At 36.6% G+C, this 72,089-nt stretch overlaps 2 protein-coding genes and 1 non-coding gene across 3 annotated transcripts; 1 reads left to right on the plus strand and 2 right to left on the minus strand.

Moving 5' to 3' along the window:
• Positions 1-3,621: 3,621 nt before the first annotated feature.
• On the minus strand, positions 3,622-13,133 carry LOC149076902 (uncharacterized). Its single transcript, XM_089242302.1, has 2 exons — positions 10,620-13,133; positions 3,622-3,705 (listed from the first exon to the last, which is right to left on the minus strand). Exons 1-2 carry the CDS (start codon positions 13,131-13,133, stop codon positions 3,622-3,624), a joined length of 2,598 nt encoding a protein of 865 aa, XP_089098428.1.
• A 15,854-nt stretch (positions 13,134-28,987) lies between these two features.
• Positions 28,988-51,415, minus strand: LOC149076903 (serine/threonine-protein kinase Nek7-like). The gene is made up of 9 exons (XM_089244620.1): positions 51,330-51,415; positions 48,103-48,294; positions 46,032-46,094; positions 41,568-41,678; positions 40,679-40,787; positions 38,321-38,428; positions 36,640-36,734; positions 33,311-33,424; positions 28,988-33,102 (listed from the first exon to the last, which is right to left on the minus strand). Exons 1-9 carry the CDS (start codon positions 51,330-51,332, stop codon positions 32,983-32,985), a joined length of 915 nt encoding a protein of 304 aa, XP_089100746.1. The 5' UTR covers positions 51,333-51,415; the 3' UTR covers positions 28,988-32,982.
• A 12,265-nt stretch (positions 51,416-63,680) lies between these two features.
• LOC149076904 (5S ribosomal RNA) lies at positions 63,681-63,798 on the plus strand. Its single transcript, XR_016194280.1, has one exon. It is a non-coding gene; the product is annotated as a 5S ribosomal RNA (ribosomal RNA).
• The last annotated feature ends 8,291 nt before the right edge of the window (positions 63,799-72,089 follow it).

A 72,089-nucleotide genomic window follows, 5' to 3' on the forward strand; every position in this document is an offset into this window, starting at 1 on the left:
ACTCCAGATGATGAAATGTGACGAAAAGATATTTTTCTAAAGCATAAAAAAATGAAGGAAAATAAATTGGTATAATGGGTCTTGTATCTACCATGGACGGGGTGATTATAAAAAAACTATCCCGACATATGGGCCCCTAACTATCATACCATTCACAGAAACTGAATGAAATTTTGGCATAAGGTATTTTGAGGTATGCGCTCAAGAATGATATGGAAAACAACAGTGTCACTCTAACAGTTACGGTTACGGTGAGAAAATTTCGAAAATATCAAATGGCAACACCAAGTTTTTTGTATTGGAATGCGATCTCCATACTGAAAAATACTAAATAGCGTTGGAATGGCACCTGTAGCACGAAAATCCCCGGAGCTAGGCAAGGAAAAAGTAAAAAGGACTTTGCCGTGACTTTACCAGAGCATTAATGTTCGTTTCATTCGTCATACCGAGATCCCAGCCTGATTAGTCCTCCACAAGGTCATGTGGAAAATTTGTGAAACACAATAAAATGCTTTATTTTATGCTGCTTCTCTGTCCTTATTGGTTGTCCTCACTTTTAGCCTATCTACCGCCGGTGATTTTCATGCTACAGTTGCCGTTCGAACGCTATTTAGGGTTTTTCACAATGGAGATCACATTCCAATGCAAAAATCTTGGCATTGCCATTTGATATTTTTGAAATTTTCTCACTGTAACCGTAACTGTTAGAGTGACACTGTTGTTTTCCATATCATTCTTGAGCGCATACATCAAAATACCTTATGCCAAAATTTCATTCAGTTTCTGTGAATGGTATGATAGTTAGGGGCCCATATGTCGGGATAGTTTTTTTATAATCACCCTGTATATTCAAATATACACGTGACCATAGAGAGTAAACCGGATTTTTAGGCCTGGAATCTAAAAGTTGTCATTATTAAAATTCTTTTATACTTTTACATTTATACGAAAACTAGTATATTAAAAGAAAAGAGGACCTGCTTAAAGTCCCGATACAAAATACTCATTAAAATTATGATTCCTTTAGTTAGAAACCAATCTGTAATATATAGGGAGTTACCAATAAATTGTATCAAAATTTACATGTACATCTGCAACCTAGTGGTTCGCGAAATCACTCGCCATAACGCTAAGTTCCCAAATGTTGAATTTATTCAGCAACATGTATACATTTTATTAAAATGCAATGTTAGTTGTCATACCACTGTAAAAGTGTCTACAGTATTATACCAAATACGGTAAAATCTCAATTTTTTAAGGTCTGCCTTCCATCGATCACTGAACATTGTGATCTCGGCATCCCCATAAATATCTCCTTGAATTTTTCAGGACATTACGGTGAAGTCTCAGCTCGTGCCAAGAGACTATCATATTTGATTTTTCACACATATCGCAAATGCAGGAACTTGACATTTATTCAGGCATTCAACACACATTTGGAAGACCTATGCTTAAATATGCTTCACCAAGTATGGTCTCCTCACCGAGTGGGAAATATCAAAATATTTGAACAGCCACAAAAACGATTTACAACACATTTAACTCGTCTCCACGAAAAATCCTATAGAGAAGGACTGGAAAACAGGAATCAACACTCACTCGAATGGCGCAGACTCTTCCTTGGTCTAGTATTGCTCTACAAAATAACAGAGGGCAAACATCATATAGCTACTTCACCAAACATCAACTCTGGCCATATCGCTATATTGCAATTTACTGCCGTTAGTGAGATGGGTTGGAAGTGAAGGCGCTGTCTATCGGTGGTCGCCTCGAGTTCGGGAAAATATCTTATCTATATCCTCCCTTGGGTTCGAACCCGGGACCCTGACATCAACCTTCACGATGGTAGACGAGCATCTTACCACCATGCCACTCGGGAACACATCATATAGCTGTCGATCCTCTCACTCACATCAACTCAACAACAAGAGCCCACAAATTTATTATGGAAATCCCATTCTGCCGAAATAACACAAGATATCATAGCTTTTTTTCATTCGCACAGCCCGCATATGTAACTCATTACCCGGTGAGATTATAACGAAGCCCACAATCCATCAGTCCAAGGCTGCCTTAAAAACCCATGATCTGTCACCGCGTCTTCGATATGCTATGCTTTCTAATAAATTAATTAATTTTTTCTCGAAGAATTTTTTCACAGTTTTTATCATTTCTAAGCTGGTGATTGTTGTGGTTTTAGCTTATCAATTGTGTTCTTTTAAGCAATTTTATATAGGTCTACACTTCTTTCATTACAACAGATGCGGAAAACTGGCTGAATGAGGAGATATTGTTGTTTCAGGAGAGGAAAATTCATCTCTGCCCTCACGGGGACTTGACCCCCCGTTCTCTAGTTTGCGAGTGCTCTACCAGCTGAGCTATGAAGAGAGATAGAATTTCCTCTCCTTGGAGCGTATGTATATGCTAAATGGCTCCGTGCAATGGACAGAAATATCAAAAGAAAATCCTTTCAATATAGCTGTAGAACATTTTTATTTCTTTTATTTTACTTGCTTGTTTATTTTATCTTATTCGTTTGTCGGTTTGTGGTATTTGTCGGTATGTTTGTGGTATTTGTCGGTATGTTTGTGGTATGTTTGTCGGTATTTTTCATGTCTATTTATCCCCTTTGTGATGTAAGTGCCGGCCTACTATTCATAAATAATGTAAATAAATAAATATTATTGCGTAAAAAAACTCTATTCAGAGGCTTGGAAGTTCGGAATTTCACTGGACGTACGTTTCTTCATCTGTAATTTTCTAAATTTTAAAAAATATTACAGGAAAACTTAACGTACGTTAAATATAAGAAATTTAACAAGCTTCTAGAGTTTAAATTAATTTTTAATGTTCGCATTATAAACTTTCTCACTAATATTTGTGAAAACAGCAAAAGATTGCATCTGCTATTTTCAAAATAAAGTGTCCCAGAGTAAAAAAGAATTTTAATACATCATAAATATGCACACGAAGTTATCGCTAAAATAAGATATTCCATCCCTTTAAAAAATGTTCGAAGATTTATCAAATTTTGAAGATTTGAGTAACTATATAAGCAGTGAAATTTCCTCACGGATTTAGCAGCTGACTGAGAAAAGACAAGAGGGGGAAAAAAGAGGATTTATATTTCTTATTCTTATTTTCCTCGTCTCATATATATATATATATATATATATTTTCTTCCAGGAGTTCCAGAATCCCGTTTGAAGAATTTCCCTTGAGGGAAATCCTGGAGCTTAAGAATTCCCTCATTTGCATGATCTTAGGAAGCGAAGAGAAGCTTTACAAGGGCATTACATATAAATCGCTCTCGTCCCATTAATCATTGGGACTTTATCCTTAAACTGACATTCTTATTGAGCCCTTGATCCCATAGTGTTTAGGAGCGGACCCTCCCTCCCATCCTTACACCTGAAGAGAACCTGTATAAATGCCGTCATTTGAGGAAAATAACGTTGAACTAAACCAAACACATACATATATGTCTAAGATGATAACTACATTTTAGAAAGTTAGAAAAGTGAACGTATTTTTATGGAAATTGCATTCGCCCTCAATTTTTCTTGATTTCCGTGTTTTTCTACCTTTTTCTTTTCCTCCGCAAGTTGAGCTTCAAAGTCGTCAATTAAGGAGAAGCAATTTCTTATCTGCTCGTATCGGAGTTGTTTCATGAACCAAAGGAATAAAAATTCTACGCTTGCTTGTCTGGAATTAAAGTAAAACATAAGAAATGGTCGAAAAAAATAAAAAAAATTTAGTCATGATAGTTTTATACTCATGAAATGAGTTCACACATATGTCAGGAATACCCGAATTTTCCAATAATGAAACTACATCATTGATATTGAACACGTTTTTGGTAAATAAAAATCAAATCTTGATCAAAACCATGCTTTTCGAAAATTTTTAACAAAATCATGTTCTTTTTTTAATTTTTCTACTAAATTATGGTTTTTTTTTATAAATTTTTCAACAAAAGAAATTTAAAAATTTTCAAAAAAGTCATGTTTTTTGAAATTTTCAGCAAAACTATGCATTTCCAAATTTCTCAGAATATCACCTTTTCAAAATTATCAATAACATCATGTTTTCTCGCAAACGAATGTATTCAAAAAACTCATAAACATCATATTAAAATAAAGAAAGGTGCCAATGTTAGTAATTGCAAAATCTTTTTCTATTATGAAGATACTATAGATTCCTACATTTATTTCGGTATTTGTATATATATATACAAAAATAAATATTTTAAGGAAAGGGAAAACAAAATTGAATTTTATGAGAGTGAAATAAAACCTATGCAGTGGGTCGTCATCAGGGGGAACCCCAAGCATGATTCGAAAAGCTTTTTTGAAGTGCGCAAGCATGTGAGTGACCAAAATAATGACTGAGCTAGGGAAGGAAACAGTGTCCTAGGGGGTGTGTGAAAACATGTGGAGGGCCGGAAGAGTGACTAAGGTCCTTCTCAACCGGGTATACTCAAATCGTAGCTTCAACTTGAGAGCTGAATTGACGTGAACGAGAGAGTCGAGTTGCCCTTTTTCTCTCACATGGGCACTAACGAAAAACCTCACAGCCCGGGAAAAAATAAAAACGACGCAGTGTTTAGTTCACCTAGTTATCGCCCTGTACATTTTGAACCGGGATAGGAAAAAAATCGTAGTTTTAGTGATTCTTGCAGCGATGAAGTTGATGATATTTTATTATAATAATAAATAATATTATCAACCTACTCTATTATTTCTTCAAAAAAAATGATAAATAAAAGAAAATTATGGGTACATCCATTACATTGAAAATAACATTCATCGTACACTATTCGTTACGGCCAACGGGAATCTGATTCCTTGCATTATACGGAATTAGAAAAGAGACTTATACCCGGAATTAATAAATCAGCTGATTACCTGCCAACACTGATGAGTGACTACTAATAATCCTTAATTAGTTTCTGAATTAAGAAAAAAAGATTTTAGCTGAAAAAAATATCCTGTATAATAGAAAGAAAACGGCACGACAGATTTTTTTTTTTCCACATCTTGAAACCACTTTTGGGGAAAAGGAAAACTGAGTGTTATCCTCTTTACATACATCCCGTTCTACCAAACGAGACGAATGGTTACAGTATATTAATTACAACCGGTGTTTTGGATAAAATTATCAGTCGTTTACTGTTATCAGAATCCGATATCGAGTCCCGATGCGGTCAAATTGAATGGCGTACACTATATATCCATTAGACAAAATAACCGCACGTTCAGTGTGTGCCTCCCAGAAATTCGGAACTTCCTGGACCTCGAAAATACAGCTTTTTCGCACTATTAATATCATAACAGTGTAAACACTTTTACAGACATATCGGAATATTATGCAGCATACGTAGATGTCAAGGTAAGAGTCCGAAGACGTAAATCCTAGGTTTTTCGGGAAAATCTGGGATTTATCGAAGAATTTACTTAACTGGAAAAACCAGAAGCAGAAATATTTATACAAGTAACCGCAAACCATAATTGGAGTGAAAACCGATGTATGGCGCCTTCATTTGCCACCAAAGTCCACTGGTAGGTAATTGCCGTATGGCGATATATGACAGGAGTTGGTGTGCGGGGAAGGAGCGGACCAAGTTTGGGTCGCGACCCATAGGTTAAGAACCGCTGGTATACAGTGTGCATAGGAAAGTCCCCATAATAACTCGAGAACCATTAATCATATTGGCATACTTCCAATTGGAAAAAAAAATATCCAAATAAACGCAGATCACTCATATTGCAAGGGTTTTAGAGTAATTAAAAAAAATAACTTTTTATTTCATCAGCTCTTGTCCTAAAAACCCAATTAGAAAGTTCTTGCCCTGTCTCTCCTGTTCCCAACAAAAAAAAATCCATGTTTTTAATTGATATATTCACTGAAATATTTGATTTAGAAAATCGCTGAAAATAAGGTAAAAAGAATAGCATATGAAGCGTAGAATGATCTTGTCCTTCAGTTTATGCGGTTCTCTCCCTCATTTCCGATAATTTCCGAATTCCAGTATCTCAGCGAATATTGCACTTAAATGCACGGATTCATTTGATCTCATCATTTTTTTTTTATTCTCATGAGACGGCAAAACAACTTTTTATTCAGGTTTTTTAGGACGGGTGAACTAAAAAAAAAGTAATAATAACACAACTTCTTGCAATATTCATCAAGTATCTGAAATTTAAACGTTATATGCGGAATTGTTTTTTCTTCAATTTGAGATATGCTTCCAGGATAAACGGTTCACGAGTTATTCCACGATTAAGGGATATTCCAGTACACCCTGCAGTTACAATTAATGTTAATTGATAATAAATATTTAGCATTAAATAGTGATAACTAGGGCTAGGATTTTTATGCTCTAAAAAATTCTAAAATATGTTCTTAAAAAACTAAATATGCCCTATAAAACGAAAAATATGTTCTAAAAATTTGTTCATTCCTATCTCAAATAACATTAGTTTTACCCCAAAATAATATGATAATTAGAAGTTGATGCAGTCTAAATTATTTTGAACCATTACTTATTATATGAACAAAAATTCTTCATTTTAACCAACTAATCCCATCCAGCCAAAATTTCCCTTTTGAGTTTTTCTCTACAAGTTTGGCATTAATGTGCTGCCATCTATTGATGAAAATACCTAGCGAAGTCCGGTGTTTGCCTTTAGAAAAGCACGTGCATCTAATTAAAATAAATTTATAATTCTTTTTATATTTGGTAAAAACTCTCAAAATTTCCCACAAACGCTAAAAAATTCTACTTCCACCATTTACCAATTTTTACCACGAATTTTTGGAATCATCAACACCGATTCAAATGATTAATGTATACATTAATCACACACCAGTGTCATTGAAGGGCTAGTACTTTTATGCTCCAAAAATTCAATGTCACCGCTGATGGGTTGAAAAACCTGAATTTCAGGGTTTACTACCAATCAGCAACGACGTTCCATTTTTTGTGCATAAAAATCCTAGCCCTAGGAGCTCTCGTCAGAGGCGGAATTGGAATATTGGGGGGGGGGGGGGGGGGAGGAACTTACCTTTTATCGAAAATTAAAAAACATGCAAAATATGCCTTAAAGTTTTGAAAATATACATTATCACGTAAAAATAGCGAAACATGCAAAGTCATAGAAATCCGAGCGCTAGTGATAACATAACTTGGTGATGAGAGACTAATAACAGATTTGTAAAAATGCTATGCCGCAGCACATTGTTCTCGATATCTCTAATACTTTTTCTTTGAGAATTTTCAAACATTATAAATATAATGCATCACTTCCACCTTGCGCGCATGATAAAATAGCATGACATCAATGTAATTGAACGAAATCGATTCAAAATGAAGGAAACTGTTCAGTCTAACAAATGAGATAAAATATTTGAGATCTATTCAACACAAAAAATATTCGCTTTATAAGACATCTGTTACTTCTTTTTTCTTTTTTTTTGATTTAAAAAATTTTAAGTTTCTAATTTTAAATCGGATTCTGTCAATGCTTCCATTCTTTACCTTATTTCATGAATTGAACGGTTTTCTTCACTTTGAATCCACTCTTATTCTATCCACTCTAATACGTATTAGAGACATGAAGAACATCGTACTGACATGTAGTATAGCAAGCATATAAAATCGAAAATATATGTACTAAATTTGAAATAAATCCATGGCTGAATAATAATTTTAATGATAATTCTTTAGAGTTTTTCAGGCTTTTTGACAGTGCTAAAAGGTATGAGATTCCTCAAAAACATGCTTTTGTATAAGGGAACCTTCTCAATGTTCTTGAAGGATCTCAATCCATCCAAATACTCTCCTCACAACTATAGAAAAGATTAGAGAATGTAAGAAAAAAAAAACAAATTCAAATATTTTTTTTCCATGTCCATGATGTGCAATATCCAAATCTGTCTTCGAAAGTAAAAGAGGAAACGGAACAGCAAAAAGAGAGAAAGAAAGATCACAATCCTTATACAAACCGTTTCTGGTGCCCGAGACAGAAATCACAAAGCATTTGTTCTCAAAATGGCAACGGCGATGAAAGACGAACAAGTACAAGAAAAGAAACAAAACGGGAAATATACATAAGACAGAAATTCCCGGTGAGAAAATGGACAGGTAGAAGAAAAGAATGGAATAAGAAAAAGGAAAAACGCTTTGGCGGAGTGATACAAGGGCTTCGCACCGCTGTCACAAAATGACAGATAAATTGCGAAAGGATAGCGCCAAGAAAACACGGTTACAAAAATTGGAACTTTCTTCTTATTCCGTCTGCGGGAATTGGCGAAATAATAAAAAAAATAAATAAATATAATAAAATAATAAGACAGAGAAATCACTAGGAATACGGGGGAAAAAAAATGACACGACAGAAAAAAAAAGGGAACCAAATCGATTTTGGTACCAGAACTTTCCCGTATTATAGCCAAGATATCGGACATTGAAAGCACCAAGATTTTCCTCTTCTTCCTATTCTAACACTTCCGCTTTTTTTTTGAAGGTTATAAGGAGAAATCTTTGGCATTTTCCTACGGGGTCCTTACCTTTTTCCAATGGTTTTTTTTTTTTCATTCCTTGCTCCAATCCCTTTAGGTGTTTCTTTTCTGGCGTCTTCCCTTGACAAGACGTCAGTAACAGCCGTTTGCGGACGTCAGGCGATGTCCGATGCACGTCGTCCAGAGGAGAGCTTCGTTTCTGCTCTTGGAACCATCTTTATGCCGTCCCCGACCTCCTACAGCTACTATTGCTTTTTGCTGCTTTTCCTATACCAATATCTAAGCCAGGTGTTGCCACTAACGCCTTCCGGTTAAGGTCTTGGTTGGACGTTGGACAGCGGAGAGAGCAAACTTATATAATAACCTATAAGATACAACAAGAAAAAAATTGTCTTGACCGATATTGTTTCACTTAACGCTTCCGGTCAATTTTTACTGTCCCGCGGTGGGAAAATTCTTTCTTGCAAGAAACTATACTCACTATGGTCAATTTTTTTCTTCTTCCGTAAGATTCACATTGGACTTCGTCAAGAAAGAACGGTGATATTAAATTATTCTGAAAATTATTTCCGAATTTATTTTATGCAAAATTTGACAAAAATGTAGCCTTATATGAAATTGTTTTACTTTGATTGAAAAAAAATGCTCTTGTTTAAAAAATTGATGAATATCTATGATATTGACCCTTTACGGCACGAATGGTTTTGTGGACATTGAAATTTTTTCGACAAATTTATATCGCCTTTTTAGATCCAGTAAAACCCCGAATTCAAACATCTTTTTTTTCAACAAAAACATTTCAGTGCTGAAATTCTGAAACAAATCCATTGGAAATTTCCGAGAAAAAAAAATATAGTGATACCTGGGCTTACGAATTTTTTGGCTAACGAAGATTTTTTTCGTGATTTTTCTGTCTCGGCTAATAAAAATTTTCGTTGATAGGTGTCCACGTGCCATCTAGTGAGATGAATTTTGGAACCAATCTATACAACAGAATAACTGTCACTAGAGCCCGATTAACTCTTGCCGACCTCGGAATCTTTCTCCAGACGTACCTACGTTTCTCTTTCTGAAACACTGAGCTATTTCATGTAAAATGGAAGATTCAGCTAATAAAAAATTCATTGAAAAACAAAGTAGGCCTATGTTTTCAGAGCACGCGTTCTTTCATTGCAAGGTTCTTAGCATCAAGCTGAAGAGTCTGTACATTCTGGGACAATGTTTCTCAACAGCCGGTCCGCGGTCTAGTACTGTACCTTGACATCAGTCAAACCGGGTCATGAGTCATTCGCCATTTCATTTTAACCCATATATTTCCCAATTACTATTGGGTATGACGGGGCCTTCCACCCACAGAAAATAAATCAATTGGGCCTCGGGCTTCCGGCGGTTGAGAAATATCTTTGTAGGAGATTATCTCTTCCATCCGCATGTATCAGACACGGAAGTGAGGTGGCCGAATGCGGTGCATGTGTGTTATAGCATTTCATTTCATTTCATTCCGTGCACCGCCCAGGCTCTATCGACCATTGTCAATTTTAGCCATTGCCCGGATGAGGGGCTGGGCGATGTCGGGTGCTTTATTATGCATATAAAATATAAAATACATGAACATTGAATATAAAAACACATTATTAAAAAAAAAAAAAAAAAAATGTATATACAGATTTAAATATTTCTATTATACAATTTATTCCGATGAGCTGTTCTGATGTCCTTTCCAGCTTTATTGAGCCCGAGCCCCCTGTTCCTCTCTGTGGCCAAGCGCCAGGTCCTGGACCCATGTCTTCCCTCGTTGGCTTGTTGGCTAGTGTGAGCCCTTCGTGTCACATTGGTCCAACCAGGTGCCAGGTCCTTCAGCATGAGGGGAGGGGGTTGTTCGATTATTCAAAAGCTCCTCAGCTTTTGGTTGGGTGCTTCACAGTTTAAACACTGATCATTGGGACTTTGTTTCTTGATTACTCTTTCACTGGATCATCCTATTTGAAGTCAGAGTCAGAGTCTTCCCATATTTCGACCGCTTCTTCTCTCTCCGATTGCTCTCCCTCTGTGTCGTATTCTTCGTCTTCTAATTCTTCTATATCCTGGGAGAGTACCCTATCGACGCTGTCTTCGGCTTCTGCCCTTGCTCTCAGTCTTTCGCTCCTCCTCAGTTGTTGCGTTTCATGTGGGGTCTGGATGGTCTCATCCCTCTTGGTGTGGAGATGTTCCTGGTTGGCCTCTAGGAATTTAACCAGGTCCTTGATGGTTTCCATTGCTTTTCCATCTCTCTCCATCCTTTTGAACCATTCATGCTCCAACTGAGGGAGCGGCTTAACCAGGTGGAAATCTGAGGTCTTTTCGCACTCTGTTGCGTAATGCAATGGGCTTCCGACTCCTCCACACAGGCACTTGTCATTGTTTGAGATCCCGAAGCGGAGGAAGTGGGTGGGGAACGGCCCGTGGCCCGAGAAGAATATCGTCTTCTCTCTGCTCCAAGATCTCTCTCTCCACTGTATTTTGGGCAGGACCCTATGGATTAACTTCCCATGTGTGGCGGGGTGGTCCCAGAATTTCTGCCACTCTCCAAGGATGTGAATCTTTATTATCCTTTTTGCAGTCGCTGCTGGAATCTTCTTTTCCAGGAGGATCGTACGGCTCAAGGTTGCTGCCTTGGCCAATCGGTCCGCCTCCTCGTTCCCTTTTTCTCCGACATGGCCACGAACCCAGTTCAATTGGATGTTTGGATTTTTTAATAGAGCCCTGCGGACGGTCCTGGCGTCCTCGTGTCTCGTGAGGGGGTCTCTTATGGCTTCCAGGCTGGATCGGCTGTCTGTGTATACTTTGGACTGGGTCGTTGTGTTTTCCAAGCTGCTTACCGCTTCTCTTAGAGCGAAGAGCTCCGCCTGGAAAATCGTGCACCCTGTCAATATCCTCTGCTTCCACTTCTGGGTTACTACGTCATCCTCGTATCTCACGAAGGCAGCACCCGTTCCATCCTGGGTTTTAGAACCGTCTGTGAATATGGTGGTTCCTTCGTATGAGATAGGGCCCATTTCTTCCAGGGTGATGATCTGGCTCTCCTGGATGTCGGTGGCGGGGTGCATATCCCAGCCTATCCTTCTCTGCTCTAGCTCACTCCACTGGTATTGGGCCTCCCCCAGACTAATGTTCCTCTTGAGTCTTGTCACCATGGCTGCTTTGGCGACATACTCCGTCTGAAGACTCAGTGGGGGAACTCCTGCGATGGCCTGCATGGCTGCTTTTGACGTCTTGTGGTAGGCTCTTGTGAGAAGGTGCAGGAAACCTCCCTGCAGGCTGTCCAGCTGCCTCTTGAGCTTCTCTGATGGGTCCTGGTACCACGCAGCAGCTCCGTATGTTATTATCTTGATAGCCACCTGGTCGTACAATATCCTTCTGAGCTTCTGCGTTAGTCCCCATCTTGGGCCTGCCATGCTCGCCAATGTTTGAAGGTTAGCGCTCGCCTTGGCTCCCTGGGTTTTTACGTGTGATATCCAGTCCAGGTCTTTGTCCAGAGTGACCCCAAGATATTTCATCGTCTTCTTCCATGGGATCCTGGTTCCCTTCATCCTTATCTTGGGTCTCTTGATTCTTGAACTGTACCACAGGTAAGAACTTTTTTCGATTGCCGGCTCCAGATCGTTGTTGTGTAGCCAATTGGCCATCTGATCCAGAGTCCTGGTGGCCTTTCCTTCCATCTCTTTCCATTTCTCTGTGGCCATGACTATGAGTATGTCGTCCGCAAAGGCCTGGACTCGTACTCCCTCTTCCCAGGACTGTTTAAGTAGGCCGTCCACCGTGACGTTCCACATAAGGGGGCCCGAGCACGAGCCCTGCGGACTACCTCTCGTTTGGTCATGTTCCACGAGCTCACCTCCCAGCTCCATGCCCACTTTCCTGTCTTTCAGGAGATGCATCAAAGTCTGTGTTAGATCTTGTGGTGCGGGAATCTGGGCAAAGATCTTTCTCAAGTTGGTGTACCGAAGTGCATCGAATGCGCCCTTGATGTCGATGGACACCAGCGCCACGTGCTTTCCTTGTGTCCTGGCTTCCTTGATGTTGTCGACAACGTCACAGAGTGCTTCGTCCGCCGATCTTCCCATTCTAAAACCATATTGATTCTGGTGCAAGTATTGGTGTCTCTCCAAATGGTACATCACCCTCTGGACTAGGATCCTTTCCAGAATCTTTCCGGCGTGTGGGAGCAGGGTGATTGGACGATACGACTTTATGTCGTCCACTGGCTTTCCTTGCTTTAGGATCAGAATAACCTTTCCCCTCTTGAAGACCTTGGGAAATCTCCGCAGCTCCAGACACTTGTTGTAAAGAGCGGTCAGGAGCTCCGGGTGCTTGCCATTAATCGCCTTCAATATGGGCACGGTAAGCCCGTCCGGACCCGGAGCCTTCTTGTTACCTGTACTGCTCAGCGACCGCTGTACTTCCTTCTGGGTGATGTTCGGTTCCATCGGGCCAATGGGGGGCTTTTGGTGGTTCTGGCCCCTTTCTTCCTCCTCGTCTGCTTCTCTTCCCAGCTCCGCCTCGTCAGTCGGGTACAGGGTTCTGAGTTGCCTGGCTATGGCCTCTTCCATCGTCTGGTCTTCTTCTCTCATGATGATCTGGGCCGTGTTTTCTCTTCTCTTGGCCGTCACTCTGTAGACGTTGCCGAAAGCATCCGTGGCCTTGTGTGTTATAGCAGTAGTAGGTAGGACCACCAAAAAATGGCTCTTGGATCCATGATGCTCTTAAGTCAGCCACCTCGTTGGGCAATTTGCCTGTTGTGGCGTTGTATTTGTATTTGTATATTATGCAAGACTTAGATATTTTGAGCATCGAAAACAAAATAGTTGTTCTTTTTAAAATTTCTCAGTTTGGATTATCATGCGAAAGCAACCCCTTCCCCTTTCAGGACCATTTAAACGCGAATAAGTGATCTGAGAGATAGGGAACTTGGTGTTCCTAACTTTGCTTTGACCGGATGGTGTTAGACGTTCAGATGAACGTAGCCCATATTAGAAAAGCAGAGAAAAATTACAAATTTGCTTCTCCACATGCTTCACATAACATGTCTCACTCAGGCATTGGACTAATTGGCACCTCGTCCATGATCCTCTGCGGAACTTCTAACGAATTGGTACATGTTGGAATGTGCGCGTACGTGCAGCTAACCTGAAGTTTGTTTCTGTGTAATGCTTGTTAAATGTAGTCCTGCCATCTGCCATCAATTTTTTTTAACTGTGATTGAAGTGTAATGATTGAATAATTGTACCGTTGTAGGCCTGTTGCTTTCTGTAGTGAGACTTTTTAACGAAGAGATCGATCTGCATTTGCACCTCTAAGTTGGGAAATGTAGAAAACCAACTTCAGCCGAACACCACTGTGGTGACGGTGAGGGTCGAACCAGGGTCCTCGCGATCAGAGTCCGTCACCATAACAACTCGACCACCACAGCGGTTCCGGCATTGGATTGCATTGCATATGTATAGCTGACCGATGGCTGTCCCAAGAGGTCATCAGTTGACGTTTTCTGGCTCACACAAAGCGGGATGAGAGCAGACAGGGCTCTGGGACGCCATGTTGTTTCGATTTCATTATTTACACCATTAATGCACTGTAAACAACTATGGCTCTATATATTTCACATAAATATTTAGTATTCGGTTAAACTGGCCAGAGTCATTCTCATGGGTGTGTATGAGGGATTTGGCCGGATAGGGCCCCGCACTTGAAGGAGTAGTAGTCTTTTAAAAATAAGCTCAATTTTTTTTACAGAAAAAGAACAAAGTAGCTATATGTTGCAACTATAGAAATGATAATGATTATTAAAAATAATACAACAAATAAGCAAGAATTATTCGCAACTGGAAGGAGCTCCATAAATCATTTTCTCTACGTGCTCCGCATCTGCTAATGGTGGCCCTGAAATTGACCCAATCCCGAGGGTCCACTAACATTTTATTTTGGTCTTGAAACCAATTTAACTTGGATAATAATGCAGCTATTATAAACTATAATTGAAACGGTGCACAGATTTAGTGCAACCAATTTTTTGCAGCAGTTTGTGGACACCCTTAACACCATAGTTTTTAGTTATGTTTTCTTCCATAAATTATATATGCCTTTTTTTTTAGTGCCTATTGTAGGCATTTCTAGTGCCCTTTTTCCTGCCGATTTCTTCCATTTTTAGTGCCTGAACTTCTGGGCTATAATTATGACGAAGAACCTTAACATATAGCCTGGATACGATTTTTGAGTCTGTACAAAGATTCATCATCCTTAACAGAAGATTCCCGTACTTTCTCTCAGAACTACTCTTGTCATACTTGCCCCTAATAGACTTCACGTGTACAATTTACAGTATTTATTATCCTTTTTCATAATAAATTTTCGTATTCAATTAGTGTGATGCTGCTTTATTTCTTGTTCGTAACTACAAACGTGCCGCAAACAAGTGTTACTTTCACCAAAATTCTACTGCACGGTAAGTGTATAAAGTAGAAATTTTGCTGACAACCTTAAAAGGTTGTGTATTATGACTCATTTTTTGTAGTTTTTCTCGGGGGGTTTTAATTTATTTTTTTTATACTGTAATTATTTTAAAATATAAGTAATAGTTCTTGAAATTCGGATTCAAGGATCCGAACATAGGATCCTGTTATCCACTCCTGGGTTGGAATTAAATTAGGACGTGGATTCTTCACTTTTCGGAACGAAATATGGAAGCCACAGAAGTAAACTCTCTTATGTGCAAAATATTCGGTGAAGGGAATGGGACAAAAAAGCTGGAAATTTTTTTTTCCATTTGGCATTCAAATTTACGTAAATTCCACCACAAACGCAATAAGTATCCACTATTACTTTCTAACAATTCAATCAAACAAACCACTTACTTGGTAAATTCATATATTCTATCCAACAGTCTTTTTTTTCGAATGTTCTATTAACAATTGCGTAAACAGTATGAGCCCACCATTTGAGTTGAGATAAGCATCGTATATCGAAGCATTTTATTTTGAGTGACCTTTATTTACGGTTAAGCCTTATTTACCGTGAACTGTATGTATGATGAGTTTTTGTTCGCCAAACGAGCCTAATTTTGGGCGTACAAATGTTTTCATAGACAACTGGAAGCGAAAAGTCCTACTTAATCCAAGGACATATTACCTCGACGCCATCGATGGCATTCCTCAAGAACCCTTACCATCGACATCTAGCAATCCATCCCCGGTTTCGGGCAACGCCGTATATCCCGCAGCGAACTACATTTGGGATCAAGGCATGGAAAATTTGAGAAGGCATGAGAAAAAGTTAAAAAAGACTTTCTTTCCACTGAAGAAAGATGAAGACATTGATGAAGAAGGGAAAGTGATGGAAGTGAATTCATCTGGAAATAAAAATACGCTCATGCTTGAGCCGAATATCGTCTTGGACATGACGGAAGAAGAGATGCTGCTTCGCGCACTGGAGCTCAGCGTTTTAGAAGCAGTTGAACGTCAGAAATCCGCGAGTGGTGAGGAAGAACATCGCCCTCATTTCGCTTACATGGATCCCTTGACTGGTGATCCTTGGTCCCCTTACGGAAAAACATTCATTCCCTGGTCCAAAGTACTGAAAACAAGAGACCTCGAGAGCCTTTGCGACGAACTGTTTAGTGATCCGGGAAACATTTTGAACGAAGACGATGATGACGATTGTGACTGTATTCAGGAGCTTTCATACGTGGATGATGTTTTCAGATCCCGTGAAGGTAGCAAAGAAAACGTTTGGACTTGGAAAAATTTTAAAAAGACTGTGAAATCTGCCTTCCGGGAACTTTGCTGTAGTTGTTTTTGAAGAGTCCCGAGGACTTTGTGAAGGTTGGAAATATGAAGAAAAAAGACTTCTGTACGTCGAGAAGAATCAGCAACGGCTCTACAGACATTTTTTGTTGCGGTTACTGATGGTTTTGAGTAGTCCTACAGGGGAACCCTTTCCATCATTAAAAAAAAATGCGATAAAGCACCGAGATGTCGTACTCCCTGAGTTAAATGATGCTTGCCATTATTAACTCTAGAGTGGTGGGGAAACCGACATCACTTTGGAAATATGATATATGTATATCTATGAACAAAGTATCGTAAGATTTTTTTCTTAGTATGCAATCAAAGCAAAGTCTTTGTTGTAATCCCCAGCAAACGCTTTTATGCTCTTTTCTCTTTGCTTTACATGCTTTTATGCTCTTGTAATTGTGGCCCGTGTCGGAAAAATTTTATTCATTCTCTCAAATTACAAATACGTAGTATAAAGGTACACAGATAAGATACATAAAATTAAGAACCTTTGTAAAATGATATGAATCATCGTGACATGAGCAAAGGAGTCAACTAATAACAAAAATTATTGTATCAATTAGTGTATTATTAGTAAAATTAGTGTGGGAAGGAGGTTGTTAAGGGTAAAATTAAGAAACCCTTTGACAGTAATCAATTCCTCAGAGTCCTCAGCAAGAAGGAACTGTCGTTTTTCCCCTCAGTCTGGCCGATCGTCTAGGCCAGGAATCTTCAACACCAATTGCTCACGAGAACCACGGTGCTCCCTGAAACATCCAGAGGGCTCGATGCGCGTGTCCGATTTCGTGCGCGCGAGCACTTTAAAAATCTTGTACAAATGGCATTCAAAGATTGAGATTAATCCTGATTTCATGCATTCGTATGCCAAATTTGCCGTAAGGGTGCTCTTCTTTTGACGATGAGTACAGGCAGTGCTCGCGGCTAGAAAAAACTTGAAGACCTCTGGTCTAAGCTCTACTGAAAAGGCGCTGGGCCCCTCCTCGTCTAGACCCGGTCTGATTATCTATGATTATCTTTTTTCTCCAGGTTATTTTCCAGAAATTTCCCGAAAGTTTCTTGAAGTCCGGTCATTTTAGGATGTTTAGCATCCATTCCTTCTCAAGAGCTTCTGATGGGGGCTCGGTAGTGAAATTTCTTTGAACGCTGGCAAGAGGTGGTTTGATGAAGCTTGGTTCTGATCTCTCCCCAGCTGCAGTGGTTGCTGGGGAGAGATTTAAACCTTCTCAGCATGGCGGAAAACGGGCCGTGACCCCTTATAAAAATTATGGCCTCCATGGGCCAGTTGCTGTTTACAGTCTTGATTCGAGGTATTACCTTGTGGTTAGATCTGCCAGAGGCTTCTGGATCGTCCCACTCAGCTTCCCAGTCGAGGAGCATCTCTCTTCAGCGTCTGAATTTTGCATCGGATGCGGAGCAGGTGGGGGCTTCATGTGGGGGGGGGGGGGGTTCCATATTTGGTGGCTTCTTTTGCACAGTGACCAGCTTCTTAATTCTCTACAAGCCCTCGTGATCTTTTTCTCAGATCTTGAAGTTGAAGGTGCCTGAGGAGCAGTTGAAATTTTCGGGCCTTCTGGTACCTTGTAATCGGGTTCAGGATGGACGTTTTTCCCGAGAAGATGTCCGTCCTGATGTGGGCCGGGACTTTCAGCCTTGAGGCCTCACTAGTTGTTTCGACGGTGGTGAGAAGCTCGGCTTGATAGACAAAGTTCTCCGGGCGCAGAAATTTTAACACTTTTACTAGGGAATTGTAATTTCCAATTCCTACGACGGAGAGCCAGAACCAAAACTAAAATACTCGATGATTTTGATGCATTTTGGCGTACACATGCGTAATTTGTACTGATTTATTACTCGCCTATGTGCCATTTTAATCAATTTCTGTCAATTCAATGGCTTTTTGAAGAATGTCAATTCAAAATTTCTCTGGGATAAATTAATTGTGTTCGCTCCCTCAAACGTTTTATATACCCTTCCCCCTAAAGTTTGATCCTGAGAACACCCTTAGGAAAAATAGGGCGCTATTTATTGATGGTATTGCGAATGGGAATCGCGCGCGTGTGTGTGTGTGTTCTTAATTGGAAGAATGATTCTCTTGGATCAATGGTCCACGAGTTATTCCAGGATAAATGTGCCGCGGGCCACTCAATCGATCTGTAAATGTGCCTCAGGTCACTCAAGTAATCTGCAATTACGCCACGCCTCTGGAAAAACGTGCCGCCTAGTTAATTTTTACAAAAATTAGGATTGAGGTCACTTGCAACATCAGACAAATTCGAAGGCCACATTTGACCTTCGCGCGCCATGGGTTGAGCATGTATGCTGTATACAATCACGTAAATCGCGAACGAAGCTGGGCTGGAAGAGATCTCGGCAACGGGATAAGTCCGGTGGCAAAGTTCTGGCGTTCACTCATTCCTGTATACAATCACGATGTTATGTAAACGACAATAACAGTGTCTTTGAACTCCATCATTTCCAAACATTTCTTTGCTCCACCTTAGCATTTCTGACCGTGAAATCTTTGAATCTTTCTATACAGTTCAAAATACACGAAGAACTCTCTCTCTCTCTCACACACACACACACACACACACACTGGATGTAAATAAAAAATTTATGGTAGCCGGAATATATACGCACAGATATATATAAATATCGTTTAGGATGTGTCGAAGCTCAACGAATGTGACATCCTCTGGCAGAAAGCGTCCTGTTCGAAGCCATGTCAGACAATTCTTGTCTCTTCTCTTCTCTATTCGAGAGGAATAGAATCGAAAAACTAAATAAGAGAGAATCGTGGAACTGGAAATGCACGTAGAAGTAGAGAGAGCTGTTTTGTTCAATGGCGAATTTACTCGGTGAAACCCCGGCGATTTTAGGGATGAAAGTAAATGGTCTGGATATCGGACCAATAGGGGGAAAAAAATCTCATACAATATCTTACGGTCTAAATATTTTTTTCTTCATTTTTTTTTTTGTGAAAAATACATTGGTTCTGACATCTTATTTCAGACGGAAATGGTCAGTTTTATTCCTGAAAGAATCGAAATAAGGGCCAGGCCCACTCCTATAAATCATAGACATAACTGACCAGTGTATTTCGATCTCTCGATATATATATATATATTATTTATTTCCGAAACATTTCCGCATCGGAAACATAAAATTTCGATTTTGTTGAAGATGAGCAATCAATAAACTTATTTTGACCTAAATCTTTTTATCACCAAATAAAACAAAATAGAATTTCAGAACTTAACATTTATGTTTTCGTTTTATGTCTGATATGCAATACTTATTCCGCACGATAATCTAAAATCAGTCAACTGTGCACGCTTCAGCCCAAAGTTGAGACGATTTGGGGTTTTTTTTTTTGTTTTAACATATTGGTAGCCCCGACGGTCGTTGCAGATTACGAAGGTTTTCAACAGCTGGCTGATGCGAAGATGGATTTAGGAAAGAGAGAAAATTCAACTATACCCTTGCGGGGAATCGAAATCACGTCCTTGCTGGGTGAGCGCCTTGGACCACTAAACTACAAAGGCCGTCCATGAATGGTCCAGTTCAGCGCACACGAGCTCTAAGGAAGATTGGGAAACGTTTCCTTTGTAGTCTAGTGGTCTAAGACAGTGGTTTTCAACCTTTGGAAGCTCGCGGCCCGGTTGATTTCTTTTATGCGAAGGCCCAGTCACACGGCCACCTAATGGGATATAAATGGGTAAAAGTAAACCGGTGAGCTGGCCTGGCGGTTGAGAAACACTAAGAAACAAGTAAGAAAAGGTTATTTCGATTCCCTGCAAGGACAGTTGCATTTCCCCTTTTTCCTAAATCCATTTTCGCATCAGCCAGTTGTTGAAAACCTTCGTATGGATAGCGAAGAGTGACATCATCCTAGTTTAAAACTAGTCATCATGTGATTCCAGAAAATTGGTAAATTTATTTAATGAACTATTGAGGTTTGCATCACAGTTACGTTTAAGTACATGGAGGTTTATCTGCTTCAGGGCAACGTTAAGCAAAGTCTCCCTCATGCCGGTCCAATCTTTTTTTTTTTGTCGCCATTATTATTAGTTACAACCCGGCTTGAGTATAAAAAAAGTCAAGTTTGTGAACACTTGCGACATTGTCGATAGAATTTGTAATTCTATGCAATGAAATAAAAACATAGGAATATGGTCTATGCAATTTTGTCATAAACTATCGTTCAGACAGACAGCTGTTAATATGTTTTATGAGTACTTACATGGGTAAAACTGTTGCGTCCTGATATTGATTACAATGATGTAAGTTTCAATAAATGAGGTAAAAGGAATTATGAAACCTCTCTTAGCGTCGTCTGAGGTTGTTACACTTTTGTCCTCCAGCTTTCCAAACATTTCAATGTTTTGTTCCTTGTTCGTTCGTGTCAGACAAAGTCGCCAAACACTTTAACGTCATTCAAGTTCTTTTCTACTTCCTAAGTTCTCACTTGTTCTTTACAAGATCTGATGTGAGATATTTTCTTACCACAGAACTTACTCTGCGAATTTGTCATAAAGTTTATGTCGTTATTTTTGATCAATAAAATGATTTCTGAACTGTTTATATATATATAGTCTGGCATTGTCTTAGGACTTCTTTCTAATAAGATTTAACCGGTCCCAAGTCTAACTAAAAAGTTAGTTTTAGTCAAAACTAAAACACTCTTAACCCCTTAAGTGGTTTTTTAAAATTTTCGCGAACGCACTATAACTGCTGCATTGGAAATAGAAGTATGTTAAGAACCCGAGATATTTTGGGGTGACCGAAATAAAGCAGATCATGTTTGACGAGGTATCTCGGGATTGCCGCTGTAAGAGTTAAATATGTCGCTGTATGGGTATAACGGCCAAAAAATATGTGCCGCGGAACAATTCAGTTCAGTCCAGGGCTTCGAGGCAAATAACGAGCCCTACATTACTGGGGAATTTTACTTATTCTGAGATCTTTTTTTTTAATAGTAAATATGAATTCATTGATACGCAAATTATTTTTTCATTAAATATGCCATTTCATTAAATTGCGAATTATTATTTTTTCACTGGATATGAATTTATATAATTCAAAAATTATTTTTCCGTTAAATATGAATTTTCATAAATCATGCGATTTCTCCCTTAAAAACTCAAATTGCCCCGTTAAAAATCCTATCCCACGTTTGGAATCACGGAATGAGACAAACATACATAAATGGATCCTCCTGGGCTATGGAATCTCAAATTCGACTAGTGATTAGTGACTTTTTTCCCCCTTCAAAATATATGAAGTCTATGAAATGATTATTTTACAGCTCATTAAAAAGGAAACTGAACTGTTCTTATCGCAAACAACCGATCAATAAAGTGAAAATGATCTTCTTCATCAGCTCCCGTTGTTGTTTTTTTTTCTTGAGCTACTTCTTAATTGGTTCCCAAAATGATTCTCGCGTATTATTTTTTTTTAAAAAGCAAATTTTTCTCGAAAAATCTCTTCTTTTTTTTTTTCTCCCGTAACTTTTCTGAAAGAAATTTTTCCTCGAATCAACCAAAGAGACAAGAGCGTCTTTTTTCTTTCTATTTTTCTCCGCTTTTATCGTCGTTTTTTTGTTGTTGTTGTTGGGGTAATCAGAGCTTGGATCAGATTCTTCTCGTAACGTCAGAGCTGACGTTGCTTTTTCCATATTGAAGCTTTCTATTTATATTGTTTTGTTCCTCTCGTTGCATCAAGAAAGGTATCAATTATAAAAGAAGAACTCAAAGTTTTCACTATTGATATTTGCTAATTTTAAAGGGCGTGTATATTTCGTGAAGACGTAACGACAGAAACACGATTTTTCTAATGCATTAAGATCGTATAAATTAATTTACGTTCCGTTAACTCGATTATAACGACATTTAAAGAGACTACGAAATATTTTCGTTATAACCGAATTTTTGAAACACAGTTTCAGAGTATTAAGGTTTCGAAAGATTTAAAATACAAGGTGTTCCATCGTAACTTCGTGAATAGTTAAAAAAGTGTGTTTATTAAATTCGAAGCAATTGATAAATTTGAATGAAGTTTGTAAAAAAAGTTATTCTCATGAATTAGGGTTGATTTTAGTACAAAAAAAAAAGTTTACATTTCTGTCGATAGATGGCTCCGCATGAAAGTCTGGCAGTAGTGATTGAACCCAAACCTTTCTTCCATCTCTTCTGTTTCCGAAACGTTCCTAAAGCTTCAACCAGTGATTCGTGGCTGAGGTAACACTATCCAAGGATGGTGTCACTCTCCGCTATCTATTACAGCTGGATAGCGGTTTTTAACAGCTGGATGATGCGAAGATATATTTAGGAAAAAGAGATAATTCAACTTAGCTTGTGGGGAATCGAACCCACGTCCTCTCACTTGCCGGGTGAGCGCCCAAAACCACTAGACAACGAATGTCTCGAACTTGCCTCGTGTGCACTGAACGGGACCGTACATAGACGGTCAGGTTTAATTCAGGCCAGAGCACAAGGACCTAATTCAGCCAAAATCAGTTGAATTTTCTCTCGTTCCTAAATACATCTCATCAGGCAGCTGTTAAAAACCTTCGTATGGATAGCAGAGTGTAATCACATCCTCGGATAAGTCACCATCTGGTGGCAGTGTCAGCAATTGTGGGCTTTATCTTTACTTGAATCTCATATGCACTGAACGGGACCTAATTCAGGACAGTGAAATTCGTTGCCTTTGTAGTCTAGTTGTCTAGGGCGCTCACCCGGCAAGTGGGAGGACGATGGGATTTGATTCCCCGCTAACAGGGCACAGTTGAATTTTCACTCTTTTCTAAATAGATCTTCGCATCAGCCAGCTGTTAAAAACCTTCGTGAAGTAGCACTACTTCAATAGTTGTTTATTCACCAATGCGAACATCACAATGGAAACCTTATGCAAGCGGCAGTAACAGGAAAACTCAGGAATGAGGCATTAATCGTACACACTGCACTTCTTGGACTTTGATTTGCTTTCGTGAGCGTCATCTATATATAAAAAAAAGAATCACTCTTCGCGCGTGAGAATACATTTTTTGCTAACCTCATCCAAATATACAAATTCCTTAGATATTTTTAGAATTTTAAACTATTTGAAAATAAAAATTGTTTTTTCGGGTTCGAAGACCGTCGTCCGTTTGAGTTTGTTCTCAACGTTTCCCCAACACTAGTGGTTGGCATCATCAGGAGAATTGATAAACTGGATCAAAGTCAAGTTTTCCGGAGTCTCAGGTTGTATTTATGCACATAAGTGGCTTGAACTACACTATTGTTTTGCGATTGGTCAGTTGATTCTATGGCTGACAGCGTATTGTAAACAGTTGTTATGCTGGTAGAACCTGATTGGCCGAGAGATGTGGAGTTATCTGATTGGCTGTTGTCATCATTCTGTTGCTGGACCTTGAAGGGGAAGGTTCTTGTTCTTCTGAGAGCTGGTGTCCAGGATCTGCTCAATTTCAAAGTTTCTTCTCTTCTATTATAGCTGTTTTTGTGCTTGTATATTTCAATAGCCTCTCTGTAGATTCGTGGGAAGAAGTGGTCAACATTAGCTATTACCTGTGTTTTGCTGAACTGTACACTGTGGTTTTCGTAAAGCGCATGCTCTGCCACCGCCGACTTTTCTGTTTGGCCCATTCTGCAGCATCGTTCGTGCTCTTTTATTCTCGTGGCCACAGATCTTTTTGTGGTTCCAATATATACCTGACCACAGGTGCACGGTATTCGGTAGATCCCCGGTGTTGATAGAGGGTCACGGTGGTCTTTTGCTGATCGCAGCATTTCACATATTTTTCTGGTTGGTTTGAAAATGGTCTTTATACGATGTTTTTTCATGACCTTGCTGATTCTTGCCGTCACTCCGGGGATAAAAGGCAGCACAGCTTTTCCAATTGATTGTGACTGCTCATTTTCCGTTGGTGATTCCTTGATGGAGCGTAAGGCTTTCTTGATGTCGTCTTTCGTGTACCCATTAGAGCGGAAAACTGATTTTAAGTGCTCAATCTCTTTACCTAGATCTTTTCCTTCACATAGTCTTCTTGCCCTCTCGATCAAGGTTTTCAGTACGCCTCGTTTTTGGTGAGGATGATGATTGGAGAGCTTATGCACATATCTGTTGGTGTGAGTAGGCTTACGAAAAGACCACCGTGACCCTCTATCAACACCGGGGATCTACCGAATACCGTGCACCTGTGGTCAGGTATATATTGGAACCACAAAAAGATCTGTGGCCACGAGAATAAAAGAGCACGAACGATGCTGCAGAATGGGCCAAACAGAAAAGTCGGCGGTGGCAGAGCAGGCGCTTTACGAAAACCACAGTGTACAGTTCAGCAAAACACAGGTAATAGCTAATGTTGACCACTTCTTCCCACGAATCTACAGAGAGGCTATTGAAATATACAAGCACAAAAACAGCTATAATAGAAGAGAAGAAACTTTGAAATTGAGCAGATCCTGGACACCAGCTCTCAGAAGAACAAGAACCTTCCCCTTCAAGGTCCAGCAACAGAATGATGACAACAGCCAATCAGATAACTCCACATCTCTCGGCCAATCAGGTTCTACCAGCATAACAACTGTTTACAATACGCTGTCAGCCATAGAATCAACTGACCAATCGCAAAACAATAGTGTAGTTCAAGCCACTTATGTGCATAAATACAACCTGAGACTCCGGAAAACTTGACTTTGATCCAGTTTATCAATTCTCCTGATGATGCCAACCACTAGTGTTGGGGAAACGTTGAGAACAAACTCAAACGGACGACGGTCTTCGAACCCGAAAAAACAATTTTTATCAAATGATGGCCGCGAAAACCTTATAGACTATTTGAAAATAGTTTAACAACTTTGGAGACCTTTGTCCTATGGAAATCAGTCGGAACAGTCACATATTGATGTTATGTCCGAGTCGTTGTCAGGCTCATCATTTAGGAAGAAGGGAGGTCAGGGAAGGCCTTCCGGCTTTAAAAAATAAAATAGAAATAAGGAGGAATATAAATATATACAAAGAGTGGGGCCTGGGTAAGTCCTAATGCGGCCTTTATTTCATCAACAGTTTGGCTCTAGTATAAAAAATGCTCAAAATGCGTTTCGGAATAATTCTGTGCCAGTTTCGATAGTGGAAACACCCGTGTGTCATAAAATATACATAAATGTCACAGTGTGTCATAAAATAAAAAAAATCTAAATTCTTACACGGGCCCCTCTGTTCTCTAAGTGTCAATTAGAAAACTACTGCCTCGTCTCTCCCTAGACAAACAAAAAAAAAAGTTCCATGTTTCCACATACACAAGTGCAATATTCACTGAGATATAAGAATTCAAAAATTGGAAAAAAAGTTGGGAAAGAAAAACGTAAATGAGGGAAAGGAACATTGTCCGTTAGTTCATGCCGTTCTTTCCCAACTACTCTGAGATCTTTGAATTCAAATATCTCAGCAAAAATTTCACTTAGAAACGTGGAACTTTTTTCCTTGGCCTCAGGAAAGACGGAGTAATAACTTTCTAACAGAAAGTTAGAGGGCAAGGGGTACCATATGAAAATTTGAATATTTTAAATTTGTGACACACTGTATTTTCACTCTCGGAATTGGTACATGGTTATATCTGAACACAATTTGAGCATTTTTTAAGTTGAAACCATACCTCTACCACTCACGGTTCATGAGATAAAGGCCGAATTAGGACTTACAAGACACCCTGTATACATATATTGAGTATATGTTTTTTGGCCCTCCCATCCCTGAAAAAAGTTGAAATGGCGGGCTTTGTCATTGTTATTACCGAGTTGCTTATATCAAACAATTAAACTTTGAAAAAATTGTTAGAATTTACATTTTAATCCCTATCGAACTTAAATCTTCTGATTTTCGCGTCAGACGCTGCGTAAGAAATAGGTTACGTGTGTTAGAAGCATTATACGCGGCTGTCCGCCCAGTCACGTTATTTAGAACTCGATACGACTTACAGTGAAATTGACCGCATCGATTGATGGTAACTTAGAATCGAACGTGGTACACGATTGTTTTCACGTATACGTGGGGGTTCATGTTTCTGTTACAACGAGCATTTCCGCAGAAATTTGAAACCCACAATAGATCTGCGGTTCTTATTGAATTAAGGGCGAAAAACATCTCTTTGGATGGAAACATTTTTTTTTGTACGGTTTCGTTTTTCCCGGTCAATGCAAACGTGTGCTGAATTGTCAATTGAATGTTACGGAAAATGCATGCTACTTCGCAACGTAGGAAAATAAGAAGTGGGGAGGAGGATGGGAAATCTACATTTCCCCTGCTTTAGTTTAGTGTAGTGTGCGTTTCGTTATACGTCAATCCTCTCCTACACATGGAAACGTTCCAACTGATTTGCAATGTTTTGAAACGTCTCCTCTTTCATTCACGATATTCGAATTTTATTCGTGTTTTTGACTACGATCGGAAATATATGACGGGGAGGGAATAGGCAGAATAAAGTGAATTGTGGATAGTGAGGGAATGTCGTCGTGATGCACCATTTGGGAACCTCTGTTGTAGGGTCTAGATATCCAGAGCCCTCTTAAATGCATCATGACTCTCCAGGCAAAGTGAGTTTTCTAAGGCTTTAAGGAACTTTCGAAGCGTGCGAGCCATTTCATTGATTTGAAAATGTTTCTCGGGCCACTTAATTAAGTGATCTGGAACATCACCGCGAGTCTTAAGTGATCTGTAAATGTGCCACGGATTCAATGTGCCTCAGGTCGCTTAGGTGCTTTGTAACTGCCCCGCAGGCCACTTAGAAAAACTATGAATATGTCACAGGTCACTTAGAAAAACTGTGAATATGTCACAGGCCACTTAGAAAAACTGTGAATATGTCACAGGTCACTTAGGAAAACTGTGAATATGTCGCAGGTCACTTAGATGATCTGTCACTTTAATGCTCCTCGGGGTCACTTAATTGAACTCAATTTTTTTTAAGTGAACTGAAAATATGCCTTAAGGTTATTTAAGTGAAGTAAGATTTTGCCGCGAGCCAGTTGAGTGACCCGTAAATGAGCCGTACGTCACTAAAGTGATCTAGAAACACTCCGCGGGTCACTTAAATGAAGTAAGAACGTACCGCGAACACACAACTTAAAAAATCTGGTTATGTGGGTTGCTTAATTCATTTTTACAAAATTCAGTTTGGGGGCGTGGGCCATTTGTTGAGCATATACGCCCTACCTGGTAAAAATGCTTGCCTACAAATTTACACGCTTACCTTGGAAAATTTCAATCAGATCTGATGTTTGTGAGACCATTCTTTCTTCTTTCGAGGCGATCGGGCCGCGCCCGACTGTGCTCATGCGTCAAGACGGCACACACTGTAGATATCAACCTAAAATAACCATCTCCAAAAACTCAGTGGAGAAAGAGGGAATTAGTATTTTTGGTAGGGACCATCGTACAATCTAATAAAAAGACCTATGAAATGTAATAACTATTTCCCTGAATCAGTATCAAGAATCACGTAAAAAAATACTTGGAAATATTCAGTATTCCCTCCCTCCTTTCATCACACACACTAGGGAGGCAGACAATACTATAGTGAATTTTTATTCAGCCGCTGTGGTTTTCCAACTATGAGGAGCAAAAACGCGCGAACCGATCTCCTATTCAAATACTGTAAGTCTCTCCACTGAGAGAGCACAATGAGGTCGATATTTAAAATTCACGCATAATGCAACAGGCGAAAATAATCTGTCAAGTTGTTTGCTTTCAAACTCGAAGGACAGGTGGCACCACCTCTTGAACATACTTCATTTTGAGTACAGAACACCTACATAGTACATCCCGACGTGCTCCGAAGCGTTTAAAGTTCCTCAGAGGAATATTTACGAGATGTACGAGTGGTTTAGTAGTAGTTCAATTTATTTACTGCAACAATTTTTTTTTTGGCCACACAATGTATGATCTTTTTTGCAACAAATATGTCGTACTAATCAGAAATTTTGTTTTTTTTAACACTGGATTTTATAGATAAAATGCTGCATTTTTTTGTTGGTTCTTGAATTTTTCCTCTCATCTTCACCGGTGAGCAAAATTGTTCACCAGTTTTTGTTTGACCAGTCTGCAGATGCGATCAAAATTTGCGCAGATGTAAAGAAATCATGAAAATTCAAGAATTTACCATCTTCACTTTAAAGTATGGAAGACGAATGGCAGCACCAGCAAGAACAAGAAACAGGCACAATTCTGACACCAACGGCCCCACATACACTCATAAAACATTTCAGCATGTACTGTGATTCATCGCAAAGGAATGAATTTGTACAACAGGCACATACGCAAGTCCGTTTCAGAAATATAATTCAGGGAATGGGAACCAAAGTGATAGAACAATATATTTGGCCATCTTTTTCCCATTTTCTCCCATTTCGGAGGGGGGTCCAGACCCCCCCAAGTCCCCCCCCCCCTCGCGCCACGGCCTTGCATGTACGGTTGAGTAGATGTAAAGAAAAACTGAAGGGTACGTAACATTATGCTATATTCATGAACATTTTATTACATTTGAAATTTTTATTGCATTAAAAAAATCGGAAAAACAATATCCATTGGGTATGCCTTTATTTATTTCAATTAACCTCAAAATTCTATAACGTCTGTATTGCCAGAGGTAGGTCTGGTCCACATCAGCTTGAATAATGGGATTCATACTGCATTTTTAATTACAAATGATACTTTGTTATGTATTATACAATTTACTAACCTTTGATTGACCCCCCGCCCCACCAAACTATATGTTTGTTGAATAGAATCCAGTAAATGACCATTCCTGATACATCTACTTCGTTTATAAGCACAACAAAACTCATGGGAAGTACGACGAAACATTCTGAATCGGTGTCTGTTTGATACAAAATTATGTAGGAGAAATAAATCCATTCCAGTCACAGAAGTCACATAAACATTGGAATTAAACTATTTATTAATTTAAACATTTTGCTGGTGAATATTTATAAAACTTGTGCTTTCATAATAATTTTGAAAGCAAATAACAGTTTGTATATGACTCAGTTAGCCCAGGGAAAAAAATTACAAACTGGTAAGATAATATAATATTCTATACATAAAATAGTATTCTTCATCAATACTGCTGGAAATACAGATCAGTGCAGTAGTGTAAGCTCAAAAAACTGCCTGCATGCGACAGTGATAAAAATGTATTTGTACACTATCAGGCACTTTTTGGTGCAGAAAAGCATATGATATGTGTTTTATTTCATTTCACCAGTATAGGAAAATATAATCAAACCTTGTTAAGATGGAATCAAAAAGGGAGGCACCAATTTTTTTTCTCTTTTCGTATAAACTGACAAAACAGTGATTTATTACAAAAGAGTTAAATAATAACATTGGTAATTGATTTTCACAGTATATTGATATCAATTTGTATGATTAAACACTTTTACAATTAAAAAAAAATCAATAGAATAACTATGCATTACACTATTTTGGAGGTTCTTAATATTTTGGTTCACCCGGAAACCTTGATGACTATGAAACTTTTCCAAACAGAAAAAAATTTCATTAACAGCTGTTGAAGTTCGCAAAAATAAGCTTTGAGCATACATGTGTTATGTGCACTCATTTTTTTAATGATAAAAAAAATTTTCAAAACTTTTTGAAACTAACAGCATTAGTTTGAAATATTTCAAAAAATATTTGAAATAGTTAAAATTTTTGAAATAGTTAAAAAGTATTCATATAGCTTTTACATCTTATATAAATAACATAGAGGGGGAAATTGAACTAACTACCAATCCACAAATAGCTTGCACAATGCATATCTGTAAGATGGAGGAAATGGCACCATGTCTAATTCTGTTAAAATTGGAAAAATGCTATCAATTAGCAGTACTTTCATTACACTGCACATAGGTATAGGACGCACATAGGATAGGTATAAGTCCTATTTCAATAAGTGACACAGATATTCATTTTATAAAACAAGTAAGCTCCACAAAAAAGCATACTAAAAAAAATCCTTTTAAACAGTTCTGATGTAAAATTTTCCTTTTGTGACATGGTGCCTTTTACTTCCAGCATACAGATATAAAAATTACACATTTACCCATAAATTTACAAGAAGCTTTTCAAAAGTAAATGCTGATTGGTCTTTGAAAACACAACAAATGAGAAAGAAATTTGCATTAACGATTCCAACACACTAATTTCCATCACTACCTTTTTTAAACAGACTTTTTCTTTCCTGCTGGCATTCTTAATACTGTAGAAAAAGTTTTTTCCCTCCAAACTCTCTGCATAGAATCTCCCATCACAGCTGCAGCATTTTCTAGCCACAATTATGAAAATGTTTCACAGAGAGAAATTCGTGTTTTGAATTAATATTTGATAAAAATACTTTTAAAAAAATCAAACTTATAACTCAAAATTCATACAATAAAATAGCTATACAGCAGAAAGTCACTAACCCAGACACATTTGTCAGGTTATGTGTTTTTTTAAAATATAGATTTTTAATTTTTTTTTTTTCATCCAAAATCAATTGTGATTGTTTTTTGTTCAATCATTCTCATTATTTTATCTTTTTCTTTCTTGTTTGAGCAAAAAAATGCGCAACAAATATTTGCAAAATATTTTCATTATGAGACAGAATTTGACCTTGAACTGCACTCAACCAAATTTGATGTTTCCACCAAACTTAAAACATATGTGAATACTGAATGAACACTGAAATTTCGATGTGTTTGAGATACATCAGCAGTATAATAAAACTGAATCTAAGAACATGATAAAATTGAAAAAATATTGGACATTAATAATGTTTGTAAATCATGGATATGTGCATTTTGTGATCTACACAATTTTGCTCCAACAGCAGTTTGCTGAACAGAACATTCACTTTTGCCAATTACCATAAGAAAAAGTGTGATTACTTCAATGTGAATATGATGATACAATACATAAGATGCACATTGGAGTGCTGAACAAGCTTAAGATTTTTTTGCTTCAATGAATATAGCACACTGGCATAATTCGGGACATACAACTTCACCAGTTGAAAGCAGTCACTGCGATACCAAATTTGATGTTTCCACCAAACTTAAAACATATGTGAATACTGAATGAACACTGAAATTTCGATCTGTTTGAGATACATCAGCAGTATAATAAAACTGAATCTAAGAACATGATAAAATTGAAAAAATATTGGACATTAATAATGACAAGCAGATTGTGCAACTGCAAAATTCATGACATGGTTTAGAATCGAAAAGAAATTTGATTCAGAAAGTGGAGAAAGTTGAAATAATAAAAGAACACTGGAAATTCTAATCAAACAAGTTCCTTGATTATATGAGTTTGGGACGGATCATTATAGTAGTGTGAAAGAAAGAGTGATTATGACACTTTATAGAAATCCATACAAAATTAGAAAAACTAGTCAATGAAACAACAGAAAATAACAAATGTGTTCCAAGCAATTCCAGCAAAAAATATATAGGGAATATAAGTAAAGCAATTTATAGTGGGTGTCCAGATTAAATGTCTCCATTTTTAATCAATTTACAAGAAATTAGACGGGATGAGAAAAGTATATAAACCAAAAGCAACAATCAAAAAGTTTTTGTAAAAAAATTAGTTCAATTTCACATGCCTCTTTTTGTTGTCCAGATGAAAAATGGCCCAAAGACTCTATCACGTGAAATCACACATTCATTTTAAGATTGCTTCTTTGCACTTCAAAAATTTCATGAAGATTTTCTTTCTTCATGAAGATTAACCATGTTTAACACATACAATGTTACCTCATCTGAAAAAATGACATTGGAGTAAAAATCAGGTTCATCGATGATGAAAACTTACATATCTTCAGACTGATTTGCACCTTCTTTTATGGTGATATCATTTTTAAAATTTTTCCTTTTGTTCATTCGTAACATTGGCAGCACATAATGACGCTTTCAGAAAATTTGTCAATTGAGTTAGGCAACCAATTTATTTTAATATCACTTTGAATGACATTGCTGAATCTTAATCACTGTTTTAAATTAGGAACAATTGATCTGGATACCCAGTATATTAAATATTAATAGCAACAGAATGTAAATTATAAACAGTGAATTAAGAGAATTTTTTACACGTTTTATTATTTATAAATAATTTGATCTGTAATGATCTTTTCCCATAAAATATGAATCAATATATGTCGAACAGGCATATTACTGCTTCAGATTTGAAAACTTAGGAAATAAATAAAAACTGATCCGCAGTCAGAAAAATTCACAAATTCTGAATCATCCAGGTCAAAGGGAGTCCTAGAGTTTCTACTGTACATTAATTACACAATCATGTAAAAACATAAACTCAAACAAAATAATGATTTCGAAAAGAATTTCATAAATCTTGACTAGTTTTACTAAATGGCCCAACAGGAATTTTTTAAGCAAGCGAAAAAATCGTTGAAAAAATATATATTTATATAATCACTATATATACATTTTTTTAAATATAAAAAAATATGGCATCATTCTCAATATTTTTCAGGCACCACTAAGATAGAATGGTCAAAAATATTTCGGCTGAAATAAAAACTGATCCAACTGTAGAATAAGTTCTTTTTTCCAGGCAAACAACGTTAGTCATAGGTGTCAACTTTCATTTTAAGGCACATGCCTTTGGCCACTTCGAGAACAAATGATATGTCTGGCCTCTTCTCTGGATCAGCATTTATACAGCTTGCTATCAGCGTTCTCAACTGTAAAGAAAAATAAAGTCAAATATTTAACTAATCCATTCATTAGAATGCAAATTCATAGGCTTCTTGAACCCATAACTTCAGAAATTTTTCTATTACAAATTTTATGATGCAAGAAACCAAAATAATTAAAACATGCATATAGAAAAATTGATGAATTTGTAGTGTTTATATTCCTTGCACATAAAATCTGAAAATCATAACTCACATCATCCGAGTATATGTCAGCTGGTATGGGAGGATAATCGCATTGTTCAATTTTTTTGCAAAGAGAATACAAGTTCATTTTCTCACCATAAAATGGTGACTGCAAAGCAGCCATCTGAAAAGCATGAAAAAAAAAAATGCTTATGGATACAGTCGATCCCACTCATAACAAAATCAGATATTATGGAAAACTGCATACATGCTTTTTGTCCCAGTAAACTTGAAATATCAAAATAATATTTTGAAAATATCTTATAACAAATTGCCATATTTGTGAATATTGGATATAACAAAGTTTTTGGCAAGAATCTAACATTTTTTCATTGATTGTTTTTGATAATTTTTGTTGCACCACTGTCACTTTCTGCACACAAAGACTAATTAGACTGGGACCTGAAATTTAATGAAGATTCCAAACGGCAGCCTTTTATATGCTCACCGAGAGGTTGGTGAGGTAACCCCTGGGTGTTGGACTCCCTGCGGTAGCAATATATTTTTTTCTGTGGTCATGTTGCCATTTCTGTTATGTTGTACTCCTGTGTCAGAAAAGTTTTTGACAAGAACGAACTGGGTATCGAACTCGTGACACCTCTAAACATCATTTATTATTTTAGGCGATTATCGACCTAGGCTACTACACCCACTTTTTTTCGTAGGATTATGCTTTATAAAACCAAGAGTTATCTTTCTCAGAAACAAAGTCCAAATGTGAAGAACTACTTTTATATTCTGAGAAAGGCTATGATTGTATTCTGTCAGTGCCATCTATAGGTGGAACTCCTACCTATAGATAGTGTTCTGTTTATTTCCAGACCCACTGGAATAAAGAGGGATTGGCATAAGTATAGTTTCGTTTATGTCAGTGTTTCCCAGTTTTTATAAACCAACAGGACCATTAAAATGTCTGTATCACTTCAATGAATCACTTACCAAAGCAATTCTTAAACTTTTGCCATCTGGGACAGTGGCTATCTATTAGACTATCCCCAAAATAGTCTAATGCAGATCCACTTCAAATTACTGAACAGGTATGCATGAATGTCGATAGCTTACTTTTGACATAGGTTAGCTAGGAGCTGCGACTCTTACATTCAGAACCAATTATAACAATCTAAATCTGGCACAGGAATGTGTACAAGGTGTGCATATACGATTAAGTAGTAGTAGTATTATATGCTCTGATATTTCATTCAAGCCGATGCGAATATTGTAGATATTTATGGAATACATGAGTAATTTTCATTTCAATTATAATTAAATTTCCAAGTTTTTCTGAGACACGCAGTAATAAAATATAATAAATATCAGTAAAGTAATTCTAAAGGTAACAAGTTGGACTACACTGAGACTGTATGGTTTGGGCAGCCAATTGTGTTTGGGTGGATTGTATAGTTCAATTATATAAGCAAATGTAAAATATAATGTATGTGGTAAAACATGTATGTGTAAATATTTATATACACATGCATATGTTGTATGTACATTGAATAATGTTATGTTTACATTGGATGTAGCAGGTGTTGGGGAGATATGATCAAAGTATTCAAAATTTACAACAGGATGGACCATGAATTATTAATACATTGTCAATCAACTGCTTTTCCAAGGGGACATTAGTATCGGTTGGTAAGGGTTATGGTGATACTCTAGGTAACTCTAGATACTCTGGTAACTCTAGATTATGGTGTCGCAGGAAATTTTTCTCTAATAGGGTTGCTAATAAATGGAATAACTTACCCCCAAGGGTAGTAAATTTTGGGGAAAATTGAGACGCTATCTATACTTAGAATAAGACAACCATAAATACTTTTTTATGGGCATTGTATAATATTTTATCATGTGTATATATAGTTTTTAGTTTTTATGATTGCATTTTTGAATTTTTAGAAATATGACATCCATATCTGTTATGGGCATCTTTTTCCCCAGCCACCTCGTTGGGCATTTTGCCTGTTGTGGCCTCGTATTTTGTATTTATATGTGTATGCATATAAATGCCTTAAGGCGCATATACATTAGCGCACTGATCTTCTAATGTATAACCCCCTGCAGCAGTTCTAATATGTTCATGGGTACACAAATTTCCTTTTCTTTCCTTTGTGTTCCTTGAAAACACGATTCCTGGTGGTCCAGTTCAAACAGCTCATGATTCGTTTCACAACACCATACAAATTACTAAACAACCAATAGCGAATGCTTATATGATCCACACATGAATGCATACATGCCTTTAAGTACCATATCTTAACAAAAATAAGAAACCCCCTCATTTTTTGGACATAAAATTTGGGAAAACAGTTTTCACAAAGATATTTTTTTATTTTAAGGCTGCGCGAGATGACTATAAAAGTTTTATGAAAGATCTTTTATAAAACTTTTATGAGTGTAATTCTGGCCTGAGATATAACAGAAAGATATTTTTTATTCATTATAGAAACCATTAAATTCTCCATTACTCTCATCTAATATATCCCAATGAGCTACATTAACTGGTTCATTATCATCATTAGGGTCACTCTCATCATAAATTGAGTAAAAGGATTGAGTAATTTGTTAATTATATACAATACTATCCATGAAAAAGAAACCCCCTCCAATTTTTTTTCAAAAAAAGGGTTTTTTATATAATATATGAACATTAAAATACAGGATGTTTTCTTTAATGTAAGAATGTAAAATACTTATTGTATGCCTCAGGGGAACCCAATCGCTACTTGTGGTATGCTTATGGTGCTCCCTGGGGTAGAATGCAATTTGTTTTCCTTAAGAATATATTTCTCCCTCAGGGGAACTCCTGTATAGTGAATCATATTGACCAGGCTGAGTTAAGTAACTCATAAGTACAGGATGTTTTGTAAAGACCATTCTGATTGACTGACAGTCCAATAAACTGATAAACTTGCATAATAAAATTTAATTTTATATGCAAGTCATAAATGATGTGCTCATTACAATGTATTATGGCATGTTTCTGATTTGCATGACTCCATTTTAAAATGCTAATTAATTTTTGTAGCTTTATTCTTTCAGTGATGGGTTAACACTAACAAATGCTGGAGTTTTGACCTTTCTCATATTAACCAAGTTTGATTGCACTAGCAACTTTACCTCAGTTTGATCATAAATTTCAAAGTTCCAGTTTAATTCGCAAATTAATAAAAAAATAAATAAATTGGAATGATAAATGGAAGCACATGGTCATTTAAACAAAAATTGAAAAAATGGCTCAGTTATTTATTACATTTTTCCTCCATCAGCGCAATGAAATATTTCACGGATTAGGCAGATAAATCAGTTAAAAAGCACAACCAAATAATTTAGAAGTATTACCTCATATAGAAGACACCCCAAAGACCAGATGTCAGACTTGAAGTTGTAGCCATGTTCATGTATCCGCTCAGGCGACATATAATATGGTGTACCCACTAAAATAATTGAATCAAAACATAAGTTTACATAATGAAGTAAATTTACTGGAAATCTTCAAAATGTTATGGGTATTTACTGGATAGTAAGTAACATGCTAGAAAACGAACAGCCAGTTCCCTATAAGAAAAAATAAATTATTATTGACAAAAGTAAGCACACCGATTGCAAAAAAAATTATATGCAATGTTTTTTTTTTCCTCTTTGAGAATAATAACATACTTGTAAAATTATCATATGAAAAAATATGAGGCACAATGGGCTCTGAACACAACTTTGGAAATTTCAAATCCGATCATTTATATGTGTAAAGGATATCTCGTAAATACTGTTCAGAAAGTATCAAGTGACTAACAGTCCAATAAACTGACAAAACTACTTGAAAAAGGTTGTAGGTATAATTATATATCTGCTAGAAAAGTGTTTTATCAGTAGAAGACTCCTACAGTGCTCTCAAGTGAAAGACAATTTGAAATGGTTCTGGTCATTTTTATACCTCTTGTTGATATGAACAGCTATGTATCAGAATTCACTTTGTGTGACAGCATTGTATAAAGTTTTCAAATAACTATTGTCATCATGACTCATAGTTTTCAAAGAAAATATGGGCTGTCACATATAGGCCTAGGAGGGGTGATAGTACCCATCAAGACAAACAATATTTACAATAAGACCTATGATCGCAATTCTCTCTGAGCGTCAGAAAAAAAAAAAAAAACTTAGAAAAACATAGATCCCCCATTTATGATGTCACTTCAGTGTCTTTTTGACATATTGTGGGTAGAGGGGCACATGAAATAATTGTTGTACGACATTTGTAGACTCTGCGGAAGATCTTGCAAGAATCTTTGTTTCAGTGGATAAGATCAAGATCAATACAACACCAGGAGTATACAAGAAGGTACTTCAGTCTTTTATTCACCTACAAAAAACCTCCAACAAAATACTTACATAACATGAATATTTATGCATTTACCACTTCTAATTCAAAATATGGATGACAGATGGCAGCGCCATCAAGAACACAAAACAAGCAGAACTCTAACAACATAAATATATTGGGCCACACATACACTCATAACACACAAATTTGTGCATGCACCAATTCATTAGCAATTCTGTAGAGCAGCAGTTCTCATCCTTTGCTTATTCATGGAGCACCGGTTAAGAACTACTGCTGTCGAGGAATGAGTAAGAGGTGCATGCATGGTTAGTAAATAAGTTTTTCATTTACCGATGTGAACCGTGAAGCAACACCCTTGGACATCACTTTGAGTCTTTTGCTGATCTGTGCAAGATTGTGCAACTTATGATTCCAACACATCACTTTTTTTTTCACAGATGAAACTTTACCATGGACAACTTGCTTTACCCTTTTCTATCACTCTGAGTGAGTTTTGGCCATATATAGGTTCCCATTGTAAATATAATATCCATCATGAACAATACATAATTATTCTTGATAAGTACTATCACCCCAACAATTTTTTCTAAACAGTTTATAAACACAATAGATTGAAAGTGTCTGGCTCATTTAGTGTGTGTGCATAGCTGAAGTATAAGACCAATTTTTTTTTAAAAATACCTAAAGAATGAGCAGCTGTGGTCTTGGAACTGAAATAGCGACCTAAACCTAAATCTCCAAGCTTGACAACACCTTCTGCAGTTATGAAGACATTTGCTGGTTTTATATCTGGAAAAAAAATGCAGTTTTGAATAAATGATGTATATGCTTTGATACATATTAGCAAAACCAAATACCTTAAAAAACGTGACACCTTATTTACAGACAATGCTTTTGAGTATCATACAATGTAAAGACCCATACTCCTAGAGTCTCCAGCACCTGACATCAATGGGGATATGTATACAAAATGAGTTTTTCTGGAGTCTCCTAAAAATCCTATACTCGAAATTGTTATAGGGATGCTCTTTTTCTGAAGCTAGGTATAGGTGGTGCTCAATTGGCTCACTATGTTTGTGTTATCTTACTCAACTAGGTAGAACCAGCATAAAGTATTTCAAGAAATACTGTGCACACTACTTAATGTGATCTCTGGATCTATAATAACATAATAAACTGATACTATATTCACAGGAAATCCAGAAGCAAATGTAGTAGAACCTTGATAACTCAAACCCCCAAAAGCAATAATTAGCATGTTGACTGAAGTAGATGTCACGTTAGTGACATTTCATTTGATCTCTCCTTCTTGAACACCATTTATGCTATGTACATTAGCCTACTTATACATAGCTGAACAATTATATTCCATCGTATATAAATTAATTTTAAAAAGTTATTGGTAACATTTTATGAAAAGTTTCAGAATAATCCACAATTATGGTAAAAAAAACATAAGTAAATAAAAATACATTTTTTGCAATGAAGCCTTTTGCAATTGCCTAAAGTTATGAAAATTCATTTTTTCCACTTGAAAATTTCGATGTAAAAAGATTTTTTTTTTTTTGCTTATTTAACCATCTCTCATTTAAAAATTTTAGATATCATCAATGCTTATCAGTGATTTTTGTAGTCTACAGGTCTAGTTTTCTAGGCTCCAAAAAATGGGCAGGACAGTGACCCTTCCCCCAAGGTACAAGGTAGTATTTTCGACCTACATATGACAAAAAACAATGAAATAAAGAATTGTTGAAATATACAACAGAAATGTTGTGAAAATTTTCAACTGGCCACTCCAGGGATGATTTTGAAAAATTACTTGTGATGGCACATTATGAATTGTAGTCGCCTCAAGTGGGATTCAGCTACCTTATGTCGAGTTAATTAAAGAGGTTTCACCCCACTGAATTCAGTATTATGCCAACCATGAAAATAATAAATATTGAGTTATCTGGGTAGGTGAGTTATCCACTTAATGAGTTATCGACATTCTACTGTATAATGACACTACGTCTCATTTTTTATACATAAAGAACAGGACAGCTGTTTTTTATGTATAAAACTGGTTGTAAAATTTTCAATCATGCTATTGCATTCATTGACTCATTTACGTTTTTCTTTTATTACAGTGTTTTAAAATGAATTTTTTAAGCTAAGATCATGTCTTTTTCTTTAATTCAGCCATTGCAAGGAGTTAAAATAGAACTGTTCAACGTGAATATTGTGTACTTTTTCCTCTACTATATGCAAATATCATTGATTCCTTGATAAAGCATTTTCTGCTAAGGAACAGTGAATCTGGTCAACTGGAAGAAACTGAACAACAGCTGAAAGAAGGTTTTCTTTTCTTTTTTTTTTTAAATCTTACATTTATGTTCAATATAGAAAGTCTATTACAAACAGCTATACATGTGCAGGGATTGCAGTGGCTACTACTACCACTGTTTGAGACATTATGAACTGAGTATGAAAAATTTTGCCAACAGGGAGAAGGGTACACCTCATCTCCTATATAGTCTTGCACGTTGATAACGATAATATATGATTTAAAAAATATGTCTGCTTCAAACTTAGCTTCAAAATGCACAGAAACAAATTCGGATGAAGAAAAAAATTTTATAGCATAAACCAAAAGCCTGAAAACTATAAACAAAGTTTTTCTCATGTTAGGATATACGCTTGTTCCATACCTGGCAAAAGTGACAACAATACCCAAATAACATCATTATCTGTGATTCCAAAAAAGCAGCATCTACAGTATAATTTTTCCATATACATCCAGTTAATTTTATTGTAATAAGAACACATCTGGACTTATATTCGCACATTCATTTATACACAAAAGGAAAAAATACAGTAAAACCAAGCTTATAACGACCATCCACATATAACTAACAAAATTTTTGGTCCCATCTCATAGGATGCCCTTTTATTAGATCACATATAGTAAACCTCTGGACATAGAAACCACATTTTTGGATCTTTGGAAGTCATTATAAATCGTTTGACTGTATATAAAGATGACATTAAAATCCGTACCTCTGTGCAATACACGTTTGGAATGCATATGTTCCAGAGCACTGCATAGTTGAACAAAGTACTTCCATATCGTTCTTTCTGGAATCAGCCTCTGCTGCTTCTTGAAATACTGTAAAAAGTTTTAAATCATTATTAACAAACACAAGTCAGAAAAACTAATTTTTTTGACACTAGTTGAATCTAGAAATAAAGTGGCACGTTGCTATTTGACAAGACTGCACATATGGAATTTTGATAATCACTTGTTATTTGTATTCACTGATATTTTTTTCAAGTGAAAATTTATGAATAGGTCCAAATTTAGGTCAAAACGTGAATTCGGAGAAAAAAACACAACTGGATAAGCACAAACAACAAAACTACATTGTTTATAAAGTGCAGAATATGTGGTGAAATATTATTTAATTATTTTTGTATTGCGCTCAAAGTCAGATATATCAATGAATAGGTTTATTTTATTTTATTTTAATAACCATACAACCCCTGGCAATATGAGTAACATATCTGATGTCCACACATTATTTGGATATTTTTTCTAATTGGAAGTATGCCTCTGGGATCAACGGTTCGCCATAATTTGCTGTGCAAGGTACCAACTATGTACCCTGTATAACGTTTATAGAATAGTATTAATTAAATTCACATTCATCTAACAAATATTTATTAATTCTATTCATCACCAGATTTATTTATAAGCTTGAATAATTCATAAACTTTATGTTTTAATGTAGAAGATCCCCCCCCCCCCCTAATCGCTATCTTACCCATGATAAATTCAACTCCCTTTATGCCTTTACATGCAATTTTATCCTTTGCAATTATTTTGCAGAAAAAGTTAATTGCATAACGTGAGGGATGTCTATAATCACATAAAATTCGAGATACTCACCTTTATCATTCGCGACAAATCACCAGCATCAGCAAGATCCAAAACAATGTGCAATTCATTATCTTCAATGAATGATGCCAAATACCTGATTACATTTGGATGATTAAGTTGCTGTAAATTCAAAAAACACCATGAACAAATGAGATTAGAATCACCACATACATTTTTGTGCTTTTAATCATCATATCAAGTATAAGAGTAATTACATGTTACAGCTTCTCAATCACTGACCTGACAGAAACATGTAGTGAGGACATTCGATTTTTTATACGTCTATAAAAAAGTCAATTTATGTATTATTTTTTTACATTATTTATTACACAGGGTATCTAAGCTAAAGGTATCCAGAAGTAAAGTAGTAATAGAAGGGCTTCTCCATCAATAGGAAATCGCTCCACATGGGATCAACGTTGCGCAATGTAGAACAGCTGCTTTGAGATGCTTTTTGCAGTAATTCTGTTTAATAACACTGTATTTCTGCAGCAGTTGATCTAATAACACATTAAACACTACTAAATACTTGGAAATAGATAAAACAAAATTTAGACATCTGCAGAGACATTATTGGCACTCACATTGAACTTTATTAAGCTGCAAATAAACTTGGAGTTGCGCTCTTGATTGGAACTCAGATTTAAAATGAATAATGTGTGGTTCTCTCATTATAAGCCATTATTTTTTTAATCCTTTAGCTCAGACACCCTGTGCACAGGGTGAATGTGACATGTTCTGCTAAATGAAAGGGGGTAATAGATGAGCCCAAGTAGAACATGAAATACCCTACCAACCTTGTCTTATTTTCAAACCATTTTTGAGTAATGGTGGATAATTGATTATGGGGAAAAATGTGCAGACTCTGAAAAAAAAAAACTGAATTTGTGAAGTTTCTGTAAGACCTACACGCAAACTAAGCACATATTTGGAAAAAGCACAAAAAATCTAATACTAATTTCATCAAAATATCTGGATTTAATGGAGAGCTACAAGTGCTGAAAGATTGGCGAAGTTCAAAACCAAATTGTCTGAAAAAATTTCATTGCCAAGTATACACAAACACCTTTTTAGCTACTTGGTGAAAATTACCAAAAACTTGTCCATTGCACCAGCTTTTGAAAGACCCTTCAATAAACCATATCAATGATCTAGTTAAAGAGAAATTTAGTCTTTTGTTTGCAATACATAACTGAAATCTGCATTTCCAGTTATGTAGAACTACTAAAAAGTAATTTTAGTAGGTTTGGGTGACAAGTCAATGTCGAATTGTCACCAAACTATCAGCGCTAGAAGCTGGCCATTAAATATAGATATCCTGTAGATAGAGGTAATGTCACCTTGTATGATTTTTTTTTTTGCAAAATTAAATTGTCCAAAATCAGTCAATTCTGAATTTTCATCGAATATCTACTTTGACACAAATGCTGATTTCAGTGATGCATTGCAAACAACAGGCTAAATTTCTCTTGAACTAGATTGCCGATATGATTCACTCCAGAGTCTTTTGAGAGCTGTTGCAATGGAAAAGCTTTTGGCAAATTTGACTGATTGTAGCAACAAGGGTGTTTGTGGAATTGACGATTAAAAATTTTGGAGATTTTAAACTTTACCAATCTTTCAGCACTTATAGCTTGCCATTAAATCCAGATATTTTGATGAAATTAGTGTCATTTTATAGTAATTTTTCTGCTCTTTCCAAGCATGAGCTTAGTTTGCATGTAGGTCTCTCAGAAACTTCACAAATTTAGGCTTTTTCAGACTTCATGAATTTTTCTTCCATAATCAATTTTCCACCATAACTTAAAAATAGTTAAAGATATGACAGGGTTAATTCGATGTTTTAGGTTCCCCCTTGGGCTCGTCTATCGCCCCCTTTCATTTGACAAAACATGTGTCATGTTCACATTGCATATTTATCATGTACAGTAGCCTTTCAATTACCCAGCCTTCTTAATATCTGGCCTAGTTAAGTAATAATACTAATTCTCTGAGATAAAAATGAGGAATAATTTACTTTGCCAAGGTATTGGCAAAACAATTTGTGCAATCATTTAACAATGAACAGTGAAATAAGTTTAAATAAATTTTGTAAAAATTAAGTCTACATGAATACGGTGAAACCTCAATATAACAACATTCTGTGGACTAAGTAAAAATATAGTTCAGGATATTGAGGGATTATCATTATATAGAGCAGTGTTTCTCAACCACCGGGCCCAGACATCAGTCAAACTGGGCTGTGAATGGTTAACCGATTAATTTTTACCCATTTATACCCCATTGTGCGTGCATATGACCGGGTCTTCCACTCACATAAAAGAAATCAACCAAGCCGCAGGCTTCCAAAGGTGGGGAACCACTGATATAGAGAGGCAACATTATCATCAAGTGCCATCAAATTTATGCTTTGTTGGCATCTTTTCTAAAGCAGCATAGTTGGTAACACCAAAACATGTCCTTTTGAGTACTGTATTTATTCGCCACAAAAAATTTTAAATAATTAGTTGATAAACAAAATTCATTTTGATGTGTATTGTCCCTGTGGAATGGTTCATTGCAATACACTTTGGTGTAACACACAAAAAACTGTGATATTGAAAATTTCATCAACACTTTTAGCGATCAGGTGGTGCTGATGTTGTAAGATGTCCTTGGAAGAAAAAAAAATATGTGAAGGGTTTAAAATATATATTGAAGGATATTTCCAGCAAAATATTAAACAATAGCCCTGCAGTTTAAAATTTTCTCAAAAATATTGTTATGAGGGGGGTTTAGCATAGTGAACGATTTTGTTGCATCAGAGGCTATAAGCAATTTCCAACAAGATTTGAAAAATACCATTGTAGAGGATTTTATTGTTATATTGAGTGTCTTTGTAGCAAGATTTCACTGTATTTTGTTTATTTTAAAAGTGTGTATGTATTCATACTGTACAGTGTACATGATTTTATGTTTCTCACCGTTAAATTAGGCATAACGAAATTTATATTGAAATGTGTACAATATTTTTACACATAGACTTTTCCTTTTTCTGAATTAACCATACCGTACATAACAAACATGGTTTAAAGTACTGGCCTGTACTTAGAGTTCAGAATATATGAATAAGAATGGGTTTTTAAATAAAAAAAGGGTGTTTATAATGGTAATGAGAAGGGGGATAGTTATCTGGCCTGCCCTTTCGCTACATTAGGCTGGATAGTCCAGAGTCTACTGTATATCATTTATTATAATTCATGATGGCATAAAGATGCAAATAGAAGCAGTGTTTTCTGAAAATATAACTTTTTGAATGACATTTTCACTCCTGTCCAAAATTTTAAGGGGTATTTTTCTTTTCATCAGTGAGAAATAACTCTACTGAAAAAAAATTACCTGAAATTTGAAGGAGTAAAACAGTTTTTATGCATGAATCATGCATCTAGATACATATTTGCAAACACTAAGTAGAAGGATCAAAACTTTTACTTTAAAAAGAAATCAACAGTCTCATTACAATCCTAAAAATTTCATTATTCAGGATTACAACCAGAAACTTTTTGTATAAGGGTTATATACTTAAGATTATGTGAATGATATTACTGTACATCAGGACCTTCATTAAACTTTTTGGGATATCTGCTCTATTATTTTCACAAATTTACTTTAAAGTGGGTACAGTAAAAAGACGTAAAAAAAATGTTGCATTTTGTGACAAACTGGTTCAACAACTACAATCATAACATGTAGCTAGCCCTTTTATGTTACATGAAAGTACAGGATGGTCAAGACATCAAAGACAATTGTTCAAAGTACATTGTTTTCCAAGGTACGTACAGACTTAATCTTTGACATTGAAATTTTAAGATAGAATACTTTAATCAAAGCAAGTTTAAACTGCGTTCACCTGCTATTTTTATTAGGCAAGAATACATTTATAGGGCCATATTCACTGACATGGTTTAAACTGTAGTCACAATTTTTGGATAAGAGATCAACATAGATTGGTTAAAAACCTGAATTTAACTAATCTCCGTGTCGATCTCTTATCAAAAAATTGTGACTATAGTTTAAACCATGTCAGTGAATATCGTCCTTAACAGTAATTTAAAAGAGTTTTTGTGCAGACATATTTCCCCACAGCATTATAAAACTATTGTAAATAATGTAAAAATCTAATAAGTTCCATTTTATTATTGAAGTTTTTGGTTATCTGAGGTGGGTCTGATCCAAATCAACTCAGGTAATTAGTACCTCACCATACTCAAACATATTTTGGAATGCACCTAGAAACCTTTAAGGCTATGGCATCAACACATGCAATACAATGTCTTTCACACTATAAACAAACCATCATTAAAGCTACTAAGCCTCTAGCCCTCCTCTGATATCATACTAGCACTATCAATGCTACTACTCGTGCAACTGAATGAAATTTCTTTTATTGTTGCATAATTTCGAACATTACCCGCAACATATATTTGCACTAACCTGTAACAACTGTATTTCTTTCATACAATCTAATCTCGCTTTGGAATCCATCATTTCAAAAATCTGGAAAAGAAAAATGCATTATCAGACAGTGACAAATGTGCACTTGTATTTTGTACTCAACATGAAATAATGTTGAATAAAGAAACAACTGTTTTGGTATAAGATTTCCTGGATGTTTCTGCTGAAATACTCTATTGCTTTTGATTTGTCTAGGTATTACTTTATGTTGTAGGTCTAGCAAACAATAAAGAAGGGTCTGTCTCATGAAGCAGGCAGCATTTTACTAATTTTTCAGCTGTATGATGTTAGTCTCATATCTTTTTGAATGGCCCTTAGGATAGTGTTTTTGTGACGAATATGCCATTAAAATTGGGTAGGCTACCACAAAACCAATCAAGAAGTCGAGAGCGTCATGTCAAATTACAAAGATTTATCAAACACTTTGAACACATATTGTATTTCAGGAAGTACCCAACACAAATAAAAATTTAGAGTGTTTTTCTGTTTTAAGTTGTTTTCAGATTTTTATAACTTTTTCTTACAGAAAATGTAGACAGTAACTTAGGGCTGCTTGCTATGTTGAAAATGATTTATTCCTTACATGGATATATCAAGGTGAGGTGTGCGTAGATACATATTGACTCAACATGTTAAAATTGGACATCGGCAGGAAAATCGCTGGAAGCAATAGTGAAATTTCGGGAATTTTATGAGGTTCTTTCCTGAATAAGCCTTATCTTGAGGGCTAGTAATGGAACAGAGGAGAGCCTTAGACCTTTTTTGGAGACTAACAGGAGAAGTGAGGGAATTTCAGATTTTCTCCCCCTCCCCACTCCCACACTTTATTTTTTAACATCTTGGTTCATCATTTTCTTCATTTAAATTGCAAATCGTTCCTAAATCTCTTTTCATCTTGATTATGATACACAATTTTTCCCCTCTATTTTCTGCTCTCCTGTTGCTATCATTTTAATTTTGTGAATGCAGCTATATGCTACCATGGTCTACTTCTGTAACAGAAGTGTCATTTCAACCTTTTCCGGGGGGGGGGGGGGAGGCAAAGAACATGCAATCAATGTATGTGTATATATATATACCATTTTTAATATGTTTTGAAAAGTCTGACCCCCAAATGACAGCCCTACTCTGTAATAGGTAGCTGGCTGTAAATCATTGCAGGAAAATTCCCCCAGTGCTGTGATTGGTCGATGTTTTGTTGGTTGTGCATACAGATATGTTTTATTAACACAAATTCACTGGCAGGCTACTTATGTGCATAGGAGTTTGATTATTATCAGACTGGCCAAACGTCAGGAAAACAGGTTACCCACTTCAAACACCTATGTCAAAGAAACTATCGGTGCAGATCAAAGTCATACAAACAGATCTTGTTAAGAAATATCCAATATCCTAAATACCATATTCATGTGAATTTGAAGGGTCTTCTAGCTTGGGAACCAGACTGGCTGCACAGTACATGGTGCGGTTATTACTTACCACACAGAAAGTATCAGAAATCTAAAAGGTGCAGATAGATGCCGCAGAACAGAATAGTCTCAGTCACTTTGTGTTGTTGAGACTCTACTACACGCCTAATGACTGAATATTGTTGTACTGTTATTGGCCTGTTGATCTCTGGGGCAAGACTTTTTCAGGGAGATAAGCTAACATTATTAGTGCTTTGAAGTTAAGAACCACAGAAAACTAACTTTAGCCCACCACCAATATGACGCTGGTAGGGTTTGAACCCGGGTCCACATGATGCGAGTCTGTCACTATCACCACCAAAGCGCGGCTGATTTTGAGACAGGAATAAATTAATTGGAGCCTTAAGACTACAATATTACGATGTAAAAATTCAGCTCATAATGTGCTGCTACGTTATATGAGCATGTGCATCTATGTCAACTAAAAATCTCATTAGTAAAAATATCATGAAAAAAAAAATCTTTGATAACCAAAAAAATCCTAAGCAGAGATATCACTATATTATATTAAATTGGGTTATCACATTTTTTTTTCCGAATTCAATAGAAACTTGTATTAATCAAGGCTTATGTATAATTACCTGAACTTTCTTCAATGCAACAAGTTTGTTGTCAGACTTGCATTTTGCTCTGTATACGACACTAAATTGGCCTTTTCCAATTTTCTTCTCAATATCGAAATTAGACAGCATTCCATAAATTGAATCATTGGTGGATAACTTTGACAGTTCTTCATCTAAGCTGTTCAACATCTTATTAGATACAGTTGTTCGCTGGAAATGAGACGAGAAATAAATGTATAGACAGGGTGAATTTTGACTAATCTACCAAATGAAAGTGGGTGATAGTAGAGCATAAAACACTTTAGCAACTCTGTCCCCGTGACATAAACACAGCCACCCCTCCCCCCCCCCCCATGAAATAGTCCTTAATCTAGTCATTTTTAATACTTTTACTTCTTACCTTTGTTTTGCCTTCCGGGATCGCATGGATGAAATTTCTGAGTTATAGAAAACTGAAGGGAAATTTGTTAAGTTTCAAAAATAACTACACTATTGGTTTTGATGCTATCGGAACAGCTATAGCAGCATATCTATCCACGACGATGGCGCAGGTGGTCTGCAGCGATAATTTATAATTTAATTCTAACACAATTCAATGAATTTTTTTTTTCAGTTGTTGTAATTGATATTAGTAATATACAGTGACTTCAAATGAAATCACACTTTCATACTATGGTTTACAATACAGCATAGAGGAAAATGCAGTCCAAAATACGGGATATCAACTATTGTGGCAAAAATAATGCAATTTACTATGTAATACAAAAATTTATGGGGAAGCATAAATTACTGCTCACATTTCAGTAAACAAAGCTTTATTTCACTAAAAAAAAACCACTCAAATGACTCGCTGATGATATTTAATTGAGGGAAAACAGGGGTTGTCATTCCCACTTTTACTGCTGGTTATTGTCAGAAGATGGCATCACTCCCTAGAGGTTGCTAGTAATAATAGGCTTTTGTATAGACAGCATCAGTTCATTAGAATTTTTTTTTATACAGGGTGATTCGGAAAAGATGGGAAAAACTGTAAGAGGTGATAGTACACACCAATACAAACAATTGTCATCAAAGAGTGTATGGTCTAACATGAAACGCAAATACAACTCCGTAAACGTTAAAACGGCATTCCTGCTGAAATTTATCGGGAGAAAAAGAACACCACATGCATGCAAATGTAACCTGGGGGGGGGGGAGAGGAAGAATAAACTGTATGCAAATCTGCATCAAAGTGAATAAAAGGTGCAAACGCCAGCCCTGTGAAGTTATTCCATCATGCAACTGTTATAACAGTTGTAACGTACAAGATAATAATGCACCATAGTAATACAGGAAAAGCAGCCATGCATTTCATTTACAGAGCTGCAAACGGAAGTACTACAGAGGCAGCACGAATGTACGTAAATGAAATGCATGTCTGCTTTTTCAGTATTACTAAAGTGTGTTATTATCCAGTACGTTACAACTGTTAGAATGTGGCTGCATGCTGGAATAACTTCACAGGGTTGGCATCTACGCCTTTTATTCACTGTGATGCAGATTTTCATACAGTTTCTTATTCTTCCCCAGGTTACATTGTCATGGATGTGATGTTCTTTTTCTCCTGATAAATTTAAACAAGAATGCCGTTTTAACATTTGCAGAGCGTGCGTTTGCGTTTCATGTTAGACCATGCATTCTATGATGACAATTGTTTCTATTGATGTGCAGTATCACCTCTTAAAGTTTTTCCCATATTTTCTGAATCGCTCCGTATATTGTATTGAATATACTATTTTTCCAGCATGTTGCATTTCTTTTCTTGTCAAAATCTCATTTCAGATTTGTTTCATCAGATTGGTGCATTTCATACTTCTATTTCTGATAACTTTTTGCATACTAGCAATTATAAGCTTGATCCGGCAATCACAATCATGTTTTTGACCAAACCCAGAGAGCTTTTCTTCCAAATGACCGTTGCATTATTAAAAAGGTAATCCTGCATTTTTATAATTCTCAATTTTGTGTGTGGTCTAAAGATGTTTTACTTTTAATCGCAATCCCTCGTTTTGCTCAATAATGTTTTGTTACTGCCGTTAATTTTTCTATCGTCATGCTTTTAAAGAGCCACAGTATCTCTCTTTAGTGATGCCTTGGTGATTTTTTTCTTCGGCAAGAAAGACTTCCAAAAGGATGAATATATAGTTCATCTTTTTGGAAATCTTTCAAAAGGATGAATATATATTTCTCTTTTCTTTTTTTTACTCTTGGCAACTTCTTGTCATACTTTCAGGCATTTTTCTCGCCAAAGAAAAACATAGCCACGATGCCCCCGAAAGGGATTATACTGTTGCTGTTTTACTCATCATATAGCCAACTTTTCACAGGAGAATGTTTCTCTGCGCTGCATGATATTTTTGGCACTGTGTAAAATTGCAAAAATATCAGGGAGACAAAAAGAAAGGCAAAGAAAACAAAAGTAAAGAGGAGATTGGTGAAACGTGTGGCGCATGATGCATTTGAACCCTCCAGAAGCAGTCAACCAATCACGGCCAACATAAAGTGCTAGCGGGAGGCGTGTTGTGCTTTGTAAGAAAACAGTCATACCACTTTTCCAATCCGTGAGTGGACGACCTAAGCGTCGTTCTGGGCTATTCCTATTGCAGAAAACCTGCTCCTAGGCAAACCCGGCTTAAGGAGAGATGGGGAGGGGGGGGGGTTCATGGTAGCCCGAGACATGAAAGAAACATTAAAGGGGGCTGAAAGTTGTACTGGTGAACAATTATTCCGGGGCAGTGCCGTCTTAACGCATGGGCCCCAACCGGGCACGGCCCGGGGACCTCAAGAGAAGAGGGGCCTCACAAAAGTGAGATCCGGTTGACATTTTCTATGATTTACCAGGTAGGGCCTCCAAAAAACCACTTGGCCCGGGGGCCCACGATACTCTTAAGACGGCCCTGTTCGGGGGTGCTCAGTTAAATCGCCAAATTAATTGGGGGTGGAAGGTCAAGCACCCTTTAGATTTCAGCGCCTATGGGGGTAACGATGATGCATGAGTATCCAATAATCAACACATTAGCTGTGGTGTAATCGCTGTTGCGATTACACATTATATCTTTCTCTCAACACGTATCATATTTATATGTTTAGTACAAAATAGACTCAAGAGTTTAAAAGAAATTGATTCTAGTATTTTTTTTTATGGCGAATTTCCCATAAAATAAAAATGTTTAAAATTTAACGATTTAATTTGATAAACTACAAACCATCAAACACCTGTTGGCATCAATATTTTGATTTTGTAAACAAAAGACCAGAACGACCGTAACTTAATTTTTCTGATTGATATTCTGGATGTCTACAATCAATGGTGCTGGCATCTAACGGCAGTGAACTGAAACTCATTTCACAGATCAAGTGTGAAATTCTTACTGCCATCTAGTGACTCATCGAAGAACGCAAATTTCGCATAATAGCTGTTAGATGACAGCACAAGTACTGTTTATATTTCAATACCGATTTTTTAGCGCCAATTTCAAATTGCATAATTCTTACGTCAGCGTTAACTATTAGAGTTATCAGATTCGGAAACTGAAAAAAGGAGGACGCGTCTTACGAAGAGTTAGCACCTCTTCGTAACGTAATTTCTCTCAATTTTCACTATAGATGGCGTCACTATAGCGACAAAAAATACTCCTTAAGAGAACTTTATATACGGGGTATTATGAAAAAACTATCCCGACATATGGGCCCCTAACTATCATACCATTCACAGAAACTGAATGAAATTTTGGCATAAGGTATTTTGATGTATGCGCTCAAGAATGATATGGAAAACAACAGTGTCACTCTAACAGTTACGGTTACAGTGAGAAAATTTCGAAAATATCAAATGGCAACACCAAGTTTTTTTGTATTGGAATGCGATCTCCATACTGAAAAACACTAAATAGCGTTGGAATGGCATCTGTAGCACGAAAATCCCAGGAGCTAGGCAAGGAAAAGGTAAAAAGGACTTTGCCGTGCACCAGAGCATTAATGTTCGTTTCATTCGTCACACCGTTTCTTCAGCTGAGATCCCAGCCTGATTAGTCCTCCACAAGGTCATGTGGAAAATTTGTGAAACACAATAAAATGCTTTATTTTATGCTGCTTCTCTGTCCTTATTGGTTGTCCTCACTTTTAGCCTATCTACCGCCGGTGATTTTCATGCTACAGTTGCCGTTCGAACGCTATTTAGGGTTTTTCACAATGGAGATCACATTCCAATATGAAACACTTGGTGTTGCCATTTGATATTTTCGAAATTTTCTCACTGTAACCGTAACTGTTAGAGTGACACTGTTGTTTTCCATATCATTCTTGAGCGCATACATCAAAATACCTTATGCCAAAATTTCATTCAGTTTCTGTGAATGGTATGATAGTTAGGGGCCCATATGTCGGGATAGTTTTTTTATAATCACCCTGTATATAGACCACAATATATTTTATACTTCGAATGGAAGAGATGATTCCTCCCCTCCCTCAAAGACGTCTTAATGACGTCAGAGGATCTTGGGTAAAGTGATTTATCAGGTCCCTGCCCCAACCGGGCCAGAAATACCTGCTACCCACTTTACTGTACGTACTCACTGTCAAAAATTTGATTAGATCTCATTTTCATAAGGCTCATTCTGCACTTATGGTCCCCGGGCCGTTCCTGGGCGGGCCTATACAGTAAGATTTCACCATGGGCCCCCGCATGGGTGAAGTTGGCATGGTTCTATCCCGGGGGCACGAGGCGATTCTTGTTATTTTTTTGATTTTTCACACTAATTTTAAATTTACTATGTAGGGCCCGTGAAAAGTCTGACTAGAGATCCCGCCAAACATCCCAGTCTAAGTGCCCTGCTGCAAGATGTGGGGGGCCATGGATGGAACTGCCCTCTCTCCCCACTTCAGTAAACGCTTTAGTTGTTGGTGAGCAAATATTATTCTCGAAGTGGATGTTGCGGTTCTGTTCTGTCAGAACTGTTTTTCGGACTTCTTTTTTTCATATTATCCTGGAGCAAGCCGAGCCATGGCAGATAGCGTCTGTCTTACTAGGAGGCAATTCGCGTTCTTGTATTCTGCGAATTTCGATGACGAGTGGTGAAAGAGTGTGATCCACTTGTGGAAAAAAAACCCCACAGAAACACTCATGTAGTGTATGTGTTCCAGCAGAGTGAAAGAAAAAAAATCCCCGAAAAAGAAAAATAATTCCAGAAACCTGAAAAGAAGGACAAAAGTTTGAATTTTCCAAAACTTAGGAGGACGCTTCAACTGACACGCAGAAGGAAGCGAATGGTAACCCTAGCGTTAATGCTATTCAATGCATTATGTATATGACCTCTTAGTAAATCATTTTGAGTAACCGCAGATATAATTTAAAACTTTTCTGTAACTGAAAACTACAAAGCTCCTAACGTCTATGTTTGCGAAGACATCCACTGTGTTCAGCCTTCAGTACAGCCTTTATAAATTTCTGAAAAATTGTCTCTTTGGGATGAAGCACTGAACAGAATCATTCATAAGATGACTGTCTGCCTTCAAACTGACGAATTCCACAAAACTTTGAAATCATTTTTATGTGTTCATTTGAAAGTGCTGTTATTCTAGAATCCAAAAACTGTTTCGATTCATCCCTACAGTATCTAGAAGCAAAGTTATTGTGAATTAAGTAAAACGAATTCAATGCTGTTAGTCTAAAATCATTGAATGCGTTTTTTGATGATTTGTGTGTTTTTGCTTTTTCACTTCACGGAAAACTTGATTTCTCCAGAATTTTTCAAAATATCTCCATGAAACTTTCCCGCTATATTTTAAACAGCACTAGCTGTGCAATAAACTAAAAACTAAGCAATACGTTTGAAACTGATTTTAGATTGAGAAAATTAAGTTTTTCTTATACGGAAAATGTGTACTTTTTCACGTAAACAAATGATATCTCAGAAATTTTACATAGTATTCTAAAACTTTTAGTTTATTGCACATAACAATGTGATATAGCAATAATATTTGTGAAGAACACGTTGATACAAGCAGTAGTTGTTAGTGAGCAATGTCTAGCAGAAGTACTAAAAATATGCTAATTTTATTTACTTATTTATTTAGACAATATTGTTGACCTTGTAAGCCAATTTAGATACGAAATTAGTGACAAAAAATATTTTGTCAAAATATTCATGAAATAACATTTGTTTTCTTAATTGTATGTCATATCCAAACCAAAACCACATTCGTTTTATCAAAAATGGTCTTTTTTTTTTTACAAAAAAAAAGTACCCTGAAGGCAAGCAGTCACATAAAGTAGAATGAAGTATTAAAAGTAACCAAAATAAATATATAAAAGTTATATCAGTGTTCGAGGCGTACCCGTATCGCTCTGAAAATATGAACATGTTATCTTATAAGAAGTTAATTGAAATTTCACTTTTATTTAAACTGTACCTTCACCGGAATTTTCTTATATTTATACATTACGGATATGTTGCGGAACGATACAGATTTTTCTACTGAACCCAGTTATCCTCTTATGCAATTAGAAATGCATCCAAGTGTATTTTATTAGGAATTCTCAGAGAGAAAAATAACAAAAGGTCATCATTCAAAATTTTTTTCCCATCTTATACGAAAATAGTTCAAAGTATTAACTACGAAAAATTAAATTTTTTGGTTAAATTTGGGGATTGTTTACCAGACTGTGTTTACTGCTGGCAAATCGATGATATGTATTATGCAGTATCATAGTATAACATAGTATATATGATAACACATATAAGTAACATAGTATCATGAACATTTTGTAATATTGCATTGTGATCATTGTGATCATAACCAACGCAAAAAAATTATATACATGTATTTTTTGAATGTTTCCACTTTTGAATATTCCGCCTACATACAAAAATAAAATATGCGTGTATTATGTAGAAAAATATCCACACTAAATATGCTCATCTCAGACGGTTCTAGAAGTAGTTCCAACGGTAACAAAGGCACGAAGTGATTCTTTAGACTGGGAAAATATGTACCAAACTACTATGGGGAGCCGCACTTGAACCATGAATTGGGTAAAGGAGCCACTGGTGGCAAAAGTTTTATTTCCACTGTTTTAGGGATATTAATCACGACGTTCAGACTCTGGGAAAAAAATTTCGAATGGAAAGAATTGTTTAAAACCAAAAGTGATACATCACTTTTAAGTGAAGCCATTATTTAACAATTTTCTTCCTTTTTTTGTGCCCGTGGGTCCAAATTTTATGCCATTGTGACCAAGAATGTCTCCCAGAGATCTCTGAGATGGCAACTTGAATGTTGAATCTGAAATTCACCAGAACAATTCCAATGCTTTTACTAAGTTGATTTTTTTTAAAATTCATAGCACACCAATATCGAAGAATTGGTTGTAACTCACTGGCAAACAGTATTCTATGAATTAAAATTCGCTTTATTGAATTCAATGATTTTCCCTCTCTGGACATATGAGAAGCATTAGAACTAATTATACCAGAAAATTTACCAATAAAATGAAACATAAGAAAAGTACAAACACTAGAAAACTCAATGTTACCTAGAGATGAGTTACAGTATTATGTACTATTTCGTATGTACTATTTATGTACTATTTCGTATGTACTATTTATGTACTATTTCGTATGTACTATTTCGTATGTACTATTTATGTACTATTTCGTATGTACTATTTCGTATGCACTATTTATGTACTATTAATCATGTACTATTTCGAAGTTTTAGATACAATGTACGTGAATATAGTTTCTTTACACTCCTAAAATATATATAATTTTCCTAATACTTTGGAAAGCGAAACATGCATCGAACCAAGATCAATTTTGTTCAATAGTTCCATCAGCCTTAAGAAAAATTAAACCATAAAAAATGTTCACGATTATTATATAATCCTTTTTCGACGTGATATAATATTATATCATAATATTATCATATAAATATTAGAAAGGTTCACATTTAGTTATTGAATTGCATGATGAGAGCTGCATAAGTTGTGAAGATTCCAATGACTTTTAAAACGAATTGTTTGTTGATGCGAAACAAACCAGAGGCAGTGAAAGTCAAATCCGTCCGCAAAGACTCCACCAGACACATCACTGGCGTCGAGTTTTTTAGCCCATACCTAGGTGTGGCGCAATACATTCTCATGAGGGCATTACTTTCCCTACGGACGTCTTGCACGGTATTCGACACTTTCGCACCGGAAACCGTTATAGCTAGAAACAACGATATCGAATGTACGGAGAAGAGCGTGCTAAAAATTATCGGTTCAGCAATTTCATCGAAGTGTTTCATAGAATGTCTCCGCATGATCGCGATGCCGAGAAGAGTGAACTGAGACGACAGCAAATAAGAATATAGTAAGAAGATAGACGGCGACAAGCTCTCCTCGATACTGTGGTACACGGCAATGATTCTGTCGAGTTGTTTCACGAGAATCAACAGTCCTTGGGTGTCGGCAGATCCGTCTGTGACCTGCAGCCGTAAGTTAGTCTGGAAACGCCGCAAAACGTTCGAGAAATTACTGAAGATGACGCAGAACAAAAGACCAGACAGCCCGGGGTACACGAACGTGTGGAGTAAGTACACGATGTGTAATAGAGATACGAACGGGAAAAGATTTCTCCGTGATTCGTCGCTCAAGTTGCCGAAAAACAAATATACATTTGTTATCCGATTAGCCATGATCGTTGGATCAGAGACCGATTTTAAAAGGTAGTACACAAACAGAGCGGCCGGGAAAATATTAGAGGCCACGACAGAGGCGATCAGCTTGGAATGTGGCGTCGTGGTTATCGGTGTAACGTCGAGGCATAATTCCAGCACGTCGTCGATGCATTTCTTGATCTTGCGACGAGTCAGACACATCGAAAACTTGAACGAAACCATCAAGATTTGAACCATCATGAATATAAATATCATACTGAAAGACACGCGGATCTGTTGCAAGAAGATTCCGACGAGTATGAAGTATAAAGCGATGACGTTCAAGACAGTTTCCGTAACTTTGCTCGCAACGGAAATGATAGATTTGCTAATGTTATTTTTGTTAAAGGGCAAACTGTCATTGAAAGGTAGGCCAAGGCAGGAGAAAACCTTCAAGACTAAAAGGATATCGGACTTCACGGCTTTGCAAGCTTCTTCATTCTCGTTTTTTTTGGCCCAGAAGCCCGCATGTTTCTTCGGAGAGTATTTTATGTTCATACGAGTTCGAAAATAACGTTTACAAATACTCCGGTGAAGAACCATTCTGAAGATTCGACGGATCTCTCGACTTTCAGGTTTCGGACTCGACATGATGCATGTATTGGTCAAACTGCATCTCGTAACATTATTTTCCTCCTTATTTCACTAAATTACAACCATAGTAGTCGTACACAAGCAGGTAAATATTCAGAATGCCAAAAAAATGGAACTCACTTATGAGGATGATTTTCAAACTTGATACGTATGAGGTCATATATCATAGAGTGATCGAGAAAATTTACACTCGTATCAACTTTAGTTGATCGAAACGGAAAGCCTGACAGACGAAAATGATAAATGACATAGAGGAGGCTCTTTTATAAAGTACCAGATGGAACATCTTTCAAGAAATGATATTAAAAGCTATTAAGCATGTACGTAATATGATGTTCCCGTGTGCGCCGGGCTTTAAAATGTTGACACAAGTAATGAAATTCCCATTCTTCCCATTTCTACATGAAAACTCGATAATATATCCGATCGTTTTTGCAACGCCATAGGGTGTGGATATTCCGGAAATGAGCTGTCATGAAGGGTATTATTTCATATTAACGTTCTTCTTACTATGTCAGGGAAAATATCCATTACCCACCCACGGAAAGTAATATATCCTGCTTTCCAGCATCCAGAAAACGCAAGGTACCCGTTTTAAAAAGAGGACGTAAATTGGTACTAGTATGAATTTTTAAATTTGTATTATTCTTGTGTTTCTATTATTCTGTTAAAAGGTTTGATATTGTTTAAATAATCTTATTGTTTATGTACAAATTTGTCCCGAACACGGGATCCGATTTTGTTAACCCTATGATATAGGCATACTATGGCACAGGAGTGGCCAACCTTTTTTTCAAGCCGTGCCACTATTGCGACCAAATATGGTACAATCATTGGCGTACGCAAAGGGGGGGGGGGGAAGGTTCTTGAGCCAAAATTATGGTGTTATTTTGCCGGAAAAAACGTACCCACCTTCAGAAGGGGAACGAATCTGAAACCACCCCCTCCCCAGAGGAAATTCTGCGTACGCCTATGGGTACAACAGAAATATATTATTATAATTATGTTATTTATGATATATAATTTATATTATAATAGATATATGTATAGTTCACTAAACTTGTAACGTTGATAAGGGACAAAGAAAAAACCAGATGATTTTGTTACTAAACTTTGCCTATTGGTGTGATCTTTATCAAGGTCCCAGACAAAAAGTTGAAACAAATTGTAAAACATAGTTGCAAGGTTATGCATTTCTAATCTCTTGCACACCGAAAACATCAGCCAGAATGCAATACAACGATACGCCTCGGTTAATGAAAGTTTTGGCTAACGAACAACTTGTCTGATGCATTTTTCGGCTAATGAAGATTTTTCTGCCTCGATTAACAAATACTGACTCAGCTAATGAACATCTTAGTTGGTTTGGATGCACACGTCAAACCCCCCCCCCCCAACCCACCTCCAGCGGTTTTTAAACTTACTGACTGACAACCCTTTTTAAGAATAAAATTCTATGTTGGAGTGATTTCGGAACGAAATATCTTCATTAGTCGAGGTATCACTGTACTGGTAACACTATTTCAAGTGTTTCGAGGTTTACTATGCTCAAGGTACATCAGTTTCCTCCCACACGAAATTTTTGTGAGCAGAAATGCTTTAGTACTAATCGCTTGGATGGAGAAAAAAGAAACAGGATCAATAACCGAACAGAGAGAGAGAGAGACTCGAATGAGGAAACCTGGATTCTTCTCCTTATGGATACTAAAAATAAATGAGCCGTACAAAAGAATGAGGAATAAATATCTCTACATCAGAGAACACATGTGCTTCCTTTCTGTACTCGTCCACAAGCTGCGGATTCAGCAGCGTGTAACTTGTCGAGGAACTTCATCGCACACATGTCTGCATGAAATCTCAATCTCCACATAAGACGTGTATCCAGTCTTGCGCGAGTAGTGATAAGCAAAGAAAAGACTCTTAATACGCGAGGTTATTGCTATAGGGAGAGATGGATCTGATATCTCTCTTTTCATATCATCCGCCCCCCAGTGTATTTTTTTACGGCCCCGTGGATCAACGAGAAAACAACACGGATATATTGTTTCTCTCTCGTCCTCGTCTTACAAGATAATACGAAACAACTTTCATTTTACTGTGTATTTCCTCTTACACATTTTTTTTAGTGTTTGTATTCCCTGAAGATTTGCAAAGTTCTGAAAGATTTGATATTGTGTGACAGGTACTCGTGAAATCGATATGTTGGTTTTTCAATTTATCGAATGAAAATTACCAGTGAAAGATATACCGCGTGTTTGTGATGTTTATTGCTTTTTCGTTTGGGACCGAAATTCATTCTTTAATGGGAAAGAAGAATTCGATATTTTGTTTGTGTGAATATACAGTTTCACTTGCTTTGAAAGATTAGTAAATTGCCGAAAATTGATATGACAATGTTACTAAAATTGTAGTATTTCATAATGTTTCTCCAAATATATTCCACTATTTCTGCAGTTTGTCTACAAATAACACTACGTAACGGAAAAAAAAACCACTTTTTATATTCTTGATTAGAAGTTGTTGTTTTTGTGGTTGCTTTTAGCTTGAATAATTATGTGTGAAGACTGATTATTATTCCCCTCAAACTTTGCTTCTGTGGTGAAGGGAATGATATTCGTGAAGTGATCATTTATGAAATTGACTGATTGAGTGACGACTGGAACAGTTTAATTGATAAAAAATGAATAAAACTATTCACACTAACAAAACATATGAAAGACTGCAAAATAACTTTTCGAATGAATATACGTCTAATACTTAAAACCTGGTGATTTGGTAACAGCGAAAAGTAGAAAAAGAAGAAGCACTATAGCATTTTACAGTACTCAAAACAGCCTTACTAGAATGTCTTCCAAAAAGAAGGTGGGGGGGGGGGGCATTATCAGCTGCAGGTAAATTTGCAAAATAAGAAGATTTAGATAAGATTTACAAAGAAATTCGTGACAATTCCATGTTTGTAAATCGGTCGAAAATTCGTTATAGGCGTATTTCACTGAAATCAGAGTTCATTATAGATCAAAATAGTATAAATAAGCAATTCGAAATTCACGGGACACGGTGAAGACTTTGTTATACGTAAAAATTCGCAACATCCGTGTTCGTTATAAGTGAGTCCGACTGTTTATGCTTTCATATTGGGTCGTTGTATTTTGGTTACATTTGACGTCTATTTTTCATGGGCATTCCTTTTTTAGCCACCTCGTTCGGCAATTTGCCTGTTATGTGGTGTTTGTGTTTGTATCTGGGCGTTTCAAAGAAAATAAAATTACAGTTGAAATAAAATTTTAATTTTAAAAAAATCGGATTTTTACCCATTTCTATTCTCGTATGCACTTCATTTACACGTTTTAGCCCCCAAAAATAATCTCCATGATATTAATGATGTGTTCTCTCACATATATAGATGCTCCGAGTCAAGAATTCCTTGGTAAATGTGCTTTTTCGAGAAAGCACTAATGCTTTTTTCAAATTTTTTGAGATAGGTATAGAGTATATATCATGGAGAAACATTGGACATTTTTGTTTTAGATTTTATATTTTTCTACAAATTCAAGATTGTTTTTGATTCTGGGATTACGCAGGAAGTCGTTAGGCATACAAACAAAGATAAGTTTAATAATGAACAAGCTTTAGTTTCATGTTTTTGTCTTTTGTAGGGGCTCCTTGTATTCAACATTAAATAATACAAGATATACAGAAGACTGGATGTTGTGAAGATATTTATTGTTATTTATTATTATTATTTGTCGTCCATGAGCTATTAGCTGATCGGTTCACCATCCATTGAACGGTTCCGTTCGGCACATATACGCTCTAGCGAAGGGAAATCTCTATCTCCTCTGTAGCTTAGTGGTCAGAGCACTCGTCCGGCCATCGAGGGACCCGGGTTCGACTCCCGGTAGAGGCAGAGATGAGTTTTTTCCTTCCTTAAAAAATTTATATCTCAAATAATAAATATCTTCACAACATCCAGTCTTCTGTATATCTTGTATTAACAAGTGGAGAGCGACATTCATGTCATATTAAATAATACGATTAAACTCCTCTTTTTATCTTTGTACAGAAAATGTAGGGGGAACATGTTATAGGTGTTTTATTGTCACTGATTTTTCATCTATAATCTATAAGTATGTGACAAATGATTAAAAGTTACCAGATTTTTCTGTGCAATAGTGGCTTTCATACTTTCGGTTATCGGTCATATGAAATACGCAAAATGGTGGGTTTTATTCAAATACGGTAAATCCTGTATTCAATGCAACCTGTATTAAGCGGAAACATGTCTTTAACGGGATTTCAATGCCAAAATACACATTAAAAACCTGGATTACACGGAATCTGTCAAAAGCGGAAACGGAAAGGAAAATTTTATCTTTTAACAGAAAATTTCACACGAACACTTCGACTGTTTCGCGATCAATTGACCATAGGATCAAACAAAATATTAATTCTTCTATCGAAATTTTAATGCAATGACTTCTCAGTGCGAGTTCTACTTCATCCACCTTTAGATTTGTAAAAACCGTTACCATAACTGATGCTGTGGTTTTTCAAATGCCACATGTACTGAAACAGTTGCTTTCTAAAATTGTAGCAAAATTTTTCGATCAAGTATCCCGTTCAAAACGGGAGAAATCAGTGTAATGGTTAGAATTCCATTACACTGATTTTCACACAGGACCTAAAAAATTGTATGCAAGCTGCTTCCTGGAGGTAGCAAATTTTACGCGGGAAAATAATCTAATTTTACATGGTCGAATTTTACGGGGCAGCGAAATCATGTTGGCCCCCCCCCCCCCCACACACACACACAAAAATCCTAGTTACGGTCCTCATGCTGAATTATCTCATGTGTATTACATAAACATGGATGAGAGAATGTACAAACTTAACCTGACACGACAGATATTGACACCCCTCATTGACAATTTCAGAAAAATCAAAAACAACGTAAATATGGTCATTTCAGATGAAGAACAGTGTGGTGCAGGTTCAAGTTTCATACAGATGCTGTGAAACTGAAATATTTAGTAATTATAGAGTAAATAATGAACATTATTTTTTATGTACATTTGAATTTGTTTCTTTTTATTATACTCTACTTCAATTACATACGAGATCGTTACAGAATTTCACACATTATGCCAATTGACCCTCTATTAAGCGGAAACCTGTATTCAACGGAAAAAAAATCTCGGTCCCTTGCGATTCCGTTGAAGACAGGTTTTACTGTATTAACCACAGAGTAATAATACTTATATCTTATATATCTTAAGTCTATGGTATTAACATAGCGTGACGTAATACCAAGTAAGGAGATACTGTGACTGCGATTATACAGTTGAATATATATTCAAGTAGTTCAGATTAGTGTGGTGTTTTATTTGTTGTATAATAAAACATTTCCAATATATTGCAGCATAAATAAAAGTCTCAAAATCATTTCTAATAATTCACAATTGCCCTTTATAACTAATCGATAGTCAAATTGTAAGTTCTGAAACTGGTTGAAAATCTATGAACTTATCCTCTTTTTTCGTTGTGTTTTTTAAAAAATAATCTTAAAGGATCAAATAAATCCACACGAACAAATAGAGAATGAAAACACACACACACACACAGGAAGACGAATTGGTCCCGTCTTAAAACTTGGTCAGCATCATCGATCATCTCAGTAAAAAGTTGAAACTTTGCTTTTGAGTATATGATTGAAGACTGCATTTTAGTGTGTGAGTGAGACGAAGAAAAAATACTTCTTTAATACACTCTTTTGACAACTGCAGACGCATCTTATCACTCACTCGAACTTTTATCTTCGTAGAGTCATTGGTCCCGTTCGAGTCAACGTCAAGTGTCTATTTTGCGATTTCATCGTTCATGAGCCTCAGAAAACCTGGGTACCCCAGGCTGGCTCAGTCGCTATATTTGTGCAAATTGTGACGTCAGTGTTAGAGCTACAACCAATGGCTGTTTTGCATACCGTTTTATTTTTATTTTTTTACTTTTTTTTTATAGTGAATATTGGATATTGCAGATTTTTTCACGTTCCCGAGTGACTTCGTTATATCTGGGTTCGACTGCATTTCTTGCTTATAAGAGAGAATGCTGCTGCGTGCGGTCGTATGGACATCGTGCTGGACTCTCATCGTGAGGATACACGTTTGAACCCCACTGGCGGCATAGCAGTTTAGGGCTATATAGCGAGGGCTGTTTCATTCCTTTGAGGTCACGCTTGCCATCTTGGTTCAGTGGGCGTGGTCTCCGCCAACGGCCATACCATGCTGAAAACACCGGTTCTTGTCCGATCACCGAAGTTAAGCAGCATCGGGCGCGGTTAGTACTTGGAGGGTGACCACCTGGGAACACCGCGTGCTGTTGGCATCACTTTTTTTAGTGCCCGAGTGGCATGGTGGTAAGATGCACGTCTACCATCGTGAAGGTTGTTGTCAGGGTCCCGGGTTCGAACCCAAGGGAGGATATAGATAAGATATTTTCCCAAACGAACTCGAGGCGACCACCGATAGACAGCACCTTCACTTCCAACCAATCTCACTAATGGCAGTAAATAGCGATATGGCCAGAGTTGGTGTTTGGTGAAGTAGTGGGCGTGGTCTCGGAGCTATTGTGTTTCGTTACAACTCCAACACTTTAAAAGCAGATGACATGAACACCCGAAACGTCTAGAGCCACGGGGGCTTTTTTTTACATTTTGGTCGTTCATTTTACTGTTTTATGTGAGTGATATCTCGTTCATGGTATTGCTTTACTGTCACAAGTTTGCACATGTGGTATTTTTATCATCTTTTTTATAATCTATAAGCTAAGAAATGGATTAAATCCAAGAGATATAATAAAGTAAATAATAATGTCTTCTGATATTATCATTCAAAATAATAATAATGATAACTTGGCACGTTTTATATAAGGATATTGGGAGTTTTTATATTTGCTTCCCATGCTTTTATGTTGCAGTTGTACTGGTAATATCGAAGTCCAAATCTTGCAAAAGCTACTACTAATCAAATATTATTAGAAAATTCAGAAGATAATTGAAATTATTTACCTTGGTTATCTTTCAATCAACCTAATGAAAGTTATCTAACTTACGTGATTCAACTGAAAAGGATCAGAAAAAGAAAATATTCCTAGGAAAGTTGCCTCACAACCAAATGCAAAATTTCTTATTTTAAAATGTTTAAATGGCTGAACGAAACAAGCCAATAAATGTAAAAATACTAATGTCAATAACCGAAAGAAAATTTTGGAAATAATTCACTAAAAATGGGCAGTGCAGTGATTGCAAACTACCACAATTAACAGGGTAATAAAGCGTTCGCACTCGGTTCTGTTTGGGCAGTGACGTCACGCACGATGTCAGCTTGTACCGACTCCAGGGTGTGTCATGAAACAGTCCTTATTATATTGCCCTGACAGCTGATGATGATTGATACCAATTCGTTAGAAGTTCCGTAGGGGAATATGGACGAGGTGCATGTGTGGTTTAGTAGCCCTGACAGTGGTGGTCGTCTGAAGTTTGTCTTCTGACTCCGAGGCGTGAATGAGAACCGGCCACTTATTTGAAAAACTCTCTCAGAAGAGACCAACCAGATCTTCAGCATAATATTTACATAGCACGAAAATTCAAGCATTTGCCATCTTTACTTTTAAATATGGAAGACAGATGACATCGTCCGTCAGCAATAACACGAATTCCGCAGGAATGTGAGCGAGGCACGTATTCGGTTAAGTAGTAGCAGTAGAATCAGGGAATGTTATTGTGTTTGTCTATACTTGGACCAGTGCTTAGTCAAATCGACTGACATGCTGACATTGCGTATGCTCTATTAATAAGAAGTTTTTTTTTAGTTTTAATCTGGATCGATCAGATTTTGCTGGGAACCCTGTTCTGTGATTTTCTTTTCCATACGACAAAATGGTAATTCGATTTTGCACACGGATATTCCCTTGAGATGTATGCCTTTCATGGAAGTTAATTGACTATATTGAAGTTTTTCCCCCCACAAAAATACAGAAAAAAGCCTATACGAAAGGTTGCTTATCTATTCTTATCCGTTAGAGAAAACATTTCGCCCAAGAAGAAAAAATTCAAGATGGTTATGCATAATATAAGCGGATCCAACACCGTGTTTAATGGAAGTAGAACCTCGTGCGATGTCGGAATAAATTATAAATGTGGACCCTGCGTGTGTGATGAATCTGCCCCATCCATTCTCATACAGGTCTTTGCAAACGAGATCGAAATCGATTCGATTCCTGTTTTGGCAATCGACCAGGGAGTCTATAAAGAAAAAAAATAATAATATGTCCAGAGCATTTTTTATCTCCTCGAATATACATCCCACAGGAATATGTAGATGACATAACTGAAGAGAAATTACTCTCGTCGTATGAAGTCGATAATAGATTTTCTGATGAATCAGACACGACAAAAATGAGAACAATGATTTATGAAGAGATAGTGGTTGAACATCACTTACTATTTTTCGACAAATGGTCGCACGGATATTACATGCAGCCAAAATCTTTCCTGTTCATCATGTTGGGCAAAAGTAAGATCATGTTACATAAATACAGCGAAATCTCTCTCAACGAACGATTTTTTTTACATGTTTGAAATCTTTTGTCTATAGTCCAATGTTAAACTCCTCGCGATACAACGGTACTACGACTGACGATATTTATTATAGATATATAAACCACTACAACGATATTTTCTTACATTTCACTTTTAAAATCACCATCAATATATTTTTAAGTTTCCTCACCAGTGTTTGTTCTTTCGAGGGTGTTCAATAGCATCGGTATTTTGCACTACCCCTTTACCTTCCGACACTATTAATAAAGTTGCCGTGATGCGACTTTCTGTGTAGTACAAGAAAATGCTGTGTAGTAAACAACTTTGTAGTTTAGAACAACCAATTGAATTTTATTAATAAACTACAGTCGTCACTCCGTGTTGGCGGGGGTTGCGTTCCAGGGGTGACCACGAATACGAAAAATCCCCGAATAATGCAAACCCTAAAATTTTGTTTTTTAGGCATTTCATTTTTACAGTATCTGCTTTGTGTGGAAGAAGTGGAAGGGGGAAGGAGGTGGGGTCCAGTAATTCAAGGCGATGATTTCTGTAAAGAAAAAATAATGTCTGTTAGTCGTTTCTTCCAAATTCGGGTTAATTTATTAGAGTATAGTAACGGTGGGGGAGGGGGGTAGGGCTTCCTTTACCGATTTTTCTACACGTGAAAAACGTACCACAGGTAAATCTAGTTCATGGAAACAATCCATTGCCGTTTTAAACTTACGCGAAGCCTTTGCTATGCTGCTCATAATGTGAACTTGTCTTCCAATTCTCAATCTTGATTATCTTCATAAGGTACTGCTTCGATTTCAGAAGCAGTCAGCTCGATTAGTTCCTCCTCTGTCGATTTCTGAATTGCTATTTATTTTAATTCTTCAATTTCTTCAATATCTACATCAGGGAACCCTTCTGAAATTAACAATCCAGAAAAGGTGTTTTCGTAGTCAAAGCTTTTCCATTGTTCATAAAAAATACTGGGAGATGTGACATTCTTCCATCAATACCTCATGGATTTGCAAATTATATAATGACGGCTATAGTGTGCAAATTACGCTATACATGACTTGCGAACCTTCTCTATTGCATCCACAGGAAAACATAATTTTCTACATGAGAGACATGTGGATCCAGAGCTATAGAGTAGCAGGTGTTGCCACAGCAACCGGCTGACCGATTTTTAGGTTCTTATTTCATGATTTACATTTAAACAACAGTCTTGTATAAATATTTTAAGAAACATCAGAAAAACCTTTACCTGTTTCGGTATATTTTAATTTTTTTACGGAAATATTAATTGAAAACAGGGACTTACGAGGCTGTTCGGCCGTAGTTTTTTAATTATGTCTAACGTTTCACCCGCAGCCGTGGCGGGAAACTCTTAAGATGCCCGTCACAGCTGCAGGTGAAACGTTAGATAGAATACCCCAAGGCCAAACAGCCCGGTAATTCCTTATATTCAACTGGAACACGGCAGACTAGACATTCAATTCTAATTGTTTAGTGGGCTGTGACGGGAAGCCAGCCGTGAAAGCCTACGGCAACGGGGAAATAATAATATTTTTTTAACTTTTGGTTGGTGGCTTTGGGGGGGGGGAGGCAGGACCGCTCCTATGCCTGCCTACCCGCCCATGCCTCTGTCATGCGAATTGGTTTATTGAGAATTGTGAACATTTATACTCTTTCTCGTTATCATATTCAAATTTAAAAGATAAAAAGATAAATAGCAGCTTCAACATTTGTGGATGCTGCTTTTCTCGAGCTCCCAGAAGGAATATCACAACCTGTGCAACCAACCACACCCTTTCTGTGTTCCTACGTTCTAATTACACTATGAGTTACTTACTCCGGACCGGCGAATATTATTCTTTTCACGGGGGCTCCCCGGAGGGAATATTTATTTTCTCAATGAAAAAAAAAATACATCCTACCCCCAGGGAGCACCATTAACATCCCTCCCTCAGCAATTTGGTGCCCGTGGGGCTTACAATAAGTGTTTTACATAAAGCATTTTTAGAAATGTTGAAAATTTAATTTGCATTTTTAGAAAATTTTTGAAATGACAAAAAAAATTCCTTCGCCACCTTAGACGCGATGTCTATATACATTTATTCTTCCTCTAAGGTCACTATTCAACTCCTTCGGTTGAAAAACGAAAGTGAATTTGTCTTCTGGTGATAGAGACCGCAGAGAAGAAAACAGACGCGTACAAAGATACTAACGAAGCATAATTATAGGCTGTTCCCGAAATGTAGGGGGATTTTGGAAAATTATAAAAAATCAAAAGAACTGACGCACCGGGATGTGGTTTGCACCCTTAGACTTGTCAAAGTGTCTTATTTTTAACTTAAGAATAAGAAATAATTAAAATTCTCACCGATAGGTAGCACCTCGTTTACAAAATACATGAAACGTATCTAGATTATGCAGCGAGCATTCGTTCCACTTGAGAATGTAAAAAACATCACAAATGTTTGACGTTTTCACCATCACATGTAAGAAAATCAGATTTACGTACAGCATGTCGTAGTCGATAGCAGAGATCTTGCGGTGCATGACATCTCTCAGCTCAGACAAGGTGTAAAGTACATTCACCTAGTCTGAGCTGAAAGAAGTCGTAAGCCGAGATATTTGTGATATAGACTACGGTATGCAGGACGCAAGAGTAAATGGTCCCCCCCCCACCATGATTTTCAGGATTTTCTCGAATAAGGTTGTAGAAACATCGTAACACATTCGTGGTTTATTTTTACATTCTTCAAGTGAAAATGACTGCTTGATGCATACTAATCTGTATGTGTTCCATGTATTTTCTTAACATGGCACTAACTATTGGTGAGAATTTTAACTATTTCTTCTGATGTCGAAAAATCAAACTTTTTTTTACAAAAATGTCTGAGTTCAAACCGCACCCCCCTTCACATCAGCACGTTGGTTTTTTAATGATTTTTTTTAAAAAAAGCCACCCGAATTTATGAAATAACCTATATTTCTTAAAGATTACCAAGACTGCAAAAATTTCTTGAATTCAGCTTCCCTTCGATACAAAAAGTTTCTTATCTTTTCACATATCTGTAATTTAAAATCAATGTATTTCAATCACGTACAAGTCCAAAAAAATCTAAAACGAAAAATTGTGTTCTTCGTATAGATTTTAATAGCAAAAATGCATCAACATTTTTGGTAAATTACTTTCTGAAACATGATAACAGTTGTTTCAGATTTTTGTTTAAATTGCTACGAGAAAAAGAATTCAAATTCTTGTTTTCGGATATTATTTAGGAAATAGCATAACGGTAAACAATGAAATAGAAGAACTAAAGTTGTTTCGACGCAAAGTAAAAGATTCGATAGGGAAAAAAAGATCGATTCATATGTTACTTGATCTCGTAACCGAAGTACTTTCGAGACCAAATGAATCTGAAAGAAAAATGTAAAGAAAGTATGAAAAAAAAAATCAATTTTCCATATTTTTGTTTCTTATCATCTCCGCCAGTTGGTAAACAAACAAGAGACAGAAACTATTTCGATTACGAAGAGGTCGAGAAACAACTAAGATAGTATTCATTACATATAAATGTACTCGTATTTCTTTTGTGCAGAATTTTCTCATACAATTCAACATGGATATCGCATTACCCGTTCGTCAATTCTATTGTAATAGAACATTGAGACGCATTATATCATAAACGTAAAAAACAAGAAATAGAGATTATAAATGGTATATATGTTTACTGCCGATGCCCGAAGTGCGGCGACTTCGTGAATTGTCTGAGAGTTTTGGCCGAAGTCCGAACGTGTGATACATGGCTATATAGAGTAGCTATATTGGATTAGCTCCATGTGACGAGAGAGAAAAAATTTACTACATTATTCAAGTAGGCTTTTTGCCGGGATATTTTTATTTGGCCGTAAAACAGGGGTGACCGCAAGTAGTACAGTCAAACCTCGTTAATGAGTCACTCTTGAGAGAGCAAAAATATGACTTGATAAGCGGAGTGACTCATTGAACAGAGTAAGCCATGGTTGTGCCAATTCCTGCCTGATGATAATTGGGACTTCTAAAAAGTGATCCGGTAAGCGGAGTGACGTGTTAACCGGGTGACGCACTAACGAGGTTTGTCTGTATATACATGATCATATCTGGGAGACCCCCACCTGCTACATGATCATATCTGAGCCCGAGGGGGGGGGGCACAGATATGATCATGTATATACTATTACCGCATCTGAGGGGTGACTGTTAAGAGGGGTTTTCCTATGTAAATATATTCTCATCTGACATATTTGTCATGTTTTTACCGCGACTAAATTTCTTCGAGAAAAATTAGGCAAGTTGAGATCGTAAATACAGGGTGTTCCATAAATTTGTAAATAGTTTAGAAAATTCATAAAAATTTAAGGAATCGGTATATTTGAATGCGAGAAAGTTATTTTCGCGGGAAGAAGTAATTTGTTTTGGTACTGAAAAAATAGTTCGAATTTTCGTCGATAGAAGGCGCTAAATGAAAGCAAGCAACCGGAAATATGAAAAAAAATGAGTCTTATAAACTACAGGGTGTGCGATTAACCGTTCATTTCAGAATTTTCCTGTTTCTTGCACTGGCATAAGGTTTTTATTGTGATGTTATATTGGTGGATGAAACACTATTGGTGAAGTTGTTTCACCTCCGACATGAATTGCTGGCTAAAACTTTACAAACTTTTTTTTGCAAATCGCATTCTCAAATGTATCAATTCCTTCAATTTTATGAATTTTGAAACTATTTACGTAACTACGGGACACCTTGTACATTAGAATATCGGACATCACCAATTGTCACAGAAAAAAATTGCTAAACATGAGCAAAGTTGTGAAATTCTTTGAAAAATCACCAACGGTCCGAAATAGAGCGTTTCTTAGGGAGTCGACAAAAACCATAAGATGAATTAGTTATAATCATCGTAATATTCATAGAAAATAATTAACATGTTTTTAAGACAAATGCATTTTTTCTTTTTACTTTTTTTACGCGTTTCGGCTCTACAATGGAGCCGATACGTGTAAACCAGAAAAAATTAAAAAATGCATTTGTCTTAAAAACATGTTATTTTCTGTAAATTAAAACCAGGCAAAACTTCTATTTTTGAATAACATCATAATATTGTTTGAAAGTTATGGGAACAATCTTAACCTGATTTTATTGAAGAATAAAAATTTCGTCTTCGTCGGAAATACGGGAAAATCGGGAAATTTTAGTGCAAACGTCGGAATGGGAAAAATTACGGAAAAAGAAGCGAATGTCCAGTAAAATACTAATAATCGTCACAATGTATTGAAGGATATAAGCTTGAAGCATTAGGGGCCGTTCAAGTATTACGTAAGCAAATTTTTTAGCCAGTTTTGATCCCCTCCCCCCTTGTCAGCAAAAGTAAGCAAAGCTATGACTCCTCCCCCCCGTCAGCAAAATTTCGTCAGCACTGCCCCCTTACCTCCTAACACATATTGGTGGGATCAAAAACTTATGTGAGAGGGGGCATGGGGGGGGGGGTCGTGTGCCTTCCTCCCCCCCCCAGACGAAAAAAAATTAATATAAAAAACATTTAAAAAAAAATTAAAATTTCGAAATAAAATACCTTTATATGTAATTATAGTCGATTTCTGTTAATTTCAATGCTGTTTGAAAGGTAAGAACATAAAATTCCTCTTTAAGAAATTCATTGCGAAACACCCTTTAAGCCATAGATATTGGTATAACCTTTTACCCGCGGACCAAATGTGGCCCTGAAGGTTATGTGATCTGGCTTGCCTTCTCAAACCCAATTTTGTAAAAATGAGCTAAGCGGCACATTTACACATCTCTTAAATGACTCGTGGCACCATTCCAGAGCATTTAAGTGGCCCGTGGCACATTTCTTGATCCCTTGAGTGACATGTGGCACAATTTTAGAGTACTTAAGCGGCCCCTCGGTGCGATTCTATATCACTCAAGTTACCCGCGGAACATTCCCAGATTACTTAAGTGATCCCCGACATAATTACGGATAACTTGAGTGATGCGTTGCACAGTTCCAGAGCACTTAAGCGCCCCGGGCACAT

The sequence above is a fragment of the Pholcus phalangioides genome, unplaced genomic scaffold (assembly GCF_987345545.1).
Source record: "Pholcus phalangioides strain wild (caught in Gottingen) unplaced genomic scaffold, Ppha-v1.0 ptg000015l_1, whole genome shotgun sequence".
Lineage (NCBI taxonomy): Eukaryota > Metazoa > Arthropoda > Arachnida > Araneae > Pholcidae > Pholcus > Pholcus phalangioides.

What these genes read in the sequence shown, in the direction of transcription:
- LOC149076902 (XM_089242302.1), bottom strand. Translation starts at nt 13,133, where the DNA reads ATGAGAGAAGAAGACCAGACGATGGAAGAGGCCATAGCCAGGCAACTC. An exon ending in CCGAAGACAGCGTCGATAGG is followed by an intron (nt 3,706 to 10,619) that starts GTACTCTCCCAG and finishes CTTTAATTCCAG; the next exon opens with ACAAGCAAGCGTAGAATTTT.
- LOC149076903 (XM_089244620.1), bottom strand. An exon ending in ATTTGTCGCGAATGATAAAG is followed by an intron (nt 40,788 to 41,567) that starts GTGAGTATCTCG and finishes AACTTTTTACAG; the next exon opens with TATTTCAAGAAGCAGCAGAG. An exon ending in CTGACATATACTCGGATGAT is followed by an intron (nt 33,103 to 33,310) that starts GTGAGTTATGAT and finishes TTTTCTTTACAG; the next exon opens with TTGAGAACGCTGATAGCAAG.